The 51,786-nt window shown below is 39.8% G+C and overlaps 5 protein-coding genes and 1 long non-coding RNA gene across 7 annotated transcripts; 4 read left to right on the forward strand and 2 right to left on the reverse strand.

Annotated features, from left to right (window-relative positions):
• The first annotated feature begins 270 nt into the window (after nt 1-270).
• LOC131793692 (TNF receptor-associated factor 3-like) lies at nt 271-3,941 on the forward strand. The gene is made up of 2 exons (XM_059111153.2): nt 271-471; nt 1,814-3,941. Exons 1-2 carry the CDS (start codon nt 359-361, stop codon nt 3,342-3,344), a joined length of 1,644 nt encoding a protein of 547 aa, XP_058967136.2. The 5' UTR covers nt 271-358; the 3' UTR covers nt 3,345-3,941.
• Nucleotides 3,942-4,636: 695 nt separating this feature from the next.
• On the reverse strand, nt 4,637-22,502 carry LOC131793698 (uncharacterized). Of its 2 annotated transcripts, none has more exons than XR_009340916.2 (4): nt 22,362-22,502; nt 17,496-17,871; nt 16,692-16,848; nt 4,637-6,405 (listed from the first exon to the last, which is right to left on the reverse strand). It is a non-coding gene; the product is annotated as an uncharacterized lncRNA (long non-coding RNA). The 2 variants fall into 2 exon arrangements; XR_009340917.2 differs by lacking the exon at nt 4,637-6,405 and adding an exon at nt 15,140-16,225.
• LOC131793684 (monocarboxylate transporter 10) lies at nt 11,848-21,414 on the forward strand. The gene is made up of 4 exons (XM_059111140.2): nt 11,848-12,435; nt 16,537-17,123; nt 17,505-17,874; nt 18,324-21,414. Exons 1-4 carry the CDS (start codon nt 12,243-12,245, stop codon nt 18,983-18,985), a joined length of 1,812 nt encoding a protein of 603 aa, XP_058967123.1. The 5' UTR covers nt 11,848-12,242; the 3' UTR covers nt 18,986-21,414.
• Nucleotides 22,503-24,125: 1,623 nt separating the features above from the next.
• Nucleotides 24,126-28,183, forward strand: LOC131793111 (monocarboxylate transporter 10-like). Its single transcript, XM_059110518.2, has 4 exons — nt 24,126-25,272; nt 25,503-26,074; nt 26,808-27,177; nt 27,891-28,183. Exons 1-4 carry the CDS (start codon nt 24,126-24,128, stop codon nt 28,181-28,183), a joined length of 2,382 nt encoding a protein of 793 aa, XP_058966501.2.
• Nucleotides 28,184-29,774: 1,591 nt separating this feature from the next.
• Nucleotides 29,775-43,129, reverse strand: LOC131793100 (monocarboxylate transporter 10-like). The gene is made up of 6 exons (XM_066168974.1): nt 43,086-43,129; nt 36,800-37,014; nt 34,122-34,403; nt 32,982-33,265; nt 31,510-31,879; nt 29,775-30,772 (listed from the first exon to the last, which is right to left on the reverse strand). The coding sequence occupies exons 1-6, from the start codon at nt 43,127-43,129 to the stop codon at nt 29,775-29,777; spliced, it is 2,193 nt and encodes a 730-aa protein (XP_066025071.1).
• A 1,689-nt stretch (nt 43,130-44,818) lies between these two features.
• LOC131793871 (potassium voltage-gated channel subfamily A member 1) lies at nt 44,819-47,110 on the forward strand. The gene is given in 12 exon segments (XM_059111376.2): nt 44,819-44,902; nt 44,904-44,975; nt 44,978-45,181; nt 45,184-45,279; nt 45,282-45,602; nt 45,605-45,751; nt 45,753-45,809; nt 45,812-45,937; nt 45,940-45,977; nt 45,979-46,009; nt 46,011-46,059; nt 46,062-47,110. Coding segments are annotated over 12 exon segments (1,371 nt in total). The 3' UTR covers nt 46,208-47,110.
• Nucleotides 47,111-51,786: the final 4,676 nt, after the last annotated feature.

Below are 51,786 nucleotides of genomic sequence, written 5' to 3' on the forward strand. Positions count from 1 at the left end.
CCTTTCCTGCTACTGAACTAAGGCAAGGAAGTAAGAAGCTAGAAATAGAAAGCAGATCATAGAACAGCTAAATATTGAATAATTTGAGGATAAATGCACTATTTCAATTTCATTTTTTTTCTTTCATTCTTTGCTAAGATGTCTATCGCTTTGCGTGTCACCATTCGTTGTCACTCATATGAGAGCCTAATTTAGGACTTTGATCACGGCCTGGGCCGAAGTCATTCGGGGATTCCCCTCTTTTAAGCCTACGCAAGCACATTCCTGACAATTTGCATCGCACAGCACTTTCATTTTTAGCTTCAACGGACGTTGGTTGAGCCCTTAAAATTGTCTGCTATAACACCGTCGAAAGCGCATGGAAATAGTGCTATCTGATGTTGAATTTTCCAGAGAACTCGAAGAGCGTTATAAGTGTATAGAGTGTGATAATGTCTTGAAAGATCCTGCTCAGTCGTCTTGTGGACACAGGTAAGTTAGACGTGGAAGTTTCTAGAACAAGCGGAAGTCGTTTGCTACGTAGTGAGTTACTGCTTTTCAAAATTATATCATAACGGCAACTACATCGCTATTCATTTGGGTGACAGGTTGGTGAAATAGGTAATTTCCATAGAAAGGGTATTTCAATCGATAGAACGGTCGAATCTTGAACTCAAAACAGTTCCTTACGAAACAAATTATAGCCATAACGAATCGGTCGGTCGGTCGATCGTAAGCCTCGTTCACTTGAATTACAATTTATAAATTTAACGAAGAAGTGGGTTCTTTGAGATGTTCGCAAACCCAGAGCAGAGCTACAAATTACACTTACATGGCTGACGCGGTTTTTATGCTTGCGTGTTCTTGTGAAGATAAATAATGCAACCATCGTTTTCCTCGTTAATTTACTGATGAAAGACAGTTCCTTAGCTCCTACTTTCTCCTGGTTTTACCCCTTAATAGTCGGTCGATTTTACGACTGTTAGGCCTTGTAACACATTTAATCAGGAGGGTTCATTGTTTCAATCAATCGAGTAAAGAGAACAAAGAATCGTTTCGAAATGTGTTTAAAAAATATCTGGTATTGAATATCTCTTATTGCGAAATACCAACATAGTTAAGTCAGTGCGTAGATGTAAGCTCTATTGTTAGTCATGGTCACATCAGATAAGGGGGAAAATTGCTGATGTCACTAATGTTCATTCTACGCGGAAGAAGGACTTAGTTTTCAATGGCTAAGTAGATTACGAAAACCACGCCGAGCGCAATGATGCTTCACGACGAATGCGTAGCATCTGTTGAAGTCGATTAAACTTAAGGAATATTGGCTTAGTTCAACCACGCAAAACCGTCCTTCTTCGGCTAAATGAGTGCATACGCACGGCATAATTCTTAGCAGTGACAGATCAAACGATGGTTTTCAAATTGCGTTCTGTATAGAAATACGATGCGCTTCGCCAGGTGTCTAAGAATCGATCAAACTTCGTCCCTCCTCATTGAAGTGCGTGCGCAAGGTCCCTTTAATTTTTTTCCAAGAAAATTTTTTTCTTAATTTAAGCTCCTGCTTGAAGCTCTTTTTCTGTCTGTTGTGAAAACGCTGAGTTGACTTGCAGAAATTTCGTTTTTTGTCTAAGAATAAGTAATGACATTGTAAATAGAAAGACAGTAGTGCGCACGTCTCGCTCCAATTCCTTAAACCGACAACTTCGCTCGGTTTGCTCCCTTGTCGATGATGGGGATATAGTGAGATAGTAAAAATTTTAAATTCTTTTAATTTTACCTCTCGCCCTCATAAAATATGTTTAGTAGCTCTCCTTGTTCCCTGTTATTTTAGGTTCTGTTGGTCGTGCTTGGAGGATATTTTCAAGAGGGAACCAAACGACCCAAAATGTCCAGACGATAAAGAGCCCCTACAATGGAATTTGATATTCAGGGACAAATACGCACAAAAAGAAATCCTTTCATTGGAATGCTTTTGCCCCAAGAAATCGCTCGGTTGTCCATGGTGTGGGAAGTTGACTAAATTACAAGCTCACCTTGCCGAGTGTTCTTTTTCGGAAGTGAAATGCATTTACAGTCATCTTGGGTGTACTGTGGTTATTTTGCGATACCAATTAGCTAAACATGTCGAAAATGATTGTCTGTACAAGGTCGTGGAGTGCCCTTATTGCCAGAATGGATACCCAGGGATTAAAATGAGGGAACATTTAGAGGATTGTAAGAAGTTCCCGGTGAAATGTTCCTATGGCTGCGATAGGAGTGACATTCCCAGGGAAGACCTTAAAGAACACTCCAAATTATGCCCCCGAGCTCCTGTGCCGTGTAACTTCAGTTTCGTAGGCTGCACTTTTCACGACTGTAGGGATTCTTTAGAAGAACATCTCCACTCTCATGCCGCGGAGCACTTGACTCTCGTGGCCAAAAACAACGAGAAAACACAAGCGGAAATGAAAATCTTTCAAGAACAGCTGAAAGCCTCCCAAGAGTTAATCAAAACTTACGAGGCGCGTTTAGCATTACAATCGGAAGCCCTGGCTTTGAATAAACAGACACTCTCTACGCACCAAGTCAAGCTCGCAAGAGTTGAAGAGAATGTGGATTCTCAGAGGAAAAACATGGATGAACTTCGCAAAAGCGTCGAAGCATTGGTCCAGGCAAAAGAAAGCAAGCATGCTAGTGAAGAAGTAATGAGGCGTATAAATTTCCAAGACGAAAGATTGGCGCTACTAGCGGAAGAGGTAGCAAGGTTTGGTGCCACGGGATCACGCACACAACCAGGGAACTTAGAATCCGGCAGGGATGATCATCGATTTGGAAATGTGGAACACTCCATAGCTTTGCACGAAATAAAACTAGCCGATCAAGACCTTAAACTACAGATAATGGAGACCACGTGCTACGATGGCTGTTTCCTATGGAAGATTGACAACTATCAGCGCAGATTTCGGGAATCCGTGGAGGGGAGGACAATCTCCATATACAGCCCGCCATTTTATACTTCGCGCTACGGATACAAGCTTTGCGCACGCGCTTACCTCAACGGCGATGGGCCAATGGGGAAAGGAAAGTACCTATCCCTCTTCATCGTCTTAATGAGGGGAGAGTATGATGCTCTGTTAACGTGGCCGTTCCAGCATAAAGTAACTATGAAGCTGATGGATCAAGAGCGTCTATCGCACATTATTGAGACATTCCGACCGGATCCAAACAGCTCGAGCTTTCAGCGACCGCGTTCGGAGATGAACATCGCCTCCGGCTGCCCTCTTTTTTGTTCCCATAGCCTGTTAAGAACCAGAGGATATGTTCGAGATGACACTATGTTTATCAAAATCATAGTGGAAGGCAATGGGATGCCAATGATGTGAAATTGGAATGGTACTGGAGGGAATCAGTAAATCATACCGACAGGGATGGGAAATTACTTCCCACTAGGTTGGCGTGAAGATGGAAGACATACTGCTGTCGTCCTCTGAGACGTCAGCCTTCCACGGAGGATTTTCCGCCGCTATTCCTAATATGGCCATAATAATTCGGTTCAATCGAGACGTTTAATCACAAGGTTTGATGAAAAAAAAATGTATGTCAGTTACTTTTGGAGAAATGATGGAGAGAATCACATAACTGAGGGTCTACATAAATGTGGAGAACTTTTCCAAGACAATCGTTCCTTTCGAAAAGGAACATGCGTTTAAACATGAGAGTATAAAGAAGACGTGTTACTCGCCTTAAGTGTGCTACTTATGGCGATTCCATGGAGCCATTATACCCAAAGAGTGTTTGCCATGGAAATGAACATTTTCTATTAAGCGATAAATAGGCCTGTCCCGATTGTACTTGAGCTTCATGTAAAGTAATCACCGTTTGTCACACTCCCACTTTTCGTTCGTCTGCTCACACTGAGAGCCTGGGGTAGGCTAGTTTAGTTTTAATCATAGAGACAGAATATAAGACTGTGAGGACAATAGTAGAACTCCAATCTATTTAGTTAACTATTATCTAACAATCAATAACTTTAATAATTAAGGTGATTCCTCAGTATTGCACCGCGCATCCAGCACTGGGCATAAAAATCACCTAATTAGACGATTAAGCGCGCGCACATTCCAAGAACACGGTGTTGTTTCTCGATAAACAGACAAAGTAAAGAGGTATGAAGATCCTTAGCTCTTGAACGAGAACAGTGACCTATATTTTTTATTGCATAACTTTGGTGTTCAAATTATCCCCTTTAAATTGGGGAAAAAAGATAAAGCTAGAAGCGTGCACGAAGCCCGTTACTCGAGGATGCAAATTATGACCATGACAGGAACGACTCGAGGGACGTTTTCAGTCCAATTTGCTTGATTTTCCCACAAATTATACATCAAATTGTTCCATACGCTAGAAACTTTCTACTTATCAAGTTTTTTCAAGTGTTACTTAAAAAACCCTTGCTTCCAGCTGCAGCAAAATGTACCGTTAACCGAAATGACGCGCGTGATTAGTGCCAGTACAGGCATAAATGGGGAAAGTTTGGCTCACCATATCTCATAAACAAGTGTGGTGACCTGCTCTTTTTATTGTATTTTTCGAAGCAGACATTGAAAAGGAATATTTAAGGAAAGTTGGAAAGAAATTGTTCCGATAATTTTTTTTTTGAGGAATCACCTTAATGGACTATCACGAGAGAAGTATATGACATGTGATGCTTTATTTTTTTAATAATTATTAGTCACCAGACGAGCTAAATGAAGGAATTAAAGTGCTTTTACAAATGTCAAACCACCTCACTAGACCACCTGAATATCTGCCTCACACAATATGTTTTATGGCCCACCCGCAGTCCCTTTCGATTTACCTTAGCTGAGAGGGATTGGAAATACGCTATACCCTCCATAATTTAGCCCTCGTTAATAAGGCTGGGGTAAGCTACCGCTTCTGTTACCTTGAAAATTCTAAATATATACATCTCTTTGGGAGGCTAAATCGCCGTTTTCATGTCATTAATTTAACTAAGTCTAAAAAATATTCAAGCTCTTCATATGTGAGTTGTTCATTTTTGGCATCCTTGTTTCATTATCATCTCATTTGTGCCAGTCTCCCTAATTTAACCGAACTTCTGCCTTTTGGTATCATTTAAGTTCACTTAGCCTGTCTTGCAGTTCACAAAAATAGGCCCAAAAACAGCTTTATTCCCATGGGTTTCACCGTCAGTCCTTTAAAGGGCAACCAGTTTTCTTTCAAAGTGATCGAAAAACCCCTGGGGATGAGGTTGTCTCAAAGAAAAACGGCGCAGCTTTTAAAATTCCCCCTCTCCTTCAAACTGGTAGATAAAGTCCCCCTGGATGACGTTCGGAGATAAGGGCTACAACCGTAATGATTCGATTTACCGCACTAGGGGCTTATTTACTAGTGGTAACTCATGGGATGGTACTTATTAGAAACATAGCGCTTCTTAGTGAAAGGGCGATTTTTTTTTTTTTTTGAGAAGCAACAGAATGTGCGTAGCAAAGCTTTAGTGTTTATTTGCAAAGGAACAATAACAGAGACTGTAAAGGTAACAAAGAGACTGCAGTGAATATTCACCTAATATTGGTAGGGAATTTTGAGAATCGCCTGTGAGAATCGCTTTTGTGATGAGGCTTCAAATGAGCGATTTAAGGAAGATGAACATGGTTGATCTTAATGTACAGGTACTTTTACAGTGCCATCACTGTATTATTGGAATAGGGGCGCTCTTTAGAAAGAGGGTGCTTATGCAACAGGGGCGCTCCTTAGAATAAGAGGAGGGCGCTTATTGGAACGAAGGCAAAGGCCTGCCAAAGGCGAAGGCCAAATTGAATAATAATGATACTTCCAATAACTTCAAGGGGATTAATCACGATCGGTGGGAACTTTGCATTTCGTTATATAACAACTAGACGCGTATCAGCGTGTACTCAGGCACTTGACGCTCATGCCGGTGAATTCAACATGCATGTGAATGGCACGTGAAAAAGATTTGAAGAGCCTGTGAAAGACGTTATGCCTTTCATACCGTTTTCACATGGTTCCTCACGCATGCGCTTTAGAGTCTTAACCGCGATAAGTGAAAGAACCGACATGTAACTCAAGCCTCCAACTGACCGCCTGAGTAATGAGTAAAGATCAGCGCACTTGCATTGGGTTCGGCTATAAATTTTGCAGACGAGCGTTCTAGTTAGAAAATTTTATCATCTAATCGCGTTGGTGTGTCATGACTTGCCACTAGTTACCAGGGAATCAAACTTGTTGTTCCCTTTCCTGCATCCTGATTAGAAAATGGTTTCCATGGTAATGCTGACGTTTTGATGGAGTTGCTCCGAACTTGAATGTACAAGACTGAGGCCACGTCCCTTGAAGAGGAAAAGACGTAAACATCCGGACAAACATCATCAGTCTTCTTAACTACTTGAAAATACGTGCAATCTGAAAAACAAGAATTTAACATGGAAATTGGAATTTGACATGAAAATACGTGCGATCTGATGAACAGGAATTTGACATGGAAATTGAAAGTTTATTTTAAGACGTGAGACAGTGACACAATCTACAGCTAAGAGTTCAAGAAGTCGATCGAAAATAAAGCGATTATATTCTATCCTATTTACTTTATCATTTTCCTTGTCGAACTTTTAAACAATTTAACCTTTTATTGAAAACTGTACAATTTGACAAGTCACCACCACGACGTAGTATATCCATACTGTTTTGCTACCTTATTAATATTACAGTCACATTTCTCCCTTAAAAAGGCCACCTTCTGCAGCTAGCCTAAAAATAACTTGACTCTTTGAGGCCCCAGTGCTAGTGTATACATAGCTCTTTAATTCTCTTTTAATTCCTTCAGATCCATATCAAACGGGGTCTTACTAAGGTCTCAAATACACTGTCGGCATGTCTTGAAGTGATGCCTTTGACTCCTACGTCAAGACCACCTTCAACTCAGTCCTGTATCTTTGGGTTTCCTCTTGGATAAAAATTTACACTTTCACAGGAAAATCTCAAAGAGAAGTGCAAAAAACCCAATTTTTTTGGTCCAGTTTATGATTGTGTTGGCTCTGTAGAGTATGAATTCGCAATTCTTCAAAGTATCACCACACGACATTAATGAAAAACTCCCCTTTGGTGACCGGAAATGTTTATGATGGATTATCTTACTCAGCATTTTACAGGAAATATCATAACTGACCTTACAACCTCCAGGATCGCTGCACGTTTTTGAGGGCACCAATTTCAACCCTTTTCACCCTAAAATCATCATGAATATTCTCCAAACTATCCTCTAGACACTTCCTAAGATGCCGACATGGAGAATTTGTCTAACAATCAAGAACTCCTTTAGTCGGTGATCAGCTCCTTTATTCTCCTGACCTTAACCTTCGATTCAGGGGTGATATGGTAAGGAGAAATTAGATGCCAGTCACTCTTAGGAATTAAGGGGTTAACTTTTGTTTCCTTTTTCTTCGCGCATTCTGAGATCTCACTGATAAGGCAACGTGAATTTGTGTTTCAGTTAATGTCGACCTACAAGCGCGTTTTTATCTCTACACTACAATCAAAATGTTAAGTGACCCTGATAAGAGAGATCGAGGTAGAGATTTTCAGTTTGTTATCCCAAACATATCGGGCTGTGCACTGACATAACTTATAATTAAAGCTTCACTAGGCAAATAATCGCGTGTGGTGGAAGCTTCATTTCAACGGCTGTAAAGAAAGCTGCACACAACTTTATCCCTCCATAACTTTCCGGGAAATGTGAAGTTCGAAGCTCGAAGTTTACACCTGATGCCATCTTACCCTTTGTTCCTTTTTTTCAGCCAATAGCCATAAACAATCACACCCTGACTTGAATTTCCATTTTTGTACATCTACTCTTTTTGACATCTTAATCTAGCTTGCGTTACAAGCAAATAAGGGGAGGAAGATAGAAATCTAAACTCGTGAGCGAACAGAGTCCCCTACGCAGCGGCTTTGCGTGATGTAACGCAACATTTACTCGAAAGAGCGTTGCGTGACATCCAAAATTACGTTCCAATATGGCTGCTAATGAGACCAGCGCGAGGACCTGTCCCAACGAGGAAATCAGGAAGATTGCGCTTCACACTGAAAGTTTCCTTGTCCCTCATCCATAGCAAATCTGCCATGTTGGCTCACTAAAATTTCAAACTGCAACTCATGCGAGTAACCTTAGAGGCATAGTTAACTACTTGATAAATTTATTTCTCAAAAGATTAAGAAACTAAAATAACTTCAGTGCCGTTTTATTTAAGCTGCCTCAAAAGTTTTGATCAAAGCAGGAAATCGACGGTTGGTCCTTGGTGACGAAAACTAAGCAATCCCCGTTTCCTTTACTTTAGACCACCTTCACCGTCTAATTGCACCAACAGCAGAGATTGTCATATAAACTCTCGAGTCTAAAAATAGCCAAAAGAACCGTATTCATGAAGACATTAACATTCTGCTCTCCTGATTTACAAAAATGTGTCCAAAAAGTAAAGGAAAACTAACATAACATAGCTTGCAGTTTTGATTGGATGAAATAAGTCACTCCACCTGCAAGCTCCCAACGTGATCTTGTAATTATACCCTAAACAAACCTGAAATAATCGACCCACTATGCATTCCCAGGTTTCTAACCTGAAAGGTCAATTGCGGGTACACGCAAACAGTTAAGCCTGACAGCCGCGTCTGGCCTCACGCACGCGAACGGGATATCATTCGAGGTTGGGTGGGTAAGTATGTTATTCTCAAACACACAGTTCGGCTCTCCAAAATACTCAATCATGCAAACTTAACAAAACGATGAATTAAAATTTTATTTAGAGATTTCCTCTTTGCAAAGGGAAACCATCTCATAAAATGGCATTTAGTTGAAAGTGGAAAGACATGCCTTCAGGTTATCAGTGTTGTTCTGTCGTGACACTGAAGAGATACAAGCAGGAGCCGGCTGAGCATCCGATCGTAATTTGGCTTAAAGGTTTCGATCAAAATGAAAAGTGAAAATGAAGCCAGTTTCAGCTCATCTTGAGCTGGACATCTCGGTTACGAGTCAAACTGCAAGATGAGACTTGCCTAAGCCCAGAACAACAAAGGGAATTGTCCTAGAAGGTTATCCAATCCGATATGCAAGGTATATAATCGCAAAGGAATGAATTTCCCCTCCAACGAAACAAGGAAACCGGACGTCACGGATTAAGACAATTGAGGCATCTTTCTCAATTCACCAATGACAATTGTGGCCTCAACCTTTAATTTTCGCATGTTAATAATTTCCGTTTGACTCTTACATTGACCACCTTGGCCTTCATTCGAGAGTATTCTGGCAAACCACTCTGCCCGCTTTTCTTCCGGTTTAATAATTTAAACTTTAACGACCAAATATTAAGTACAAGCAAATATTACCAATCTTTAATGAGTTATTCCATGCTTTGGATTTCGAACCAAGTATACTTGAACCAGGCATACTTGCGTGGAGGTATTGAGAAATGCTGCCGAAAAAAAATTGAGCAGGAAATCGTAATGAAAAGGAACTACTCAAAAATCCTCTGTAAAAGTATTATGACGCAGGTATGCATCGACGAACAGCAAAACGTGAAGCGATGACAAAATTTTACAAAAAGGTCACATATTTTTCCGGAGCCGGAGAAGCATACCGTGAGTATATTCAACAGAGTTTTGCTGAGCGAGAGTGAAAGAATAGCGGCTCTGTTGAGGAAAAGAAAATATAATCTTACGACGACTTCTGCTTGGTTGCAAAAGCTTGTGATTCAAGGAATCAGTGTGTTCCCAGGGTGAGAGGGGAGGGAGTGATGAGAAAATTGCTCTCCTCATTGGCTTCAACCCGTTCTGACACTGAAGGACCAGAAAAGCCTGTACAAAGTTCATCACGGCCCTTCTGATTCGTGACTCAAAAAATGGAAAAACAGTAAATCCCTTTTCTGAAATAAAAATATAATCTGTCCGTAAATCTTAACTATCGATGATTTCCTGAGTTACATACCAATAGTCAGGATCGGGGTTATAACGAGCTAATCTCCATCCTAAAGGGAATTTCGTTTATACGCTTCCTTCCTCTTCATTCGTCATTTACTGTCTAACAGGTTCCAGTTGTTCACAGGGTGGATAACACTAACTACTTGTTAAAATCTCTATCCGATGGATGGCGCAGCATGTTTTGTTCAGAACTGTTCGCCGGATACCGATTTATCCGCCGGATAATGCTATCCTTCCTTTGAGCAACTGGCCAAGAGTGTTTTCTTCATGCAGATGTCTCAAAGTCTACAAAGCGTTTGGGAAAAAAGCCGCAAACTCTTACGCAATTTACTCGCCTCCCTTTCTACGTGTTCTGAATGCAAACTGACAAAGAGAGCACCCCTCCCTCTCTTCCCCTGCTGTTCTTCTCGTAAGAAGACGTACATGTACAACGTAGCAAATGTACAAATTGGTAGTCGGGAAACAAAAAGCGGTAGCTTCCCTAACAACTTTTTAACGATCTCTTCAAAATTATTAATTGATTTTTGGGGGGCAAATACAACGGGATGGAGTTACATGAAGCCAACCCACGCGGTGCAGACAAAAAAAATAGTTCGGCACAGATAGTTAGAGAAAGAATTCCACCATAGCAAGTCGAGGATGTATTGTACTGCTCTCATAAGTAAAAATGCCTAAATTACGTAATTTACGTTATACTCTAATTATAAGCGTACTCAAAGTACGAATGACTATACGTGGATACCACAAAATGCGTAGGTGAACAGGGCGTTCAATCACACAAAAATCACATGACAGCACCATAAAAGCAACCGAAAGCTTGGCCTGAGCCTTACTCAGGCCTGGAAAAAACTATTGACTTGTTCCCGTTTCTCCTTGCGAGTTTAGGCGGGCAATCAAAGAAGTTTCATCTAAAGGAAGTTTTACTTAAGTAGGGGGAAAGGAAAAAAAAGGAAAGGACATATTTTTTAGGGTTGTTTTGACAAACGATTCGTGTTTTGTGAGATCTATTTTCACCTGCACGTTATCTCATCTTTGGGAGTTCAAGTGTCTGTTTGTACAGAGTGTCTTACGGGCTAAAAGTCCCCCACCGCTTTATCTGTCGTCGTTACAGTAGAAATTGATCAAGTCGCAGTTTGGCCCCAATAAATAAGTCGTAGGCATCTAAAATAATTTTCCAGGTATAGCAGATAGGGGTCCACAGCTTTACACTTGACTGGTCAAACTAGAATATTCCTGATCAAAAATAGCAATTCGCCTTGAATCAAAATTGCATCATCCAATCTATTTTTATTAGATGTCATGCCCATTTGAGCATGATAAAAAGTGGGAAGCCGGCATTAAATTTTGTATTTGACCACGTAAAATCTGAAGGCTTAAGGCCCTGTCCACATTGAGAGCCTTCAATCCTCAATCTACACCGGTTTCGCCCCCTGAAACTTGACCAGCAGATTAAACCCTCTCGATGATTTGGATTTTTGCAGAACAAGTGACTGACTTAAGAGTGCCGAACAGCAACTGACGTTCTTTCTGCGCCTTCAAAGGCGTTCGAGCGTGAGGCCATTTGCATACGTGAAAAACAATTCATGATTCACCAACACAAAAAGCTTCAAACACAAGAGGCTTTTTCAGTTAGCTCTGAAATTACTGACCCAAAGGTCATTACATAACATGTTCGTTTCACGTGCCGGAAATGGACAATTCGATATCGTGCGTTTGATCGTGTTTATTCTGATAACTTTCAAAGCAGAGCAACAAGAACAGAGAGAGCTTTTCTCATGGCCGCTCTCAGTAGAAAAATTAATTAGCACTGAAAAAAAAAATAGACTGTTGTTTGAAAGGTTAAACTGTAGCCTTGTCATGCAAATCTCTGTTGAGGTCACATGAGCTGTTGTCACGGCGTGACAGCTGATATCAGATCGTGCTTTGTTAGAGTAAGGAGAATTCACTCCTAATCAGCGGTGGAGTTTTGTGTTTTTTTATTTGTGGTAAACACGTGGCATTAGCCAATCAGCGCCAGGAAATGTCAGCTTGATACACAAACGTCATTTCCCCAAATAATGAACTCATATCTGCACAGCAGAGCGGCTCAGCACAATCCCTGCCACTCGATTCCATCCACGGGTCAAGGTAACATCTTTAATAAGTTCAAGGGCTGTGAAAAACCTATCGGACCGGTGCGCTGAACCCGATCAGCACAAAGACACATCCTAGCCAATTGGAGATCTACGAAATAAGAGCGCTTAGGGGACGAAAAAAGAATTTTCGTAGAAATGGTTTGCTGCAAGAAGAAACCAATGGAGGATAAACCTGAAATAACTGTACCGTTTCCTGACGGTGGCTGGGGGTGGCTTGTTTGCATGGCCACGTTCACTACGCAATTCATCGTTCTCGGCACTATGAACAACTTCGGGGTGGTGTATGTGGAGCTACTAAACGAGTTCAAGACTGGAAAAGCTGATGCAGGTAACGGAGATTTTTTTTCGTACCTTCTATTTTAAATTCTGCTGCGACAAAAACAAGATGCAAATGAGTTTCTTATTGTTTGATATTTTAAATATCTTGCGCTGAACTTAAATTGCTTATAACTGTTACCTGAACGATTTGACAGTTTCGGCGTAGAAAAAGAGATAGATCTTGAAGCTAACGCTTTATGCATGTTGCAATATTACTGAGAATTTATCACGCTGTTTGCTAGTCGAGCAACTCTTGCTATCGAGACCCGCGAAGGACCTGATAATTAAGTCTTCAGCGACTCGTTTGCCGAAGTGATGCGCTAACCGGTGAAAATCTTTACCTATACTTCCTGTGGGGAAACTTTGATATCAGCTGTTAAAACGATTTTGAAAATAATCGGCATTCTAGTCGCGGTTCGACTAAAGCGGAAAAGAGAAACTTTCGGAGGTCATTCAGAAGGTTTTGAAAATACTCCCCCTTTCCTTGTATTTCGACAAGTTCGACCCTTCTTGCGTATGACTGTGCTTTGCAACTCCGATATCTCATGTTCCTGAGTCCTCCTTATAACAAGATGTGCGGCAATTCTGTTAGATTCTCAGCTGAGCCTCACGAAAATTTTTATCTTCTTCCATCGAATTAGCTCCCCATTGTTACATGTGGACAGTAGATGTCAAAGTGTCGTCAAAAACCTGTTTTCTTGATTATCGTCCAATCGGAAAGCTTTGATTAAAACTGCATGATTTTTAGGGGTTTTCCATTACGTCAAAACCGGTCCCCCAACACACCCACAATTGATTGCACTGCCGATGAGTTTCGTTACAAGAACTTTCGTTTTGGTCTTCCAATGTGAAATTCCTAGCTGGTGTAGATTTTGTTTAAGATTTTGTTGCTACAAATAAAGAAAAAACCTCTGTCAATATTTTCATTGTACTGGCCAAGTTGAAAAGGATTCATTTGCATTCAATAGGTCTTGTCATTTGTCAAGACCATTGTTTTTTTTCGTTTGAACAATAGTTCTCAAACTCTGCTTACCTTGTACAAAACAGTCAAGAAAGCAATTTAAAGACGCCTAAGTCAAGCCATTGACGTAGTTTCATACAATAAACTCACTGAATAGCCTCTTTTACAATGTTATTACAAATGTTAAACCTATTCAATTTCACGCTAAATCGACATCTTTTGTTGACGAAATTAGCTTCAGGGAAACTCTTTCGCACACACAAACTTTCCTTGTCAAAACTACATTTTAAGATTCTTTTACCTAAGAATACTGTCAATCATAACCTTAGCTTATCTCTTCCTCTGATAACCCTAAGTTAACAAGAGATTAAAAGGCTCGGATTCCTAGATATAAATAGCGCAGTGGCGATACTTGTCAATCGTTCTTTTAGACAGTGAACTTCGGAAGGGCATAGGAAATCAATCGAGAAGTTGTTTCGTTTACCTACGAGAAAGTTTTACCTCTTATTCATAAACATTACAAAATCCACACAACGCTAGGTTCACCGCTAATTAAAACCAAATTCCGGGCTAGGATATTGTCCGTCTCGAAGAGAAGAAAACTACATCGAAGTGGGCCTCAAGCGAAGTTTCCGTTTCACAGGCACTGAGCGCAATAAAAAATGGTGATTAGAGATACTAAGGAAATGGTTATTCCGCTTTCGCAATAAGCGCTGAGCAAAAAATAACTCGGTAGGTGGCTTAAACCTGCCATGATTCAGAGGCTTAACGAAGCACGGAAACATTCAAAATGCAAAATAACAAATAGAGAGCCGAATACAGCTTGCCCTGTTTACGAGAAAAGTAAGAAAAACATTTTTGTTTAATGGTGCAATTTATATTAACAATGGAGTGGCACCTCAAATGAAGTTCGTCTTCCATTCCTGCGTGAAAAGAAACAGTTCCACAGGAAATAACTTGATTGTGATAATTTTTGGTTCGTGGTTTTCCCTTACGCATAGTTAATTAAACCTGAGTTGGAAAAATAAAAATCCCGAACAGGAAAACGAACATGCTGACAAACGCAACTTGAAGCTTCTTATAAGCGCTTTTGAGATAATTTTTTCTCTGAGTGAGAATCGAGACAGCGAACTCATGATATGTTGAAATGCTCTTTAATTAATGCTTAAATCATATCTTCTTAAGCTGATGTTGTGACTAATGAACCTTGAGGAAAATATTTGTTTGAGCATATTCATGAAGAGCGTTGACGGTCTACAGGGTTTCGAGGAAAGAACAGAGGGTTGAACCCTACTTTGCCGAAGCAAGATTCTCTTGATTTTTTTTAAAATCTTATTTGCAAAAGATTCGCACCTAAACGCAGTTCACGCTAAAACAGTGTCATAATCTGAACCATTTAGTGTCGATTTTTTGGCCACGGCATTCATCGAGGCATGTGTTTCCTGCGAATTGGGAAGAATTTGTGAAACATAACAAATTTATTTGGATCTTTCGACTAATGTAGGTCCTCAGCCAGTCTTTTGAGATTTTGAAACCTTGATTTCATATTCTTTAAAGTGAGCACAAAAAACGCACAAATCGGACGCCGAGAAAAGTTTTGCGTGTTTTGCGGGTTTGGCAGCAGGGGTTTGCGAGTTTGGGTGGGTGGTCAAGTTTCAAATCTGGACGCGTGAGCGCTCCCCGGCGGAAGCGCGTCATTACGCCGAGGACAATCACAACGAGCCCACTTTTCTGCGCGAAAATTCTGCTTTTACAACCTTTCCACTAAAGCTATCCACTTGCCTCGCTTGTTGTCCTCCTTCTCAAGCTCGTTAAAAATCCTTGATAAATACGTGTGACAGATTTTGGCCAGAACACGCGACTCAGACCCCGGGATATTTTTGTTGAAAACCAAGACTGTGTCTATTTACTTTGAAAGCAGCCTGTGAATTGGATAGACAGAAGTCAAGTCTTCTTGAAATAAGTCTCCCTTTTACCGCACGAAATGAAGTCTGCTAGCATTTTCTTATCTCTACACTACATTTATTTTAAAAAAAAAAAGTAAGGTGTTGATAATTCATGGTGAAAAAGTAAATTTGTTTTTCGTTAAGCAAAAGCAGTAAATAAATGCTGCGTACCTTAAAATTTAATGGCGTTTCCAGGGGCTTGATGCTGGCTTGATTACTTAAAACTTATGTTGATTTGTGCAGATTGTTTATGGCATTTAAAATATTTTTTTTGCTTCTTGGCAGAACAAGGGATTAAACAGAGTTCTAGATCAAAGTTTTTTTTCTGTAAACACCGAAAGTTCCTCATTCATTCCTTGTACAAAAACAGATTTAATCTCAGGCTAAAATTATTGAATGAAAATTCGATTTTAATGATTCCGTGTTGAGCGAAAGGCAATCCCAAATTCATTCCCTCATGATGCAAAAGCTCTGTTTTTCTTTTAATGTCATCTACCTCAACAAAAATTGAGTGACAGGGTAGTAATCCAATCATTGCTTTGTCTGCTCTTTAACGCCAAAATCACCTCGCGATTTCAAATTACACAGCATGGGTGAATTCAAAAAATTAGAATTTGGAGGAAGATCCCACTTTCCTAGAGTTACATTGAAACCAATACTGGGCGAGGAGGGATTAGAAACAGTCCCATTGAACCTTCCAGCTAAATCTGCCCATTCATATTAACCCTTTTCCGCCCATAAGTGATTAACAAGTAACTTCTCCCCATAATATCCATACACAATCCAGCAATTAGGTAATGAGAATACTCAAACTAACATGTATCTGGTATAAGTTATTGACCAAAATTGTAAGCCAAATCCTCAAAATAACTTTGCAAGAAAATGTGCAGGAGCTAGAGGGGAGAATTGACAATAAGATCTTGGTAGGTTAAGGGTTAAGCATGCAATAAACCTCTTGACAGAAAAAGACATGCATATCAAGGAGAAAAAAAATTGGGTGACTAAAAACTTAAATCACATGCTGTTTTGCTGGATTGATCAGCAAGCCTGCTGAGAGTAATTTCCTTTGCCTAAACAGCTGTTGATAGCACTGAGAGCTGAATTAGCCCAGCTGATAGAAAGGAAATTCTTAAGAATGCGTATGACATTGAAGTTGTGACTAAAAGGATGAGGCTTCACTAATCTGAAAAAATTCTTTCCACAGCATGGGTTGGTTCCATAACATATGGGATGATGTTCTTACTTGGACCTATCGCAACCACATTGTGCCAAAAGTTGGGCTGTCGTGCTACAACAATGATTGGTTGCATGATTGCTGCAGGAGGTTGTCTTCTGGGTTCAATATCAACAAGTATTTACCTGATGGACTTGACATATGGGTTCCTTTTTGGTGTTGGAGCAAGCATGTGTTACTTCCCATCCGTGGTAATCTTAGGCCAGTACTTTTCAGAGCGTCTCTCCTTAGCCAATGGGATCACTTCCTCAGGAAGTGGTGTAGGTACACTTTGCATGGGTCCTATAATGCAGAAATTAATACAACACTTTGGCATGCGCAACACAATGAGGATCTCTGCTGGAATGCTCTCTTTGGTAGTATTCTGTGCTATTATTTACAGGCCCATAAACACTGGTTTTCTAAAACCACCACCCAAGCCTGCCGCAGGGCAAAAGCAGTCACGATTTGCTGTTCTCAAAAGTTTTAAGGAACTGTTCAGGAACAAGGCATACATTTTGTGGTGTGCAGCACTGGCACTGTGGATGTTGGGTTACTTTGTGCCATTTGTGCACTTGGTAAGCATTAATGCAGGTGGATTAACCAATACACTTATAGTGTGCGAAAAAAATCTTCCCATTCTCGATTCAGCTAAATCTGTGTGCCGCACAAGAATTGAATGCTTTTATAAATTTTTGGCTCTTCTGCACACAAAATTAGCTAGGTTCACATACTGAAAACTTAAATTAGTCCGCAGACAACAACATATTCTATCTCAATGCTGCTCTCTCAATGCATCTCAGTGATGTAAATACCAGTAGCAAGCCAGAATTTGTCTTTAACACTCAAAGAAACAAACTAAAAATTACATCGCTACAAAAGAATTATAGAAGCCTTGAAAGGTTTAATACACTAACTGTGAATGCTCAAAAGAGTGTCTTTCTCCTTACCTTTCCAAGGTGCGACTTGCCACAGAAGAAGGTATCGACCCATTTAGAGCAACTCTGCTCATCGGCATCATGTCAGTTGGATCTACTCTTGGACGTCTCATTTTTGGCAAAGTGGCTGACTACCCAAGAGTGAACAGATTGTACCTTTACCAGATCTCCTTCCTCATGATTGGAATTAGCAACACTCTGTGTCCTGTATTGACCTCCTACACTGGGCTAGTGATCTACTCTACTGTGTTTGGCTTCTTTGAGGGGTGCTATGTGCTTCTGGCTCCTGTCCTAACAGGGGACATTGTTGGAAGAGACAAGATGGCCCATGGTGTCGGTGTGTTATTTGCCCTCAAGTCTGTGCCTCTTACTCTAGGACCTCCAATTGCTGGTAAGTGAAGAAGAAACAAAAAGAAAATGCATTTCCCATGGAATAATATGCATAAAATTGTTAGTGCCTTTGCTTCTATCAAACTATTATTACTTGGACTGATTACCAAACAAAATAACCTGTTAACATACAGTGTGCCCTTAAATACAAAGCAAGCAGTCCAGTTTGCAATTTGCACAAGCAAATGTACAGACAAAGAAAAATCTTACTTTGCTCAACCTTATGACAACCATGTAAAGGGAAAAAGAATGGCCTTCAAACAGGCTAACAACAAAACGGCAATCAAATCACCCCCCCTCCCCGCCTCTTAAATTTGCATTTAGAAGAGCTTTGCTTTCAAAAAATATGTGATAAAAATATCTTAGTTTACAGAAGTTGTTAACTCTGTTTATCCCATTTCACTTCTTTGCTGAAGAAACTGCATGCAATTTTTTTTTCCTCATTTTAAGGCTTCATCTATGATGCATCCAACTCGTACCAAGTTGCCTTCTACATTGCTGGTGCTGTGCCAACTGCTGCAGCCTGTATGATGTTTGGCATTCCATACCTCATGCCAGAAAGAGAAGACAACAAATGCAAGGTTGTCCTCATGGAGGAGAGTGGGTTCAATGAAAAGCCAACCTACTTTGACGAGAAATCATCTCACCTTGACGAGAAGAGAGCCATCATGGAAAAGGAGCAACAAATGAGTGGCAAAAACAACAACCCCATAATACCTGACGTCATCATAGAAGAACCAGAAACAGACGATAACAGACCAGTGTCATTCTGTAGCGTAGGGAGCAATAATGGCCTTTCTACTCTCAGTGTTAACAACAAACGTAACACCATGGGACTTAGTACAAATAGCATTTCATCAGTGCGAGAGACATGCCTTGTGTCAGTTGACACTATCAATGTCAGAAGAAGCAGAGTTCTGCAGCTTAAAGGGGAGCTAAGTAGTTCTGTGTTTTCACTTGTCAGACGTTATATGGACATGCCAAAGGAGATTGCAGCAAGTGAATGCGGAAGTATAGCATGCATTCCGCAACACATTGCCAACACTCCTCAAGAGCCTCCACCAGTCCCAAAAGAAAGAGTGGTCATTGTGGGAAAAGAAACTGTTGTGTAAGTCACAATCATTTCCTCAATCAGTCCCTTCTACCATGGAGTACTCTTCACATCAGGTAGAAAGTCTTGAATAGCACTTTAAATTAGTGCTACAAATCAAAAATAGTTATTAAAAGTAACTTCAAATTACAACTTCAGCACAATTTATTGTGCAAAAAGGGTAAAATCAATGCTTTGATTTTAAGAAAACACAGACAAGATAAAGAAAATTAACACTTTATTAACCACAAGGTAACTACTTTAAAATATATTTTTTTGGGATCAAGAGGCATCCATTTTTAGCACTAACACAATGCTTTTAATCAAAAAAGCAAATCACACTGTTAGTGATATTGAAAATAACTCTATCCTATTAATATAACGGCAGATCAAGAGTGGTTCCAAAATCAAACGATCAATTCTCTTCACCAATTGACCTGATTTCTCGTGACATTAGTGATATGAAATTGGGAATACATGAAGGTAGTTTTACTTAAGTAAGGAAATTCTCTCTTATTCTTCATGAAAGGTACATTCTAAATTGAATCAGTTCCTGTCTGAACACATTTTTGAACTGGAACTTTTGTGAGAGAAGTATAAAACTGAATTACAAAAAAATTTGACAACCAAATTCACTATTTAAAGAGGAGCTATATTAGAATACCTCTTAACTAAATATCTCTAACTCTATTATTTTTGGGTAAGTTCAGTTAAAGGTGCTCATTTCAAAAGGCTTTTTAAATACTGGGAACTTTTGATCTTGAGATTAACTACCTCCGCCCCTCTCACTGTATCATAATAAAAACACATGCCAAAAAAAGGTGAATTGTGAGGAGTTTCTTTTGACAAGAGCCTTGAGAAAAGGCTCAAATGTACATTTCAAGACTTACACATCAGTGAGAGGGCAGGAGGTTTTTCAGCCTTTTAACATGGATACTGATTCCCCCAAAAAAAAAACAAACAAACAAACAAACAAATCTGATAAAGGGAAAATGTTCTAAATTATTTTGTCCTGGAGGAGGGTTTCAGATTTTTGCCATTTGTCTGAGAAATGATAATGTTTGGCTATGTTCATTGATCTCATTTCAAAGAATGACATTTGAGGCATCTCTTTTGCAAAACAACAAATACATTATAGTGATGATACAAATTACAAACAAATGAAAAAGAATTACTTAATCAACAATATTTGAAAATTTATTTAATTCCAATTGGTTTTAAAGAGGAAGGAAACTTCTGTATCCAAACAATCAATGCTATGTGATTCAAAGAAATTTAACTTAATTTGGACATTGACATTTTGTCATAGAATGAAATATGAACTAGTTGAGCTTGAAGTCTCTACAGAAACTTGTCCAATATCAGCCTGGCTTTTTTCTTTTTTTTTTTTTTCACACTAACCTTATGTTCACAAAAGTTTCACAACAACAGTACCTGAAAAATACTGGTAATAAGTATACAGCTAAAAAAAATCAGAAAATTGAGAGCACTGGAAAACTTTTTGGAATGTTTTTTTGTTCATTAATAGGCCAATGCATTATGAAATGAGTGTGTTTTAAGCAGCCTCAATTATTAGTTTTCTGTTTCATGGGTTGCTTTCCCTTGCATAAATGGTTGTAGCACAATAAACATTCTAAAAATAATTCAGATGTTAACAGATTTCTGGGTTTCACAGTGTTAAGTTTTGGAGATGACAAAGAATGTAACTTCTGAAGACTTATTTATGTTGATCACAACTGAGTTTTACTATTTTAAAATTATTTGTAGCTACAGTATCATATTGAATAGTGTATTACCCTAGAGGCCAATAGTGAGACTTCGTAACCAAATAATTTTATAAATCAGTTGTTAGGGTGAATCAAACATTGTAACATTCTTTAATACTATTGTTTTTGTCGTTGATGCTGTGAATGTCATCTTTAGCATACAACCTGGTGCTTATTTCTTACTTATTTATTAAGAGGTTTCTGTACTACAACTGGATTTCCAAAAGCTAAATGCGATACCCAGTTTTGTTTGTAATACCAAATATCCAACCAAGTTTTGAAGGAGGCCAACCTTTTCCACTCGACAATCACAGCTAACTGCGATTAAGACAGATGCTTTGTAAGTAACAGAGTATTGTGATAGTTTTAGTAAGTCACAACGTTTAGCAACACAGCAAAAGCAAAGCACTAGGGCGCAAAATAGACTGAATAACTTAACAACAGGCACTTTGAGATGTAAGTTAGTTTCTTTGTTTGACAACCATAAGATATGCAGTTGTGTTTTTGTTTCCATCATTCTGTAGACTGCACTCTTAACATGTTAACATGTTTTTGTGTCATTGAGTAAAGATACAGTGAGGACAATTCAATCCATTCCCCTGTTAAGAGTTGTTGTTGGAACTCATATTGAGAAGGAAAAAAAAAATAAAGTGCAACTTGTTTTAAAGTTGGGAATTTTAACTGAGGCTCTGTGTTAATTGACTTGTCACAATTTTGTTTTTGAACTTAGCATAATTTCTCCCTATAGTGATACAGCTAAATCATTCATTAAGTAAAATAAATGATTGCCAGCCCAAGAAGTTTTTAAGGTCATGAAAATTCTCCTTGTCATTACTAGAGGGTATGTCTAGAGAAAGGTATGGAGAAAATGGTTACTGACATAGGATGAAAAGAGTTTGTACAGTCAAAATAAATTATATTTTTAAAGCACAATCTGTCACGTACGTTAACTAAAATGAGCAATGGTTTAATCATCCTTGGGAATATGTATCAAAAAACAAGGTATGCAAAAAAACAGGATTTATCTTCCTCAAGACTGCCGGGTTGTTAACCATTAATTGGGTTATTACACTATATCTCTCAATCAAATGTGGCTTAGTTCAGAGACAAACCCAACCAATTGGCTTCAACATGTTGATAATACCCAACGAAAAGCTTTCCATGATGCTTAGCGCAATTACTTTCCATGATTTCTTACCGTTTTCTCTTTTGGTAGAAAAAAAATTCGATGACCATTTCAGCGAGTCTTTGTACACATTGTGCGACGTAATAAAAATGTATTTTCACCACCATCATCTTGTAAACACAGCCACATCCGACAAATCCACCTTCGTTGTATCGCATTGAATGCAGTTGTTATTTGTCGCTGGCTGGATGATTTTAATGATAATTTTAAAAGACGTTTCGGCTTCGCTTCGGCTAACGGCAAGATTTACGCACAACCCTTTTCGTCATTAGTTACTGAATATAAGAAAACGATGGCGAAAAACAATATTTACCTTCAGGACTGATGGTTTGTTTTGGAAAGGTATCGTGTTAAAAGGGAATCTCTTCCTGCTAACTCATATCCTCAAGCATGAATCTGAACCATTTTCATTAAAAGTCATTACTCCAATAAATAGGTCAACCTACCCTTCTCGAACACAAAATTAATTATTCTCAAATGAAGACGATTTCTCTCTTGGCTCTTGGCAAACGATTTCGTGAAGCAATGCATATTATCATCATCTCTATTACTTGGTGAAGGATTAAGAACTGAAATGGCATTCCCCGGCAATCCTCAGCTCAGCGGTTTCCCTACTTTCAAAATGGCGCCGCAGAGAAGCACCTGGGACCAGGTTGCGCTTTTTCGGGGTACTGATACACGCCCATGGCGCAAACCATATCATTTTGAACCTCACAAATCGTTTTGGCGAAAAACGTAAGGGAGAGAGAGCTGTAACCCCGAGAGAGCTGTGAAGATTCACCCGATCCATTAGCTTTCGAAAAAAAAAATGGTAGACCCATGCATAAGCTTACGACCAAAATTTTCATTGTTACAGACAGTTCTTGATACCTTTTTGGTTGCATTTCAAAGCTACCTTAATCTCGACCTGGAATGAAAACATGGCAAACAAAAATCCTTTTTTTCGGCCCAGCAAAGTTAACGATTCTTGGAAGAAACAGGTATTTGGAGAAACACACTATTGGAATCTGGAGTGGATCAAAGAGGAAATAACGTTATCCAACGGATAAATCGTTATTCATCGGATAAGTGTTATCAAAACGTACTGCGCAGTCCAAGTTAAAGAACCGATTTATCCAGTGGATAGCGTTATCCACCCTTCGAGTGACCGAGGCCAGAAGGCGCACTTGCGCGAAAGACGTGTTTTCTTTCTTACTCCTTCCCAGACTTCACAAAAGACAACGACACAAGAAAAACCCTCTCGCGAGACTAGACCTTCTCGCTTACCTCGTGTTTGTGTCGCGTCCCTTCTACTGAAAACAAAAAAATAAGTTATGCCTATCTTGCACGCTATTTATCAAATAATGATTGCATGCGTGCGGCACTTACTGACGTCAGCCTAATTACAACTTTCCACTTATCATTTAATCGGTAAATTAGAGTGTATGTCGTCATTACAATTATTCCTTTTCTTTACAATCAAAATTGCCTTGCGCCATGGCGCACAACGATGACCAGTTTCTGGACTAGGATCCGCCACGATTGCCGCTCTCAGGTACGTCCCGAAGACCTTTCGGTATTTTTTGCGATATGTATCTCTTCTAGTCTAAGAGAAACTGAGTACCTAAGTTCTTGGAGTCATATTCTTTTTCACACGTTGAGTGCAGGCACGCGATGATACCATGACATTAGTCTATATCACAGAAATTACGTTGCGACTACGGGAACTTCCAAGACAGTTTTTGTAGGCCATTAAATTGAGAAAATGCCGTCACAACTTTTTTGATAAGAAGCGGAATTCGGTGCTTCCCACTCTCAAGTCGATCTGTTTGTTAGCTTAAACAGATTACTAATCTTTTTTATCATCAACGGACTTGTTCCCGCGTCGATATCAGGAATTGCAAGTTATCAAGACGCGACAGTCTCAAGTTTGCTTGTGACTAGCTAAGAGGATAGAGCTGAACACTGAGGGAGCGGCTAAATTAAAACGAAAGCAATCGCGGAATTAAGTCTATATAAACAGTGAGAAACTGCTCGATTTCCGAGGCCATGATTCTGGTTAGTTACGGAGAAAATGAATTCCAAAATGCAGACTCTTAAATCTATTTTCCAGGGAACAACTGCAGAGGGGATCGATAAATGAGTGACCTCCAAACCTCCAAGAAACGGACTGCATTTAATTCAAATTCGCCTTGGTATTGAACCCTTTCCGCTTTTCGTGTTCCGGGGTTATGCCCGAAACTCATGAGCGGCAAAGGGAGAAGTCAGACTCGCTTTACGGAGGCGACAGCATTGGAGGGACTTACACGCTTCCAAATTTTGCGTCCGAAGCTCCTTTAACGGATGTAAGGAAGAATCGTTTACTTGCTGTCAATAGAGATACATTAGATAGAAAGGGACATAACCAGTGCAATGAACAGATAAAGAATGCTTTGAGTGATGTTCAACAACAGACTACACAGAACGATTCACAGGGTTTTTTGAAGCTCGATTATAACGAATCTGGTAATACTGAAGATGTGCTCTCCGCACCAAGAAACATCGGCAAGGATTTCTCGAGCAGGGCAGAGTTAAATAGAGAAAGAGGTCACAATGGATTCTCTACGGAAAGGGAAATATCATTGCCAAATGGAAAGAAATTGTTCACACACGAAGGGAACAACTCAAGAAGTTTACATGAAAAATTATCATTAAAGCATGTTGATACTAGCTCGTCCATTTTGGGTCAAAGGGCTTCGTACGCTGTTGGTGATGTTGTACAACCGATGAATGAAAATATACGGATGGATGAAAAAGTAAACCTGAGACGACGTGGTAGTTCGGGGTCCGAACTTCAAGAAGCACAAAACTCGAACTTCAAAACTTTAGCTCCCGGGTCATGTTCATTACCAGATTCAAATGAAGCAAGAGTAGATACATTAACTGCAGAAATTCCCAATGTCAGAGGACAAAACCGGTTGAATAGAAAGGATGATAGAGGCATCCTGGTGCAAAATGCGCCCCTTGTTTTTCCTCAAGAATCCGACTTGGCACTCTCAAAGCAAACTACCTCAAAGGTAGACCATGAACCCTCGCGGTCCTTCGGAACCACGCCTTGTGGGAGTAACACCGAATCTGTCATCACGAGAGACGCCGAGAAAATCAAACAAACAGGTTTGACTGACAGCTTTAAAGGCAACCAACCAGACAACACCCTGAGTAACGCGAACGATCGTTCGGTTCAGATTTTAGTCCAAACCCATCCCGACGGCGGATGGGGCTGGGTTGTATGTTTTGGCGCATTTATAGTCCAGTTCATCGCCCTCGGCATGCAAAATACAGCAGGTATTGTTTACACGGAACTGGTGAAGGAACTAAAGACTCCCAGAGGAGCCACAGGTTGGTAAAAGCAGGAGCCCCTAATAGGCTCCTGGTAAAAGTTAAAAAGTGATAGCTATAGTTTATCGTCCTACAAGAAAAATAAACTTGTCACAATGCCAGACACGCGTAGCAACTAAACATGGCTGCAATTGAAAAGAGTAATATAAACTTCTAGTCATGATAAGTTTCAGTCTTTGTGTAGAAGTGCAACTTTGTCAACGAAGTTATCTTTATTACATTTTTTCCAGCTTGGGTCGGTTCACTTGCGACTGGGATCATGTTTTTCCTCGGCCCACTTACCACCTCGATGTGTGAAAGACTCGGCTGCAGAATCGTCACCATTTGCGGGGGTCTCATCTGCATCGCAGGGCTTTTACTTTCGTCATTAGTTACCAGTCTATTTCCGTTGTATTTAACTTACGGTCTCATGTTTGGGGCTGGGACGAGCCTTTGCTATTTTCCCACGATAATTGTGCTTTCTAAATACTTCAAACGCCGAATTGCGGTCGTGAACGGCCTGGTAACAGCCGGAAGTGGAGTGGGAACGCTAGTGATTGGCCCAGTCGCCCAGGTACTGTTTTTGCGTTTTGGCGTACCAAACACTTTTCGAATCGTGGCAGGAATTTTCACCATAGTGATCTTATGTGGAGCAACGTTTCGACCCGTTCCTGCCAAGTACCTTCAGAACATTAGAAATTCTGAGGGGGAGCGGAAAAGAAAGCTTTTTGACTGGAGCATTTTCAAGAATAAGGGATATGTTATCTGGATCGCTTCTCTGGCGACATTTCAGCTTGGTTATTTCGTACCATTTGTACACCTGGTAAGAGTTCTAACTAGGGGATCAGTCGTTCTGTATCGTCTGGGGGGGGGGGGGGAAGCAAATGATTTAGAAAGGATAACATCGTTTTCAGGGTTAGTGGAGGGGGATCAGTCGTTGCCGACAGAGTATAAAAGGAAAATATAGAAAATTGATGGGCAATTAACTCCCAATGATGGGAGAATCATAACAATATTACAGACTTATAGGGCGATCAGGTTGATTATCACGACAAAACTCCACCCTCCCCCCCCCCCCGAGATGAATAATGACCGATCGCTAACTAACCTAAGCAACTTAATAATGTTACTTAATGTTACTTTTAAGGTAACTTTTAAAGCCCGAGCTTTCATTTCAGTGAGTATTCTACCCTTGTCCCTTGTCCCCTCAGCCTGCGTAAACATCTGAGTGAGAGTGTTAGTTGCCCCGTCTAAAAACGCTGCACAGGAACACCACTGAGATAGCACCTTGTTCAACTTTTTGACTGTTAACTGACCCACCGAATTCTTACTGCAGTCGCATAGTGGAAAAGGGCTCAAGAGAGGATAACCAAAGAAAACTTTCATAAATATTTGGCTTCCACGGGAAGCTCATTTTTTTTCTTGGCTTTAAAATGATGTTCATCCCTTCTGAAAGAAAACTTTGATGAATCTAGAATGTCACCGACTGAAACTAAATGTTTAGTCAAAAACAAACGATAAATATTTAAGAGACTGAAATACTGTCTTAATATCAGGTCAGACATGCCGAAGATCTAGGCGTTCCACCGACAGATGCTTCGTTCCTGATCGGTTACTTATCGGTGGCGTCGACAGCTGGAAGACTTTTTTTCGGTAAAATGGCAGATCTTTCTTGCGTCAACAGAGTCCACATGTATCAGATGGGACTCTCTATAATTGGTTTATGTTCCTTTTTTGTCACCATGGCAACAGGATACGGCGGTTTGGTAGCTTACGCTGTTATCTTCGGGTTCTTTGAGGCATGCTACATTTTGCTGATTCCGCTGGTCACAAGTGACATCGTGGGCCTCCGAAAGATGTCTTACGCTCTTGGTAGTGCATTCACTGTCATGGCATTCCCAATGTTTTTAGGACCTCCCATCGCAGGTTCGTTTTAGTTCGAGTGCATTTGAAATGTTAAGTGATCTTAGAATGACTGTTTGTGCTATATGAATTAAGAATTAACAGATCTTCATAGGAAGTAGTTTATTGCCGACGATCGTTAGTTTTTAAGAATAAGTAAAAAGAATGAAAACGCAACTGTCAAGTCGCGACTGGTTTTAGATCTCTATCTGATTGTTTGAGAGGGTGGCGAAAGTTCTCCACGCCAATCAAAAAGCTTAGTGCGACAACCAAGCAATCCCGAGTTACTTTTAACACTCAGTTGAAAATACTCAATTCCAGAGCAAGAGATTATAACCTTTATGTTCTCTTGTCCAGAGCCAATGTGTGTCAGAAATTGAACCACTTTGAACCTCATTGGGGTCCGATGGGTATGAACGAGTATGTGCAGTGAAACCAAGAGAACATCAAATGCCGCTGGTAGCGAGTAGAGAGAGTGTTACACGCAAACGGTCGAGCGCAAAACTTAACATTTCCAGCTGATGTTCTCCTGATAAAAAAAAAAAAAGAAAAATAACTATTTTTTTTTACACCAGAGCATATTTAAATTGAGATATCTTTCAAGTAAATTATAATTAATTCAAGTCAAGTGGTTACATGCGATCCTATCATTGAAAGAATTTTGGTTCCCCGCCCATGGATAAGCCACTGCGACGTTTTTATGAGACCTTGTTTCAGTTGTTTATGATCCTGTGCAGGTTGGATTTACGACATATCTGGAGATTATGCCGCAGCATTCTACTCATGTGGGGGCATCTCCTTCCTTGCGGCAAGTTTGACGTCTTTTATACCGCGTCTGTCAACACAGTCGAACCAGGAAACCGGCAGCAAGAGACTTGCGAAACTCTTACGAAGGAGGAGATCGAATCATCGCTCTGAGGTTATGCACGTTCTTTTTGGATGTTTGTGGAAAGAGAAGCAAGAGTCTAGAGCATCAAGATTTGTACAACATAGTGGCATTCAAGTAACAAACAAACGGGTGGATGTTTGAAATGAAAGCAACTGATCTGACACTCTCCGTTTCCATCTCACCGCGTTCTTCTCTGTTTAACTGTTTCACAGTACAAGGAAATGAGCACTTCACTTTCCAACTCTGTGTTAACTTGAATATATGAAGATAATAAAAAAAAGTTTAAAAAGTCAGTATTTTTCGCGTTCTTTTCCATGCCATATGCATTTCCCATGAGCATATTGGGCAACTAAGATTAGCAGTTGGCAAAGGCGCCGGTTCAATGCCAAACTGCGTGCCATGTTGAGAAAGTTCGGTGGAAGAAAGCGTAAAAAAAGCCACTGTGTGTACCTTCCAATCCTATTTTCTAAATGAAAGTACTATGAGCAGTTCCTTAAACTATTAAAACGGTAGGATGGCTCTGAATTCTGGCCAAAAAATATAATAGTTAAACTAGTCAGTTACACTGAACTTAGCGCCAACTCAATCAGTGCTCCGTTTCGATGATTCACGGTGAGGAAGGCTTTTAAAAATTGAACTTACCGTTATACCCCTGGTAGTGAACAACGAGTAATTTCTCCCAATAATATGAATACTTTATCAACTAGAGATGTGATGAGAAGAATGAAAAATATCAACAAGGGGATACCGTTTGATTAAACACCAAATTCTCCGAGCTAAAAATTTTAAGAAATGTATAGAAAACAGAGAGGAGAATTGAAAAAGGTTTATACGTAGTCACTTGTCCATTAATTTTTACACTTGAAAAGAAGACTGACAAATAAATGGCTAAGGAAATAGGTTAATGATAAGTTCTGATGAGTATTTTAGCATCTTAAATCACGCTTCCACAACTTTCCATCTCAAAATTAAAGAAGTTATCCACATTCAATGGGAGCAATCTACACTTAATCATCAACTTTATGATGTTAATTTAAGACTTTCCTTGTAAATGTATACATTGTTCTGTTCTGTTACTATTTTTTGTTTTGTCCAATCAGCATTTTGTTATACACTTTAAATTCAACTTTTTACTTCGTAAAATCAAAAGTGAAGATGACAGAGAACTGTCGAAACGTGTTTTTAAAAAGAGTCGTTTATTTTATTAAATTCGTTACATATCTGCTGCTATCCAGACCTTTCAGCAATAAGTCAGAAAGTAGATGCAAATGGGCAAATATTCCAGGTTGGTTAAGGAAGTATCAGAAATCAGTAAATTGCAGTGAGAGAAGTCATAACCGTCTTCTATAATAAGCTACTCCATGACGGAAGTGACTTTTGATTAAAACTAACTATTTTCTTTAAGTTTCGACTTTGATGAGCTAAATTTCATGAAGGATGAATAAAAGTCAGTAAAAAGGGCAAGTACTTAATTTAACTGTAAAGGAAACCTAACTTAACTTGAAATCGTGGACAGCTAGTAATGAGCTATAAATATCCAGCTTATGCAAAGTTTGAACCTATTACTTTGGCGTCTTTTGTCCACTAAAGTCACAAAAAGAGAGACGCAACCACTCCAAGCCTCGTTCCCAGAAAGAGACAGGACCCTGGGAACGAAGTTGGCTTATCCTTCCCAGACTTCCGTTGGACAGAGTGTAGAAGAGAACGCCTAAGGTCTGAGCTGGCACAGTTTCTAAACAGTAGATTCCCTTTCTTCTCCACAATCATCTTGCTCCCTTCCTCGCATGGCCTGCAACAGTCGAGCAGCTAGCAGATGAAGCATATCATCGTCTTTCATTCCAGACTGGAAGACCTTCGGGGTTCCTGCGATAACAGTGCTCCGACCGGACTCCCAGTTTGAGCCCACTACCGTGCTTTCACCAGATTCTCGTCGGGTGTCTTCATTAAACAGTTGCCCTAATGACAACGTGTCCATTTCTCCTTCGGGCTCAGAGGAAATCGGTTCGAAAGATTCTTCGCTGCTTGATTCCTCGGAAACCTCAAAGGACCCTTGCCTTGACTCTGATAGAGATCTTTTGAATGAGCCTTTCCCCCTCGAGGGGCTTGAGGAGGAAGTTCTGAAACCTAAACTGCTACTCATCGAGCTCCTGGATGAGCTACCACCCGACTGCAACCCCATGGGACTTTGTGATGATCCTCGGCGCGAACCTGATAATGGAGTGGAGGCTCTGGATTGGGATTGAAGCTGCTGTTGCAATAGAAACTTTGTAATAGATCCTCGATGTGACATGCTAGCATTGAAGACGGTATTGATGCTTGTATCCATGGAAAAGCTGCTCTTTTCATTAGAGGCCCCGTCTGTCGCCACATCAGCTTCGTTATCGATGGTAAATCCTGCCAAGTACTCCTGCTCAGCCCTGTCAGCTTCGCAAAGGCTGATCTCCCCGGTTACGGGGCTAGATAAGCTACTATTTCCACTATCCAAGCTTCGGCTCTTCACCGATCTTCCGGCGAAAAATGAACGGGAATGCTTCCTTGTACATGGAGTAGATGACTGTGAGTTTAGAAGTCCTTCCAGGCGGCTCTGACAGGAATCTCGGCGAAAGACACCTCCTTGTTGGTTGGGCATGAGCCAAGGTATCAGAAACATCAGACAAGAGGAAAGGGTAGTGGTGGCGCCACAGATGTAGAATGCTGTGTGGTAAGAATTTAGCATGTCGTACATAAGGCCTACAATGGGAAAAAAAGATGAGTGACTCAGGCAAGCGAGGGTTGCTGTAGTATGACTAATGAGTTTGTTATTGAGAAGCGGTTCACCATTTACAGGGGGACTGATTAACAATCCAATTATCAGATCGCAGCATTCGTGATAGAAAGCGGGTAGATTTATGAAAAAATCGAATCGAAAAATCGATTGGTAGGCGATAAGTCCAAATATTCCTTTCCGACTTTTCCTGAAAATTGTGCACAATTTTGCAAACCAGTCCTTTTTTTAATTTCCATGTTAAAAACAAAGCACTGATGAAGATATACGAAAGGAGTAAATGCTTTAAGAGCACTGCAAATGGAAAGGACATTTTCCGTTCGGATTTTGTGGTGAGAAATTTGGTGAATCTTATAAAAACACTCTGAAATTTTGAACATTTGCTGGTTGGACAAACCAATGTAGACTGACAATTTACGCTGCTACATCGAATTCTTAAATATTGTCTCAATGGCGCGCAAGGCACCACGTGCTACAACCGAGAAAAAATCTTCAACTTTTTGGGATGATCTGCTTCGGTCACTGGGGACTGAGCTGAAAAGAAAACGAAACATTTACAGAGGGCTGAGTTGAAATGGAAAAGTACGCCCTCCTCAAAGCTTCCGCAAAATTGTTTTAATAAAACAAAATAATCCGTAAGTGTGTGAAAGAGCGAGTAGTATGTTTTACCAACAATATCTTAATTTAAAAATCGCTACCGTACCAGCAAATGGAGGTCCAAGCGTAAGGGTGAATGATATGACTCCGTACAGACTTCCTATTGCGGCTGGGAGCTTATGAACTCCCACGATATCAGTATTGAGCACCGCGATCAACACCACGTACAATCCGTCAAACAGCCCCAAGGCCACGACCACCGTCAGTAAGGATGCATAACTTCTGGCCAGCGGACTCAGTGTTGTGGTCACTCCAAAGCCCAAAATCGCCAGCTGCGTCATGAACAATCGATTTACCCTTGGATGGTCGGAAAACTTGCCGAATCCGAGCCGACTGATCGTTGAAGCGATGGACATGAATCCAATCAGCAGAGCTGCTTTGGAAGGTGAAATACCCAGACCCTCCACGTGACTAACCTGTTTGGAATGCAGAACAGACCAATGTTGGCATCCCTGTTAAGTACGTTGACTACAAGTTAAAAATATCAATCACGTCATATACCAACTTAGTATGTGCTAAGACAGTGGATAGCGTCGAAGGCACGCTCTGATTGGCAACTCAGACTCCGAGTATCTTTTGATATCAAAAACTAGATCATTGGATAACGCAATTCAAGAGTTTTCATTTGCCTAGACATCATGGGTTATGAGCCATTATACCATGCGCGCACATGAAGATGAGTTAAACCGGGATTTGCGCCCAAGAATATTGTAATTGTTGTAGGAATAAATGATTTATAATCATCTTTTTATGCTATATTATCTCACTGCCTTAATACATACTAAACCAACAATTCACCTAAGTATCGGCGGCTTGTGGTGGATCTTCACCTCGCCGCTTCACAAATCCGCGCCACCTCAATTTCGGTGAATAGTTGTTAATTAGCCACCATAAGGAGTTTATAAAAGTAGATTTTTGGGGGGGGTGGCCCTCAATAGAGCAAAAGTGACTGTCTGATTGACTGAGCTGTTGGTGAAAATAAGAGAATATCCAAAATCTTTTTATTCTAGCAACTGCTTGATTGCTATTGTAATACATTCAACTCACTGTCTCTTTTCTGATTGGCCGAAAGCGTACTATGGGTTTTCGAAATAAGCGCCTGGCACGTCATCTAGTTGTAGATTATGCAATAATTTTGTGAAGGACACTCAAGGTCACAGGTAATCATGTCATGTATGACTGCGGTGCATGATTTGTAAAGGTAATCATGTCAAGTTCGCGCGCCTTTTGTTGCTTCCTGATAGGTATATTTTTATACGTTGAGAAATAAGTTATCAGTTCCACTTATTGTAGTGACCTTTTCCTTTCGATCAATGTATAATAAAACAATTATTGGATGAAGTTTTTGTGATATTCAGAATAATCAAGATCTCGTTGATGGGTTACCAGCCGAAGCCGAAGGCTGAGGCTGATAACCCCTGCCTCAACCGTGATTATTCTGGATATCACAAAACCTCAACCAAGAATTGTTTATACACTCACTCTCATTTCAAGTCTCCCCGTCCTTTGTTTACTTACCAAATGGACATAAGGAATAAAATAACCCAGCATGAAAATAGCCACAGCTGCTGTATAAACACAGAATGCTTTGTTTTGCCATACTGAGAAGTCAAAGAAAGGCCTAGGCTGTCGCTTTACTTCAAACAGTTCCTCAAGAGGTGAGCGAAACGGCCTGTAAGTCAGTGCAGCCAGTAGCAACAGCAGTGATACGCCACTGAGTATGCGCAGAGAAGTAGAAAGGCCATAGCGTTGGAGGATGTACTGGAGGACTGGGCCGAATGTCAGCGTGCCAATTCCACTTCCTGTCGAACATAAGCGCAAAACGTTCGTTTTTTCTCCAATAATTTATGTAAACTGTGATAAAAGGAAACTTTAAATAACGTTCGACTCACCTACACCTTAATTGAAATAGCGTATATGATAGATATATTATTTTAGGTACGTATAAATTAGCCTTTCCAGCCTCGCTTTTCACAGAAAATTCTATAGTTCTTTAACATATCTTCCAGGCCACGAAGGCTGATTAGCATGAGAATGGAAGAACAGTAATTAAACCTGTTATTTATGGAAGAGTTCCACTGTTTCGTAATTTCTTTATGATGCGACTCGTCGTATAGCGCACTTCTTCTCCTGGAGAGAATGTCGCCATTTGATTTCAGTGAAAACACCGCCTTTCGCGAGGGTTCCTTAAAAGATTTCCAGTATCAACTATACTCCTGCGTGGGTTAACGCTATCCACCAGATGAATCTCTATCCAATGGGTAGCGCAGTGCGTTTTGTTAACACCTATCGGCTGGATACCGATTTATCTGTTGAATAGCGTTATGCGGGTTATTGTGCTTGTTAACAATTAACCGCTGAATTGCGATTTATCTGTCGGATAGCATTATACACCCTTTGAGCAAATGGACCCTTATATAGAGGGGTTAATGTATTGCGAGCGTTCTGCACATAGTCACACCAGCTTGGGTGTAAGCTCGTACTTTCGTACACTAAGCTAGTGCGCTACCTACAGACATCTATATATCCCATTTTTCGGTAATCCAGGAAGGGAGGGGGGGGTGACTCCCTAATTTGACCAAAGTGACTTCTTTCTCCTACGGCACGGGTAGTTAGATCCTCTTAAAGAAGTGATACATTTGATTCTGCTCAACTTACCAGCAGTAACTATGCCATTTACCAATGATAATCGCTTACAAAAATACTCCCCAGGAGCGGTTAATGTGGGGAAGTAACAGAAGCTCGTCCCTATACCCCACAAGACGCCGTAAGTCACATAGAGCTTTGTCAGGTCGGAAACAAATGACGTCATAAGCATTCCCAAGAAGCACAGCAAACCTCCAAGCAGTGCCACTACTCTGCAACCCAGTCTTTCACTGAGCCCGCTGGTGATTGGTCCAAATACATACATAACTCCAACACTGACTGAACCCACCCATGCTGAAGAAAAAAGAGAATTAATCATTTAAGCTAGCAAAGGATTTACTAGTCTGAAACATCATACCGTAAGATATTGAGGCGAGAATTATGCTAGTTATATAGAGTTGACAAACCTCGCAACCGTATGGAGCCAAATCTTCTTTAAAAGTTTGTTTGTCAGTTTTAAAAATCTCACCTTTGCACTCCTAAACAATGGACCATTGTAGCCGCTGTTGAAAACGTTATGCGAGCCCTACATAAACATATCTAGACTCTCGTAAACCACCTAAGAAACTCGTTCATGGTCAGGAATAATTAAGCGGTCCTTTCCTCAAGAGTTTGTTTTAGAGCACAAAATTAAAGCAAGATACTGTGGATACGATTGAAATAATAATAATGAAACGGAAAATACAGAACATGCAAAGCGAAATTCGCGAACCATATCGACAATCTCTCGAGAAAAATCAAGAAACGGAAAGATTTCCGCACAGCCCCAAACCATTGTAACACAGAGCCATAGTCCAAAGGGCAATTTACTGTTCTGGACACTGTTTTCTTCACCCGAGAACTGCATGCATAATGAAGTATGAGGCAATGCGGAAATCTCACCAAATAAACGGCGAGACATGAACTTGAGCTTGAAATTGAACTAAAGTCAAACAAAACTAAGGAGAACGTGCAAGGTACAAAATGTGCATAATAAGGTTTAGTCAGGAGCAAACAAAATCTCAAGAGGCCTGAGGCCTAAGATCAACACAAAGTTTAAAAAACAAACAAACACAAGACAAAAAAAATTGTCGGCTTGAAATAAACATTCAGACGGGCATATTGCGCATACCTCAATGATAGGCCAGAAATTGCTTTAAGGCAGCATCTCGTTACCTGTGCTTTTATTTGTTTTAGTTGTGACCATTTTTCAAGTCTGGTAAAACAAAACAACAGTTTTCCAGGAGGTCTAGATGGAAAATAAATGGCCAATGCTGAGGAGCACTAGCGATCGAGTTCTTCGTGTTTATAACTGTGGAAAATGATGTAATAATTAAGAGTCCGCGCAGGAGTGTGAAAACTGTCTGGCCCTGCTTTTTTTTTGACGTATTGATAGGACCAGTTGAGCCAGAAACTCTGAAACTCTGTCAGTTCTCGTATCGATCTCTACCGATCTCTCCGACAAAAGGCTAACGCTCGGAATGTCAGCTCTAGAACTCTTTACGGTGGTCAGTTTACGTTATCAACTCAGCTGATAAAACTAAAGGTCATTTACGGGCATGTGTGTTTGCGCGGCAGATAAATCTCGCTAGGTCAAAGGTCTCGCTTCGTTCGTGATTACATCATCTGTGATTTTTCTTGGGAGCTGGATAATGTTTTTCATATCAGTCACCGTTCGTTTTTAAGCGCGATTAAATCTAAAAAGTCCGACAAACAACAAAACAACATTAACCGAAAATTTGTGTAAATTTTTTTGTTTTCTGATCTACCATGTTAAAAAAAGATTTTTCTCGCCAAAGCTTGTTTTTCGTTCCTATGACCCCAAAAAAGCCGATTATCAAATAAGAATGCGTACAATTAGCGGGAATTTTTCGTAGAGACTGAAAATATAAAAGACGAACTGGCTTTTACATCTGACGAGAACCAAAGTTGAACAAAACAGCTCAGGTCTGGTTGAGTTTTTACACTGCTTCGTAATAATCGCTTGACATCGTCAGCAGTGACGGGATATTCATGGTATACTCCAGAAAATGACCACCGAAACTGTAGAAATTTTCCTTCCTTTTCCTTCCTTTTCCAATCTTTACGAACTCAAAAGACTTCACAAATGCGTTTTTGTAGATTGATTGTGGGTGTGTTCTCAGTAGGAAATATTAACAATCGTATGAATAATATAATCAATTTTGTGTGAGCCCATGTGACAACCCGCTGATCGAACATAATCTATACCTCCACAATTTCGCATAAATCTACAGTTGCTTCGATTTTCACCCGAAGTTATTAGAATCGGCAAACCAACGAAGATTTCTTTCCAAACTGAGTGAAACTCAAACTAGTCCTAAGCGCGAACAGCAGTTACAACTAACGTTCCCCTTACGTGCAAAGTAATTCCTACTGGCATCTAGATATCTGAGCTTTAAATCGGAATTTCACAATTATGAAACAATTGAGAGTTTTAGTCATAACGCTTGCAGCAAACGCTCAACGGCAAAAATTGAACTCTTCTCTGTCTGCTCTCAACCGTTTCTGAAGTAAAATCGAAACATTTATATCAACAGTGGACGAAAGATTTTTTGCTTTCTCCCAACAGAGTAGATTAAGAATTTTCAATATTTCCGTTTGCCATTGACGCAAACGGAAAATTCTGTCTGTACACTGCTCTACAACGCGTAATTCCATTAACACATAATCTCACCAGTTCTGCCTTGGACCTTTGTACTCCTCCAGTAATGTCGTGTACAAAATACCAAACGAGTTGTGGATCCCCATAACAATAAACTGAGTCACAAATGCTGCGCCACAGATCATCCATCCCCAGCCTCCTTCGGGAATAATTTTAATATCGGATGCGAGGCTAATCGATCCAGCTTTGCAATTTGGAGTATCGAGGAAGTTTCTTCGTCCGCTGATCCTGACGAGCTCATGGCTAACAGAGACAAAACAATTGAAGAGGAGAAGTGGCAACGAATTAATAAGAAAGACGACAGGTGAAAACAGGTTTGACGTCACATAAAATCTCTAAGAGCCTGATGCTCTTTCAATATTGATAAAGGAGGAGAAAATCGTCAATGAGGAAGCGCAATCAAATTTCAGCGCCGAGAATGTCACCTCGAAACAAAGGGTAATTAGTAATACTGATGAAATACCTTGATGTGTTAATTAGACACAACAAAACACATACACCGTGCATAAACACGCATTATTTAAGCAAAGGGTTTTTTTTTTTTTTTTTTTGTCGCTATGCGAAGAGTACTAAGAGTAGGAGTCCTTATTAAAGCTAGGATTGGCCAAAACCAGTGACAGGTCCGTAAGAGCGAAAGTTATTCGCGAGTCTTAGATCTTTGTTGTTGTACAGTATCAGTTTTATAATATATATCGATAGGCCGTTTCCGAGTCCTTGCGGTTCAGCGATCTGGTGGCGAAATGATAGCGCGAGAATGAGGATAAATGCGAATCGCTCTGGTCGGCGGGTATAAAGGAATAAAGGGCTGTTGGTAGTGAAAATGAGCGATAAATTTCTCAAAATTCGGTGTGGGAGGGTATTTAAAAAAAGTATTTGTGGGAGAGGTATTGAGCTAAGTGCCGGTATCAAAGAAAAAAAAAAAGCAGAACTGTAAGATTTAGGCAAGAAAAGTTGCAGCAATAAGGCAGATCAAAATAGACTCTGCCTGCCGCCGAGGAACCCGCAAAAAGCTGTTGGAGGAGAAATTACTATAAAGCAATGTGAGGGAAAATTGTATGTACATAAAATTTTGAATGCCTGGACGTACGACTTCGCTAACGTTCGGCGTCTGCATGCAGCATGGCCTCAGTTTCCTCCTAGGTCATCGTTTAATCGTTGTTTTTTCCTTGCTGTGTCATAGCGAGGGTTTACAGTAATTTGCTGACCGGAAAAAACCGAAAACAAAACAGAAACATGAATCTGTAATTTTCGGAACGAGAATCCGTGTGGTAAACTTCACCGGCCAGGAAGGATGCGCAAGGAGAATGGAGAATGGAGAATGGAGAATGGAGAATGGCGAATGGCGAATGGAATGGAATGGAGAATGGAAATGGAGAATGGAGAATGGAGAATGGAGGAGAATGGAGAATGGAGAATGGAGAATGGAATGGAGAATGGAGAATGGGAGAATGGAGAATGGAGAATGGAGAATGGAGAATGAGAATGGAGAATGGAGAATGGGAATGGAAATGGAGAATGGAATGAATGGAGAATGAGAATGGAGAATGGAGAATGGAGAATGGAGAATGGAATGAGAATGAGAATGAATGAGAATGGAGAATGGAGAATGGAGAATGGAGAAGAATGGAGAATGGAGAATGGAATGAATGAATGAGAATGGAGAATGGAATGAATGGAGAATGGAGAATGGAGATGGAGAATGGAATGAAATGAGAATGGAGAATGGAGAAATGGAGAATGGAGAATGGAAATGAATGGAATGAATGGAGAATGGAATGAGAATGGAGAATGGAGAATGGAGAATGGAGAATGGAGAATGGAGAATGGAGAATGGAGAATGGAGAATGGAGAATGGATGAAATGGAGAATGGAGAATGGAAATGAGAATGGAGAATGGAGAATGGAGGGAATGGAGAAATGGAGAAATGGAGAATGAATGAGAATGAATGAGAATGGAGAATGGAGAATGGAATGGAGAATGGAGAATGGAGAATGGGATGAGAGAAATGGAGAATGGAGAATGGAGAATGGAGAGATGGAATGAATGAATGGAATGGAGAATGGAGAATGGGAATGGAGAATGGAGAATGGGAGAATGGAGAATGGAGAATGGAGAATGGAATGGAGAATGGAGAATGGAGAATGGAGAATGGAGAATGGAGAATGGAGAATGGAGAATGGAGAATGGAATGAAATGGAGAATGGAGAATGGAATGAATGGAGAATGAATGGAGAATGGAGAATGAATGGGAGAATGAAGAATGGAGAATGGAATGGAGAATGGAGAATGGAGAATGGAGAATGGAGAATGGAGAATGGAGAATGGAGAATGGAGAATGAATGGAGAATGGAATGAATGGAGAATGGAAATGGAGAATGGAGAATGGAAAATGGAGAATGGAGAATGGAGAAATGGAGAATGAGAATGGAATGAATGGAGAATGGAGAAAATGGAGAATGAGAATGAAGAATGGAGAATGGAGAATGGAGAATGGAATGGAATGGAGAATGGAGGAATGAATGAATGGAAATGAAATGGAGAATGGAGAATGGAATGAGAATGGAGAATGGAGAATGGAGAATGGAATGGAGAATGGAGAATGGAGAATGGAGAATGGAGAATGGAGAATGGAGAATGGAGAATGGAGAATGGAGAATGGAGAATGAGAATGGAGAATGGAGAATGGAATGGAGAATGGAGAATGGAGAATGGAGAATGGAGAATGAGAATGGAGAATGGAGAATGGAGAATGAGAATGGAGAATGGAATGAATGGAGAATGGAGAATGGAGAATGGAGAATGGAGAATGAGAATGGAGAATGGAGAATGGAGAATGGAGAATGGAGAATGGAGAATGGAGAATGGAGAATGGAGAATGGAGAATGGAATGAATGGAGAATGGAGAATGGAGAATGGAGAGGAGAATGGAGAATGGAGAATGAGAATGGAAATGAGAATGGAATGAGAATGGAATGGATGAAGAAATGGAGAATGGAGAATGGAGAATGGGAGAATGAAATGGAATGAATGGAGAATGGAGAATGGAGAATGAAATGGAGAATGGAGAATGAATGAATGGAATGAAATGGAGAAATGGAGAATGGAGAATGGAGAAATGGAGAATGGAGAAGAGAATGGAGAATGGAGAATGGAGCATGAAGAATGGAGAATGGAGAATGGAGAATGGAGAATGAGATGGAGAATGGAAATGGAGCATGGAGCGTGGAGCGTGGAGATGTGGAGAATGGAGAATGGGGCGTGGAATGGAGCGTGGAGCGTGAATGGAGGAGCGTGGATGGAGAATGGAGAATGGAGAATGGAGAATGGAGAATGGAGCATGGAGAATGGAGAATGAAGAATGAAGAATGAAGAGTGGAGCGTGGAGCGTGGAGCGTAGAGCGTGGAGCGTGGAGAATGGAGCACGGAGCGTGGAGCGTGGAGCGTGGAGAATCGAGAATGAAAAAAAAATGAAATAGGGAATGGGAATGAAAAATTGGAAATGGAATAAGGGAATAAATAGATGATGACGAAGTAAGTGATACATGTCGCCTAAAGAATGAGATAAAACCAAATTTTATTCGTTTCATAAACAAGTGATGGGTTAAAAAAATTGTTGAGAACAATTAGAGGGCTATTTGAATGTTTTCTTTAAAATTAATAAATTAGAATTTTCAAAGAGGTTAGTCATTAAGTGCTCGAATTTTTCATTTTTACCACCACGGCCCCTTTTTCTTTTTACCGATCAGGACGAGTTGGAACTTATCCTCGTTCTCGCGCCTTAATTTCAACACCAGATCTCTGAACCTCGTGAACTCGGAAATGGCCTATTATATTATCATTATCCACTCAAAATAATGTTATCTTGGTCCAATAGAGAGAGCTGAGTATATTTGTTAGTCATTTAATTACCCTTCCTGCTTTCTCATTTAATCATTTAGTTTTAACGGCTGAATACTAATATAGTTAGGCGTTAAATACTTAGGCGCGGCTGCTGACGCAACAGCGCTGCCTTAGATACATCTGTGATCAAGAGACGTATTGAGATGGTATTTCTAAAATAAATCTAAAAAGCCTTGATTTTTAGTCTTTATCGCCATCACTTAGGAACTGTTTAAATACTTACCTCAATTACTAAACAAAGGAATTTTGAAGGGCAAAATCTTGGCTCGGAAAAAGAAAAAAAAAAAGGAAAAAAATTTGAGCTATTTGTAAAACCATGAATTACCACGTTTACGTGAACGCTGCGATAAGTGGTGATCTATGCTACATATATTTCAAGTTTCCAAATAAGCTTGGAGGCACATTCGTTTCGCGGGGTCTTGCACGAGGAAATTTGAAATTATATGAACGAAAAATTACGCAACCGCTAGAACACAGCCTTAAATTTATATTTTAAAACGTTCAGGACATTTAATTTTTCTATAGAGGTCAACGTGATAAAGGAATGGTTTTTTAAGTGACATTTTTTAATAATAGGACATTTCTATAGAGGTCAACATGATAAAAGGAATGGTTTTTTAAGTGACATTTTTTAATAATAGGACATTTTCTAATGCGAAAATTCTATACCATGTTCAAATGCGCGTAAAAGTTTGCTTAAAGATAGAAGGAATTACTTCATAGAATTTTCGAAGTATCACGTAACCCATTTAATTGAAAACTCAACAGATACCCTACCCCCTTGCCTAGATTGCGCCTGGGATCGAATGTTCACAATGCTTTTTTCTTATGCTTACGTTGGGGCGTTGAAGCTTGAGGCGCCAAGAATCCACTGATGTAAATGCTTCGTTCCAAAATGCATTAAAACGCGGGTTAAACGAAAAGGGCAAGCAGGAATGGCCGTGCTTTTTATAAGCCCCAATGACGCAAAGAAGTTAAATATAGAGACATCTCCGTTCTCATCTTCTCCCTTCACTTCGTCCCCTTCCTAGGGGGTAGTGCCAGTCCCTCGCGACCCTGAATCCTGTCTTGGTTGGAGACCAGGCTGTGTCATCAAGAGTTACGTGATCTATGGCAAGAAGTTACTTTCACGCAGTGCCTCTCTTCCGATAAAGAGAACTAGCTAGGTAGCAGTAAACCGACACAAGAATTATTTCGTGGAGTTCCGTCCAAGAGGAAAGCCACTCCTACAAGTCGCCTCCTACGCGGACACCAGTATCTGTCAGTTGGCTCGCAACCGACTTAACTCTTCCACTCCTTGCGGTGAACAAAAGTGAATTCTCTTTGAATATCTCTTCATTTTCAGCCAAGGTAAGGAAGGAAGGATAAAATATCATCTTAGGAAATTGGTTTATTAACTAACGAATTTTAAGCCATCTAAACGGTTTGCAATCCACACGGGAAGGACAACAGAATGGGAGAAAATATATACTTTGTTAACATTCTGTCATCAAACTGGCTTGGCAATCACAGCCTGCTTTGAACACTAAACGAAATTAACTCATCACTGCTTGTAGACTTTTACAAATTCACAAATTACAGACATTTCTATGATCTTTGCGTTCACATAATACACCCCCGCATTTCTTCCATAATTTGAGTTGACGTGAATTGTTATTGTTTACTTCTTGAACGATTCCTTTTTCTTTCTATGAGGACTATTTTTATCTTAACGGGAAATTCTTTCCTTCCGTATACGGTTTGGAGAAACAAAGTAAAAAAGGCATTAATTCCTGATAAAAATGTGATGTTGCAAAGTTAAAGACTTGTAATCTTTTGGTTGACGTCGTTGGAGCCGTGGGCCTATCAAAAGACCAAATTGCAAGTTACTAAACTCTCTTCATGAAACTTAACGATGTTAATCTATTTTTAGTTACCAGCTGCGTTACTGAGAGTGTTTTTTTTTTTTTTAATTGATATCCAACGCGAACCTCCACATACTTTTATCTATTTACAGTTTTTGCCATGAATGTTTGGGATGGAGCATTACAGAAGACGGGTGTTTCCTAGATGCTACTTCAGAGAATAGATGACGAGACAGACAAAGCTTCGTCCGCCAATGCTAAACCAGGGGAAGTTTCTCTCCAGTTATTTAGAGACTCGAGGTATCAGGCCTCAACCGGTATATGTTCCAATCCATAGATGCCACACCATTGTCGCTACTTGAATTTTGGGTAGAAACAAACAATTGTTGTAGAGCTTCAGGCAAATGGAGGCCGAGCAAATGCGAAGAGAGCGTGGGAGAATGCACAGATCGATACATACGTAAGTGGAGGAGTAGAAGAAAATACAATTCGCGGTTCAGGTCGGCAGGAAATTTTTTCCGCTTGGACTATTCACTGGGAACTCACCTTGAGTTCTCGTGTGGTCTTACTCCGCATCACTTATCGAGCGAACCGCTCGTTTGTCATCGCCCATGCCATGCCCTCTCGCCTCGGACCAGAACAGTCATTCACGTTCCTCTTCTTGCGTGAGAATTGCTCTTCGCGCTCAACACTCGCGCGTCCTTCGTCCGCCTATTAAGACGCCCAGGATAAAATAAATAAAGACCAAGGTAGCACACGAGAATGACGGCATGTCTATCCATTTGCAAATAAACTCGCGCGCTTAGTTTGTTTTTCTTAGACTAGCATACGATCATAGATAAAAAACGGAAGTGATCTAAAAATAACTCCATAGTGAGTTCCTTGGGAATAAATCCCTATGTGGATCCGGTCTCCTAGTTATCTCTTCTCTTGTTTGATGTCATTTCGGATGACCCTGAATTTTAATCCTTCCTTGTTAATAACCCAAAGTTCGTCATATCGTGACTCAAAGACTCCACATCTTTTTTTTTTTTTTGTTTTTTAGCCAGCCTATCGTGATTTACTATATTATTTCATTTAGAGAAAGTTAATTGCTAGATTTTTTAAACTGCCCTACATATTCGTTTGAACTTTCAATCCACTGGGTCGCAGTTTTCGTCCCGCCGAATAAAATCGGACTTTTCAAAAACATGTCAGCTACCACAAAAGCAAGTGACATCTCGAACAATTACGTACATAGCTGTTTTCTGTTGTCTCAGGTAGGAACAAATATTTCGTATTGTAAACATAATCGGAAGTCATTTGTAATTTTTTTCGTGCGTAGGGTTTCAGCACCTGACCGGGCACTCTAATTTCTACCAATCGTTTGGCAATAATCAAATTTCTCTTTAATTCGCAAGTAAACGGAATGAAAAGCGGGGCTGAAATTTAAAAACAAACATCAAAAAGTTGTCCAGAAGTTCTCAGTTTCTTCTCGCCGAACATATTAAGATCGTTCGTTTTTGTGGTAAAAACTTTTTCACATCGTTTAATTAAGACCGACATCCTTAGATTAGATGCCGAGAAAACCGGCAAACTTGCGGTCGGTTAAAAACTTTCTGCGAGGGGCTTTCGAATACCCAACTCCTTAACTTGCAATCCGAAAATTAATCTGAATCGCCCTGATTTTCATTTTTTGACTTTCTGGTATTTTATAACAGTTTTAACACGAAAGATTTTTGACTCGCGATAGGAGGGGTTACGAGAAATTGTTTACAATGCATAATTTATTTTTTACATTCTCGGTCTGCCGGTCAGGCTACGCGAAAATACACGAGACATTTCCCAACGAATCGTGGGTTTTTTGCGTTACCGCAAAAAGATGTCGTGGTCGGAACTCTTCAAGGTAACCTCACTTGTTTTTTCAGAGAAATTTCATCCGATTATGCGGTTATGATTTTGAGAGCAATAAAGTTTTGCTTTTATGCCGTGGGTCGTTCCGCAACACGGCCAAAACATCTGGCCAGTTCAAATAACTGCTCGTATCCGCCCTTAATTATTTCTCGGTAGTCAACACATACAAACTCAAATTGACTTACAAAAAGAGTCCATACCTTTGCAAACTCTGTTGTTAAGGATACTTGAGACTTTGTGCAAACACCGTCCGACTGGTAAGCGGCTACAGTAGGCCACTGGCGGCTTATTGGTTCATCCGTCTTAGCGATTCCCTTTAAGAAAAAGAAAAAGCCTTTGATTTGTAACAGCCGGGCTTACGACCGTTCTATTATTATTGGTCATAGGATTTCAATCCTCTCTAAACTTAATGCAGCGGAAAATTCGAGGGGCAGAAAACGGGCAAAATGTTGTGCTTCAACAAAAAGTTACGATTAACGTGCGCGGCGAGATGGTTCGAAACATTTGAACACACTTTGTCTCGCTTTCCGAGGAACCTTTCTGGGGTCTCAAACTAACGGACCCGAATTTTACACATCCGATTCGGCGAGAATATTATTTTGATAGAGATCAGGCGTTTTTTAACCTCGAGACTTTTTTGTATTCTCAGTCAAATGGAATCCTCTCCACGCCGGAAACTGTTTCGTATGAGATATTCTCTTCGGAATAAAAGTTCTTCCAACTCGATGGCTTTTACGAATCTTCCGATGAGAACTCGATGGCACAACTTGCTGCAGCTCGAGACGAAAAGCGAACCGAAGTTTGCCGTGCTTGCGAAAGTTCAATAGGACAAGAAGAAACGTGTGGCGTTTTTTTTTCGATCAACCAATTATACTCCGGCGGAGAGAACGTACACAAAGTTGTCGTTGATACGGGACCGTTCCTAGATCTGCTGGTTTTCTTTGTGTCTAGAGTCACTGCCAGAATTACCGAAGAAAACCGGACACAGCTTTCACAATCAGAAATGTAATTCCAACAATGGAAGCTGTGGCTTATTATGCTGTTTGGTCATCTGTTATGTGGTCTTTACTATATGGTTTTACCGTGGAGTTGATTTCTCCGTTCATTGTGCGCACCAAAGATTCGCGCAATTCGTGATCTCCTTTAGTTTTTTTAGTGGAAATTACTTCTTTTGTCACTCATTGTACGTGAAAAAAAAAATAGGGTCGTGTTTAAGAACGGTACGGGTCAGGCTGCAAGCCATGTTGTACCAGATCAGATTTTGCGTTGTCTTCGCTTAGCGAGGCTACTTAAACTGAAACGATATCGCGTCAGCATACGACTTCGGTTTGAAACATTGTGGACACTCGCGAGCATATGAAGCCTTGTTCGTAGTGTGTATAGTGTTTAACACAATTTTTTGTGTTTATCCATCTTCGTGTATTTTTCCTAGGGCGAAGGGGAAAGCCTCTCAATTGTACTTAGTATTCCGGCTACATTCTGGTTCACCATAATAACCCTTTCAAGCGTAGGATACGGAGACTTTATCGTTGCCGGACCTCAGCGATAGGAAAGTTGGTGGGCACATTTTTTGTATGGAGGCACTGTAGCCATGTTCTGTTTTTACCCCTGTATTGTTCACGGAATTTCGCAAATCCTGGCAGCGTTATTATGCGAAATGTTGGAAATAAAAGCACAGAGAGGCGAAGCTGCCCGTGCAGATGATCAAGTACACTACAGAAGCCAAACTGTACGTCTACGATGTCAGGATAAAGTCTCTCAGGCTCTACTGGAAAGAGCGAATGCCGTACATGGATAAGAGCGCAGATTTTAACAGATGTAATTTGATTTTCTTTATTTAATCCAGTTGCCGCTGGTGGCGAATCTATGTCTCTTTTCCTCGAGGAAAGCGTCCAAGCGAACCACCAGATTTTCCTCCTTCGTTTACAAGACAAGTGCTTATCTTGGTAACTCAAGAAAGTGCTCGTGGTGGTAAGGGCTTCGCTAATCAGTTTGACCAAGCAATTTCTTAGAGTGTTGCGAAATGCGAATCTTTGGGCGACTTCGCTCTTCTTCGTGCGGTAGTTTCTCGACTTTGCATCAGAGAATATCAGCAACCTTATTTCGAATATTGTTTTCAAAGCCATCTCGACTTAAATAATGCAAGTACGTTTAAACAAAATACTAATTTCCAAAGCCGGATACTTCATTTATTACATCCCAAGTACTTCCTTCCAGGTTTAAATTATGTCGCAGGCAGAAACAACTAAGTATTTAACTCACAATACATTTACTGCTTAACGAGCTCACTTCTCTACCGTGTTATCTTCATCTTTCTGTTTACATTCCCCAGACACGAGATCGTAAGTCTGACTTATTTTAAACTACGACTTTTTAATGAAGGTAACCCGAATTCATTGCAATTTCTCGCCGAATTAAATCCCAGTAAATTCTAAATAAATGTCATATTCTGCGTGTAAACGTCCAACAAACGTTTTGCGTTACTGGTTTTGTTAGAGGCTTTGTCCTTCTTCTTTCTAAGTCCACGGCTACAACAAAGATTACAAAGCCGTGGACAACAATAGAACTGTGAATTTTCAAGAAAAATACAACCCTCGGTGAAAAACAAAAACATGCTGAACAGACTGTACAGATAATAAATTACCAACAAGGGGGGCCCTGCTATGAAAAATTGAAAACACAATGCATGCATAAAACTCAATTATTGTAAGGAGATAATAGAATTATTGCATGAATTACGAAAATATTTATATATCTACAATATATAATTATAACTTGTAATCAAATTGGTCTCTTGTACCAAAGATGCTACAATAACTCGCTTTTAGCTAGGAGGAAAAAAAATAAACAACTGTATTTTTTTTCTCTCTTAATTTGATGATATAATGTAGTGTTGAGTTGCGTACACCCATTTTAGTGTTGTGGTTTTTACATTTCTGATAATTTCTTATTTTTTAAAGGGTTTTTCATGAGTAATTGGGAAATAATCAGTTTTCTTTCACTGAGGATCAAACTCTCTCTTTGCGACTTATACTATCGTAAGTCAACATCTTTCAATCGATCTCTAAAATTCTTCATCACATATTTAACGAGGATATACATGACCATAAATGTGTGCTTGTACCAGAAGAGGTTTATCAGAAGTAGCTAAAAAAAGTTCATCTCAAGGCCTTAGTTAATTTTTAATGCCTTCTCTCGAAGAAATTCTCCCACAGAAGCTTATCCTTCGAAATTCAGTCGACCACGAAGGTTACATCGCTACCAGATAAGATGTCTCAGGTGTGTTACGAGCATCAAGTCGGAATCATGTCAAAATCAAGACAACAAGACGCTAACAAATCAAGAGGGATGGACTCTGGATGCTTTTGAACTGACAATTTGTAGTTTTTGGCTGATTTGCGGGTTCTGACTGAAGCGATATCCAGACCGTATGCTCAAGTAAAAACATAGTAGATGATGGCCATCGTGGCGTTATCAAGGTTTTATCACATAATTGCGCCCCTTCGTCGCGTGCTGTTTCTTTTTCCATGCCACCCTCCTTAACCTTGAAAGCAAAGTGTCTGAGGACCCAATAGGAAAAGTGTTGAAAAGTTTTTATGCATCAAAATGGCTAGTGTAAGTGATTCACTTTTCTAATTAATTTTCCAAAAATTCAAAATGTGTCTTTATTCTCTGAAAATAAAAGCAAATTAACGTATTTCATTACAAACGTCTGGACGAAGAAATTCCCTTTTGATGGCCATTTTCGTTCTTTTATTCTACGTCTCCATCAACTATTCTTCGTTTTCCTGTGCATTTTCCCCGATTTTTTCTTTGTAATTTCCCGCTTTACCGTTTTGCGTTCCCAGTTTTCTCTTTTCTGCTCGAACCCTCTTTATTGCTTCTCATCCACCGATACTCGTTTCTCGTTCATTATTTTCCGACCTCTCTTTTTGGTTTCTCATCTTCCTCCACGATCTTAAAATTGACACCAAGAAGAAAATACTTCAACTTACCTTCTCCATCATTACAGAAACAAGTTAACTATGTTCCAGTAAAAAACTTCGCATGATTTATTTTTTACTATAAGCAAATTATTTAAAGCTAAACTTGCGGGCGGCGATCTTTGTTATTTACGCTCATAAAAAAAATACAAGATCTAAAGCATGTACTAGATTCATATCCGGTGGTATCAGAGTTCTAGGAAATCTCTCTGGATGGGTTTGAGACTCCTACAGCAATAAATTGGAATAGACCTTTGATTTGGAGTGAGGCTGAAAGTGACCTTGTTGAGATAGAGACCAGTATCTAGTTAGCATGATAAAAAAAGAAATTTGCATTTGAAAATCAGCAACGTTTGTACCATAAAAGGTCAACCTTGGCCTCACTCCTGTTTGGAGGCTTGGCAGCCAAGCAGGCAAATCTCATGTATAGTATCATTAATAACGACCGCCTCACGCACCTTTTACTACTTGCGAAACACTGTATATACTGTTGTAATAGATATGAAGAACCTATTTATTTTAGTATATATCATATATACTAAAATCAAAATGGTGCAGCTTAACGAAGCTGAAATAGAAAAGCCGTATCAGCGAGGACTTACTAAGTTGAACGTACTATCAATGGAAACCTTCAATTGACAAGAAGTATGTAGCTTACAGATGTCTTTTACTTTTCTTCCCCAGATTTTGTATGATTAATCTCGTACAACCGCTTGGCCGTGAAAAGGTTTAGGTATAACACTATCGTAGGATTTAACGCGACGTTTTTGCAAATTGTAGTAAAGAATATAACTAACTATTTTCTTTTCTGGTACTTCATTGAATTGTAAGATGTAAGTATGGTAAAGATAATGGAGATATTTTTAATGATATTAAAAAAAAAAGGAAAAAATATCCTTCTGTGATGGCCAAAAATACTCGTCCAAACGAACACGCTGTTTAATATACTTCAAAACAAAACGAAACGAACTGAAGAATCGAAGCAAATTGCAGAGAACAATTGAAGTGGTTGCTAAATTAAAATTGCAAATAATAAGTTACTACAATTAAACGTAAAGAAGTTGGCAAACGGGAAAACAAATGAAAATGACAACAAAAGACACTAACAAACGTTATACGAGATCCGGAGAAAATGGCTGGCGTAAAACGTTATAAAATGACTTAAAGCGATTGAGAAAAATGATCCAGCACAGATAAACGATAAATCCGAATGAATAAAGTTTACGGTAAAGAACGTATACGGATAATACAAACATAGAGAAATTGTGCAAAAAAAAAAAAAAGGTAACAGAATATCGTGGAAGTAATGCACGTGAAAACAAACAACTTAGTGAAAATGCGACTGTTGAAAAAAAAATTTATAACGAATAACGTCAAAATGATTTTTTGGCGGCAACGACTTCATTTTGCGTTCGTTTCTGTCCTAGCTCTTTATTCTCCGTTTTCCGCTTTCCCCACCCGTGTTAGACTTGGCTTAACTGAGTTGATAGGCCAAAACTTACAAATTGTTTGTCGAAGACAAGGTCGTAAAATGGTGAATTTTGTCTTACGCTTGGATTTAACTTCCTAGATTTATTATTAATTTTATTGTGTATTCACTGAGTTGTAATTTCGTTACCGTTAGAGCACAGAGTCAATATTACAATTAGAAGTGACATGTAATTGGGAGCGGCATAGGATAATCAAATTAGTTCAGCCAGTAATGATGTATGAAATTAGGTATTTGCAGGGCGTTTAAGCGCGTAGGAACTTAGCAGCATGATTGTCAAGTAAAGCCATGTTTAATAGAAAATTAGTGCCTACGGATCGTTGTAGAACGTGAGTGAATCTTGAATCCCACACGGAACTACGCATCTGGGTGTGGGATTTCCTCAGCTAATAAATGTAACATTTTTGTAACCCTAAGGTTATATTGTAATAGAGTAGATAGATCGCAGAACGGAACGTGTAATGCTGAATTGTCGTCAATAAAGCCTGAATCAAGAGAAAGTATGCAGTCCAAGATTATTGAACCAGCATGAGCGGAATTCTCAGCAACGCAAGTAGGAAATTCTGCGAAATGAATTTCTTCTAACCTTGTAATTCACGTTGATGGTGTTTATAAGTTGAGCGTGATGTCACCGATAAAATCATTAAGGCCAAAATGAGCTCAGGGTAGGCAGTCTTCATCGTTGATTTCTCACACAAAGGATTGTTGCTGTCTGTACCACACAAAAATTTCCATCACTTTTCAAATCTTTTCTTTGTTGTTCCTCTGGTATATGGCATTCATGGCTCGGTCAATTATGGACGAGAGAAAAAATCTCAGAGGACAAAAATAATAAGAAATAACTGTTACTGTGCATAGACCGAGCTCAGGAATAAGAAAGACAGCTTTTGTCTCAGTATAGACTACAGAGTAAACGGAAAGACTGTTCCAGGAAAATGTCACCTTATATATTTAGCTCTGATCTTGCTTACTTTTGTGTAGATCACCGCTCAATGTACCCTTTATTAGCAGAGGTATTTTTGTTCCCTTGTTCCCTCCCCTCCCCAAGCTGCTTAGGTGGAAAGAACAGGCCACCCCCCTCCCATTGCCATACATGTAGCTGTGTAGCGTTCCTCCTTTCAACCTTCACATTTTACCATTCAATGTTTAGAAATGTTATGAAAAAATACAACATATAGTGTTTCTCCGCAAGATGATTTGATTAATTGACAAGGTATGAAATAAATGTGCTGTAATCTTCTTTTGTACGCTCGCTTTTTTGCTTTCAGAAACTGTTATCTATGAAGTAAGAACTATCACGAGGTTACGCAAAGACTTTCTTCCATGCAAATGAGACAGACAGAAAAATAACGGACGTATTTTAAGCCGACAATTAACAAAGGGGATTAGCTAAAAGAATGCAAGTAATTCCCATCAAATTTTATTGATTTTTACTTCAAGAAACGGCTAATAGGGTAGAAGCTAAAGAACAGGGATTAGTTGGTGGGAACTATTGTTTTCACAACTTCCCAGTTCGGAACGCTAAAGACACTGGCGCGTTGAGTCTTGCTTACACAATAATTTCGCAGTATAACAATTCCACTCTAATTGAATTCCGCACAATTTAAAAGAAGAATTTATTCGACCATCCAGATTACTGTGTTTAGTTGTTCAGTGATTGATGATCTCACAAATCAGAAGCTTTTCTTCTTCAATCCAAAAACTATAATGGAATATAAAAAAAATCCTCGAAATCCTGAGCTTGTCGCATTCTTCCTGAAAAATAACACGAAGTTGATAAGTAAAGTTTTAGAGGTTGATTCCTACACAAAACATTAATTTTTCTAATTTTAAAATTCCAATTGATTTAAAAAAGGCAATCAGTCCTGATAAGAGGCTGTAAACTGTTAGTTATAATCTCTTAAA

Source organism: Pocillopora verrucosa, chromosome 6, assembly GCF_036669915.1.
Source record: "Pocillopora verrucosa isolate sample1 chromosome 6, ASM3666991v2, whole genome shotgun sequence".
Taxonomy (NCBI): domain Eukaryota; kingdom Metazoa; phylum Cnidaria; class Anthozoa; order Scleractinia; family Pocilloporidae; genus Pocillopora; species Pocillopora verrucosa.

Bases quoted from the DNA above. Each gene is read 5' to 3' on its own strand.
- LOC131793692 (XM_059111153.2), top strand. From the start codon at position 359: ATGGAAATAGTGCTATCTGATGTTGAATTTTCCAGAGAACTCGAAGAG. The intron at 472-1,813 runs GTAAGTTAGACG...CTGTTATTTTAG, and splicing joins CAGTCGTCTTGTGGACACAG to GTTCTGTTGGTCGTGCTTGG.
- LOC131793684 (XM_059111140.2), top strand. From the start codon at position 12,243: ATGGTTTGCTGCAAGAAGAAACCAATGGAGGATAAACCTGAAATAACT. The intron at 12,436-16,536 runs GTAACGGAGATT...TTCTTTCCACAG, and splicing joins GACTGGAAAAGCTGATGCAG to CATGGGTTGGTTCCATAACA. The intron at 17,875-18,323 runs GTAAGTGAAGAA...CCTCATTTTAAG, and splicing joins TCTAGGACCTCCAATTGCTG to GCTTCATCTATGATGCATCC.
- LOC131793111 (XM_059110518.2), top strand. From the start codon at position 24,126: ATGCCCGAAACTCATGAGCGGCAAAGGGAGAAGTCAGACTCGCTTTAC. The intron at 25,273-25,502 runs GTTGGTAAAAGC...CATTTTTTCCAG, and splicing joins GACTCCCAGAGGAGCCACAG to CTTGGGTCGGTTCACTTGCG. The intron at 26,075-26,807 runs GTAAGAGTTCTA...TCTTAATATCAG, and splicing joins TCGTACCATTTGTACACCTG to GTCAGACATGCCGAAGATCT.
- LOC131793100 (XM_066168974.1), bottom strand. From the start codon at position 43,129: ATGGGCGATGACAAACGAGCGGTTCGCTCGATAAGTGATGCGGA. The intron at 34,404-36,799 runs GTCCAAGGCAGA...TTTTTTCTTCAG, and splicing joins ATTACTGGAGGAGTACAAAG to CATGGGTGGGTTCAGTCAGT. The intron at 30,773-31,509 runs GTACGGTAGCGA...TTCCCATTGTAG, and splicing joins GCTTGGACCTCCATTTGCTG to GCCTTATGTACGACATGCTA.